General features: G+C 37.7%; 3 protein-coding genes and 1 long non-coding RNA gene across 8 annotated transcripts; all 4 read left to right on the forward strand.

Moving 5' to 3' along the window:
* The first annotated feature begins 19347 nt into the window (after window positions 1-19347).
* On the forward strand, window positions 19348-20442 carry LOC110855141. Its single transcript, XM_022103562.1, has one exon. It carries the CDS (start codon window positions 19348-19350, stop codon window positions 20440-20442), a length of 1095 nt encoding a protein of 364 aa, XP_021959254.1.
* Window positions 20443-31417: 10975 nt separating this feature from the next.
* Window positions 31418-38898, forward strand: LOC118437000. Of its 5 annotated transcripts, XR_004835838.1 has the most exons (11): window positions 31418-31590; window positions 32356-32396; window positions 33011-33227; window positions 34826-35090; window positions 35440-35859; window positions 36134-36346; window positions 36578-37233; window positions 37656-37997; window positions 38217-38278; window positions 38349-38534; window positions 38619-38898. It is a non-coding gene; the product is annotated as an uncharacterized LOC118437000 (long non-coding RNA). The 5 variants fall into 5 exon arrangements; XR_004835835.1 differs by having other exon boundaries at window positions 32356-33227; XR_004835836.1 differs by lacking the exon at window positions 31418-31590 and having other exon boundaries at window positions 31857-32396; window positions 32991-33227.
* Window positions 38899-40312: 1414 nt separating this feature from the next.
* LOC110855024 lies at window positions 40313-42123 on the forward strand. Its single transcript, XM_022103457.2, has 2 exons — window positions 40313-40600; window positions 41071-42123. Exons 1-2 carry the CDS (start codon window positions 40339-40341, stop codon window positions 42024-42026), a joined length of 1218 nt encoding a protein of 405 aa, XP_021959149.1. The 5' UTR covers window positions 40313-40338; the 3' UTR covers window positions 42027-42123.
* Window positions 42124-55828: 13705 nt separating this feature from the next.
* Window positions 55829-56600, forward strand: LOC110855142. The gene is made up of 2 exons (XM_022103563.1): window positions 55829-56521; window positions 56568-56600. The coding sequence occupies exons 1-2, from the start codon at window positions 55829-55831 to the stop codon at window positions 56598-56600; spliced, it is 726 nt and encodes a 241-aa protein (XP_021959255.1).
* The last annotated feature ends 15489 nt before the right edge of the window (window positions 56601-72089 follow it).

Below are 72089 nucleotides of genomic sequence, written 5' to 3' on the forward strand. Positions count from 1 at the left end.
GTCGTAATGTTGATCCCACATGCGGCCAATGTGGTCGAGTATTCGTCCAATTTCTTGGAAAAGAGGAAAAATCTAGTGAATCTGTCAAAATTTGAGAGGAAAAAGTTCGAATCTTTGAAACCGATGGGTGTTCAGGTGGGTTCCTATGGTATGTTGGAGAAATCGCTGAAAACGCTGGTGCTAGGATATATTGTGGATAGTACGATAAATTTATTGCTAACTTTTTAGCCTAATCATTATCATAATCTTATAAACTTAGAAATTTGGAAATATATGATTAACGTACTATTATACGTATTAGCTTAGTAGGCCAAAAATAAATAAAATACCCACATAAAAATTTGAATTAAAAGCATGAGAAACAGAATAATAAAAACTCATTTCATTTCATGGAATTTACACTATTTAAGACATCAAAGCATTAATCGTGTAATCCGTAACACTCACATAGTACTTGGACTTCATAGATTTTGTTAACATAAAGAAACTAAATTCACCGCTTCCCACCCTGATCGCCACATGTCGCAACGAGTTCGCCATTTTCTCCTCGTATTTTATCCTATCCCGTCTAATTTTTAACATTTTGCTCCACGCGACCAACAATTTTGTAGTCGGTCTCAACGAATTCCCGATTATTTCTTGGTCTCGCGTACCACCCCGTTTCATACTTACCGCCATTCTCCATCCCGTCAGCAGTTTGCTACTTATCTCATGACATGCGATCCCATACGGGAGCAGGATCATAATTCCTACAGTGGCTCCGATAGACCCAACCGGAAACACGAGGTAGAACGGCATTGGAATTACTCGGTACATTCGAACGCTTACGAAATTGCAGGTGACCGTAAATACGAACCCGAACGAGAGCAATAAGGACGCTAAAAGGCTGGACATTGTCTCCATGGTTTTGTTCAGAATGTAAAACCTCTGATATATTCGGAGTGCATGGATGTTGGGACTCATTCGCGCCAAATTATTTAGCGAATAAATCACCATGTTTAAAACCACCGCGCAATTAATCACCGCCCCAACAAGACAGGCAGTACTGTGAAAAGCAAGATAGCCATAGTACGTCGCCAATAGTATGAAAGTGATAAATCTACAGGCAAAATATGTATTCAGAGGACAGATTGTGTTCGCTAGAGTGAATTCAAAGTGGGAAAATTGGTCATTGAGTATCATGTCAAAAAAAGGGCATACAGAACGGGCAAACTTGGAGAGATGATGATAAATGTGGATAGAATGAGGGTCAGTTTATCCCATTGTTTCCCACCGGGCTGCGGAGACACTGTCAAACAGAGAAAGAAATTATGGTTTGGTCATTAAAAGAAGAGACTGCCCGCCATAAGCTTTGCATGTAAAAAAGTCTCTTATTTAAATGATCAAACGTTAGTCACATTGCTAATCCAAAAAGCAATTTAACGTCATGACATTTTTAATTTCATTTTTCTGAATATATAACAATATTTTCGTGATTTGCAATTACTCAAGGGCATGGCATAGACTTACTGCTTTGTAGTAGCTCTAACTGACGCAATAAGAAGGCTACATGCTCATTTTTCACGAAGGAAACTGCCACTGCACAAACGAAATCGAAGGTTAATAAAATGAATGAAATGAGGAGCAGAACTACTGGCAGAATCGCAACATTTTCTGCATACGCAATGTTTACCAGCTCAAGGAGGATTAAAATTATGGAAATTATAACGACAAGTTCGGCAAAATAGAAGGGGTATAATAAATCTTTTCCCCCATTCGTGTAGAATCTTTGGGTGGATGAATTATATGAATATGGGAATTTGAAATAAAAGCAGAATACTTTTTGGAAAACGCTGTAAACTTGAAGATGTCTCATTTCTCGGAAATCTTGTGTGTTATGTATGAACATACGTGTATCATGTACGCATTCACGTTCGCTAATAGTTTGCGAATAGTTGCTAATCCAATTTTTCTCAGTGGGGAATACGTATGAAAATTAGTTTACTCTCGACGATCAATTTATACAACATTTAGATGGTGCGTGCATATTTCGAGTTTTAATAAATGGCAAATTTGGAACATGATTAGGAAAACTATTGACTTTTGTTAAAAAAAAGCACCCATCCAATTTTTCTGGTATGAATTTGTCCCTATATTTTTACCATAATCTCCAAAACTTGGCACGTCCTTTATGCACGACTGTAACCACATTTAATGAAGTCTCACGATGAAATTGGAAAGAATGAAAACCAGTACCATGTCTGACGAACTTTACATAACCGAGTAAATTTTCCGCAATTTAAATTCGATTAGTTTCTTCATAGATGAAAAAGTGTGTGTAGCTGCTGCATGAATCATTAATCATGAAGAACAACAATCTTAGAAATGAGTCGCTGAAAGTTGTTCAAATTTGTTATTTGGCTTCATAAACTTACATTAGGTGTATAATGAATTTCTTAAAGAATAATAAACTTTAAATATTTAAACAATTTAGGCGTAATTTGACTCATATTTGAAGAACTTCATGGTGATTGGATTACCCTTTCGTCGATAAATTCGCAGACTATGGGATATAACTGATACATATTTATAACAAAAGATATTGTACAACCTCAAAATTAATTTTTACCAAAGCTCTGTTATTTTAAATAGTTTAATTAATTTGATGTGACATGTTAACGGAATAGAATTAACATAATTTTGGGCTTACTAATTTACTGCAATATATCAAGCTACCTAAATGCTATATTGTCATAGCCAGAAGTATATTTAATGAACATGTGAATGTATAATTGCTTGATTTGTTTACATTATCATTAACATTATAATTTTAGTTTACAGTATAATTTACATTTCCAGCGGTTTTAGATTGTCCAAACCAATCTAAATTTATCTTACAATTTAGATAAATTTATTACACCAGAAAATAACACTTATAAAAAATTAAAACTTAAATTAAAAACCTTAAAATCACGAAATACATACACATATGCATGGAGAACCCTGCCACCTGAATCTAAACGTATCTAAATTATGATTGAATCCACACATTTAATTTAATACATTAAAGCCTTAATCGTGTAATCCATAACGCTCACGTAATATTTCGACTTTGATGATTTTGTTAACATGAAAAAACTCAATTCACCACTCCCACCCTAATTCCCCACAGGTCTTAACGCGTTCCCCAGTTTTTCTTGGTCTCGCGTACCTCCCGATTTCATTTTTAACGCCATTCTCCACCTCAACACCAATATGGTACTTGCCTCATGACACGCAATTCCAAACGGGAGCAGAATCATAATTCCCACCGTTGCTCCGAGCGACCCAACAGGAAACACGAAGTAGAATGGGATCGGAATTACTCGGTACATTCGAACACTTACGAAATTGCAGGTGACCGTAAATACGAACCCAAACGAAAGCAATAAGGACGCTAGAGCGTTGGACATTTTTTCCATTGTCTTGTTCAGTATGCAAAATCTTTGATAGGTTCGGATTGAATGCAAATTAGGACTCATTCGAGCTAAATAATTTATCGAAGTTATCAACATGTTTAAAACTTCGGCGCCAATGATTAGAGCCCCGACAATAGTCGCGGTACTGTGAAAAGCCAGATAGCCGTAGTATATCGACAGTACCAGAAAGGTGATAGATCTACAGACAAAATACGTCTCCAGAGGACAAATTGCATTCGCTAGAATGAACTCAAAGTGGGAAAAGTGGTCTTGGAGTGTCATGTTTGACACAAAGATGGCATACAGGAAGGGCAGGGTGGCAGCGATGATAGCAGTAACCATAGATAGCATTATGGTCAACGTATCCAATTTTTTTCCAGGTGGGGGAGGAAATCCTGTCCAAAACAGACAAAACTGAGTCAATTACTATATACAAATCGAAACACTTGATGAAATTATTTTTGTTCAGCTATTTAGAAATATCAAATCGGCTAGTGTTTAAATGATTATCCAACAATCAATTCGATATTAATTATCTGAAACAAGGATTATATAATATATTCCGAATTATATGTTATTTAAGTGGAGGATATCAAACCCACAGTAAACTTTCCTCTTCACACTACCCTGGATTTAGCATACTGTACTTAATTAACCTTACGAGTACATATATCCAAAGTCCATTTATGTATCTACCTTACGAAAGGGTAACACTAGATAATTTTATGAGTGTGGGAAAATGAAAGGAAATGACCGCAGGATTAAATTAAACTATTACAATGAAGTGAAATAAATTCATAAGTTTTTTAGACGTGGTTTTTTGCATGCAGTCTAAATAAATATGAGTAAAATTTGCTTAAGGTTTGGTAAAATGGAGGATGACACAACCAAAACGTATAATTTAAATTTACCCAACGTTGTGCAAATTTTACACAACTTTGGACAACGTTGGATACAATTTACCTTTTGGTTGTGTCAGCCTCTTATTTACCCAACCTTGAATGGAGTAAATTCTACGCATTTTTATCTGTATTTAGAGTGTGGTAAGGAACCTGCCTTCTTCCAATAGCTCGACTTGACGAATCAAGTCGTTTAAGAAGGCCACAATTTCACGCTTCCTGAAGAAAATCGCTAGGGCGCTAGCGAAATCGAATGTTAACAAAATGAACGACACGAGTAGCAGGACGACTGGTAGAATCGAGAAGGTTTCCGCATATGCAATATTAATTAGCTCAAGAAGAATCAGAATTATCGAGACAATAATAATTAGTTCAGTTAAATAGAACGAATACAACAAGTCTTTACTACAGTTGGTGTGAAATCTTTGGGTGGATAAATTATATGAATACGGGAATTTAAAATAAAAGCAGAAAACTTTTTTGAAAATCTTGAAAACTTGGAGGTGTCTTATTTTCGCGTAGTCATGCCGGAATCTGGAATAAAAACCGAAAACTTTTTGAGAAATTGGAAAAACTTTAGGCAGTCTCATTGTCTCGATATCATGTGCTTGACGGGCGTCGGGCACGTCTGTCGTGAACACGCACGAGCAATTTTCTGCCAATTTTTGTTCTCGCGATGTAGGAAGTTCTTGAGAATCAACTTATTATCAGAATATTTGGTCAGTGCGTGCACATATGTATATAATTTTGGCAAACTTGAAGACGTAAATTATTTATAGTTGGTTCACACCAGATCGGGTGTATGCAAAAGAGAGTACATATGTGTTTTATTAATTTTATATCGGGCAACAGTTTGTATCGTAATTTGTGCACGCTCTGTGTCCACATCCGCAACCCCGTTTACTTACATAAAACCAATAGTAAGTTTAACTAACATCAAAACAGTTTAAAGCTAACTTTGAAAGTTATTTTAAAAGTCTAATTAACTTCACATTGTAACTTCCATGTGCTCAAACTTGAGGAAATTTAAAATTGATGAATTTTTTGTCCCAATGGAAAAATACGTACGTATTTATGTATTAGTTGAGTTCTTAATAAGGATTTCCTACGAGTTTATCGAGTCTCGTTGAACGATATCATAGTCAAATTGGTAATTGGTCTGGAGAAAAGGAAACATTCGTTTCGCCGCATTCTTTACGTTTGCTTGCCGCAATTTGTCACGATTCGTCCTCATGCCACGGAGAATTATAAAACTTGAATAGAAATAATGAAATATTCTGGTCATTTCTTGCTGAAAAGATATATATACATGAACTAAAAAAATATGAAAATACGTAACCCCGAAGTATTTCTAAATCTAAATTTAATCTAAGGAGTAGAAGGTCACTACTTGTCGGGCCCCGATTTCGATCTCCTTTGGATATGTTGTAGTACTACATGAGTGTAGAAAAAGTGAAGGAGGGTTGGACTCCATGAGCCCATTTACGCCCGCCACACCCCCTCAAAGGCGCCCAAACCCCCAGAGTTGCCGCACTAAATTCATCGCCAAAAATCGAGTTTTGCTCAGATTTGGATGAAATTTACATTTTTGTGATCCCAGATAGTTGTTCTATCATATTCAATAGCAAACTCAACTTTTTTGAAATTTTCAATATTTTCGAAGATTTTCTGACCAAGGGTTGAAAAAATTGAAAAAATTCGAAATTTCAAAAAATTGAGTTTGCTATTGGATATAATAGAGCAACTATCTGGGATCACAAAAATGTAAATTTCATCCAAATCTGAGCAAAACTCGATTTTTGGCGATGATTTTAGTGCGGCAACTCTGGGGGTTTGGGCGCCTTTGAGGGGGTCTGGCGGGCGTAAATGGGCTCATGGAGTCTAACCCTCCTTCACTTTTTCTACACTCATGTAGTACTACAACATATCCAAAGGAGATCGAAATCGGGGCCCGACAAGTAGTGACCTTCTACTCCTAAGTTTTTAAATTTTAATAGCTTATTCGTGATTTAATACTCAAACTGAAAAAAATCGCATGTAACGGGGCTCGATTTCGTTGATATAAGTCTAAAACACTTCATAGACTTTTCGCCTTTGGGGCCGTCCATAAATCACGTTACACGAAGCTCTTCCAGGTCCCCTCCCCCCTTTTGACATGTGTAACGTAGGCACCATATCATTTGAGCCTTGGATCCTCCTCTTTTCTATTTGCGTTATGTAATTTATGGACGGCCCGTTAAAAGAAAAATGGGTCCAGCCTATGGATCCTTTTATTAAGTTGAATAAATAGTTGAATAAATACTAATAATTCATCAATGTTGAAAGTTCCCCAAACCAATCATGGTACGAAGTCCTGCTTAACGATTCAAGTTGCAAATACATATACAAATTTCTTTAGACTTGATCCAATTAATCAAGTTTAAATTTAGGCAGATAAATTCATAAAGCAAATTAGACTTTTATACATATTACTTTCATTATTTTCTATTTTGCCGTTAGCGCACATTAAATTTTCTTATGGTCGTGCATAACGGACGTGTACAATCTAAATAGGATAAAAAGGTACTGCAGCTTTTGAAAATCTTTTAATTGTCTTCCAGCTATTTTTGTTCTTCGGTGGATTTACAATTTTTCATTCTTTGCTCCTTCCTAGAATCAGCGTTTCATAATATCCGCCACAGTTGCAACATTGTTTTTATTGTATTGCAATTCAGATTTAGCTTTCACGAAGTGCGAACTTGAATTGTGTCAATTGCGCCTATATTAAGAAATGTATACCGGAGTATAATGTATACCGGCTGAAACTCATTTCACCGGCATAAACGCCATTGATTATCTAACGTAACAACTTTAATTGTTTCTATGAATTCCGCATCAAGTCCGGCTTATCGAGGTTATGTAGTACTAATAAAATGCATAATTTTCTGTACCACTGCGTTAGTCGGAACCCAAATATGTGCGTTAATTCAGGTCGCCTGTTTCAAATTCGTAGTTCTAAGATCTGGGCGAAGATGCAAAAGTGTGTAACGAATCAGGTAAAAATATTGTTCTTGGAACAAGTAAAGATTTTGTGTTCTATTTTCTACAGTGTGTACAAAAAGTTAATGCCCATTTTCAGAATTCATGAATTTCTTGTACATACATATTTATAGCCAGGGGGACGAAACTGAAATACGAAGGCATGTATGTTGTATAATTGTTGATGGATTTTCGTTACCTAAAGAGACTATGAATACAAAAGTTTTATTAACTTCAGTATATCTGGACCAATTTCAAAAACTAGAGTCCACTAGTTACTTTGAGGTACATAAATAAATACAAAACGTATACTAATTCCAACTATTAAATTTTAACTATTTGTTTTTTTAATACGTGTAATAAAAACTAATCACAGACAACGGTGATATTACAAGAGGCAGGTTTGTGGATATATTCGACATCAAATCTTTATATTTTTACATTTACATATAAACCCTAAACAGTCCAATGCCGACATGCCTCAATCGGAAGAACAATACGTGACCACGAAAATTGTGAACTCAGTGATTCTTATTAATCAAGCGCTAATCAATTCAAACGTCACATAATGCACCGATTGTTCTTACTTTTAATCACAGCAAACCTAATTTTTCCCGGTTGTTCTGTAATCTGGAACGACTTATTTCTCAATGCCGACCCAACCTTCGTATACACCCCTAATTTTTATGTCCATTCCAATTATCGAGCCGTAATTGATGTGAACCCATATACCCCACTGCGCCATATCGTTCTCAGTCGTACGCTATCTGAATTGCAATATCGTAATGGGACAAACATCTGGAAACCGTATAAGTATAGCGACAAGGAGAAATCCGCACAGCGTAAAGTAATTTTCCTTCCGCTGCACGTAACCATGGGATACAGTTTGGCTTCGATACGTCTCAATTGCGAAGCATTGATTCATGTCGCTGACAGGATACTCAGACAAGAATTTATTTTTGCTCAAATTTCTCGTCCCGTGGATGTCGCATGCCTTGTGCGCCATGTTCAATATCTTGGCAAATCCAAATTAGTTGTTTTCGAGAGCACTCGGACGCACACACTTCTCATTCCTTGCTTAACTTGCAAGCCGATTATTTTTTCACAATTAGTAAAATCATTTCGTGGAAAAGCATCCTCGAAATTTGGAATGCTGGGAATTTAGATATGCATAAATACAGCTTGTTTTTGTTGTTCTCAGTCAAGGGAAAATGTGGCTTGAATTTTGCAGAATTTGTTAATCTCACCAGTTCTGAAATTTGTCCGGTAGGAACAATTCTGGAAAAGTATAATTTGACCACGCTTCAATACAATGGACCCACCGATGATTGGGATGGAGATACGAGCTTTGGCATATTAACTTATTCAAACCTTAATCATGTAGACTTAGACTTGTACATTCATGATGTTTTCTTTTCGTCGATTACATTCATTACTGTAAGCCATTTGCCCTCAACTAACAACGGGGTAGATGCCTTTGTGTCTCCGTTAGATGCAAAAAGTTGGATTTGTCTCCAGTTAACTATTGCATTAGTTTCAGGGTTTTTGACATGGTTAGAATGCCAGGACGGAAACCATGAATCCTGGATGGCAGATGCAGCCATTATGGTGGATAAGGTAATTGCTGTAACGTGCATACTCCTCGGGCAGGTTGGCGAGAGTATGGGAAGGGCGTATCGAACGGAAAAAGGGTCCTTAGTTCTCCTCCCGTTATGGTTATTTGGGAGTTTTTTATTGATGGCGAATCTGTACCAGGGCTCAATATATTCGAACCTAGCGGTTCTCATACCCACTCAGCCTCCAAGCGGGATATATGACCTTGTCAACGGGAATATTCCTATTGTTCCAATAGATTTTGCTTATGATTATCGAACTAACTCTCACAATACATTACTGTCGGACTACATTATCCCACCATTAATCGAAGGTGGCAGGGAAAATTCAGAGTTAACTAAATTCTTAACCGAATTTCAAAAGAGGCTTGTACAAGTCAAGGACAAGATTCAGTTCGGTGTGGCTAAAATCTATGCAGATTATATAGTGTGTAATCCTATGGCTGTTCTATTTATTCACACACCGAAGGTCGTTCCTATCGAAAGAAGAATCAAACAACTTCCGGATAACCTTCACATTGTCCAAAATAAAGGTGACTCTCCGTTCACAATTGTACCGTACATGACAGGAGACGAAAACTTGCTGACGCCTTATTTCGCAAAGGATTGGACGCGAATGTATGAGGCTGGCTTGCATCAGCTGTGGTATAAGGTTTATCTGCAATATCTGGCACTGGCAAATAAGGGTAGTCTTATGCGAGTCAACAAATATTTCGAAGCTGTACAAAGAGCATTTGACAATGTGAAGGAACCGGCCACATTTCATGAGTCACACTCGGTCTCGTTGGGGCGAATTATACCCGCGTTTGTCTTGTGTTCTGCTGTTATGGCAATTGGAGCGATTGCATTCATGGCAGAATGTAGGAAGCATAGAATTAAGAAATTTTTATTTCTGAGGATTTTGCAAGGATTAACAATTATTTGCAGAGTTTGTAAATGTAACAAGGATTCGGTGGTAACCCACAGCCCCAAAGACTTGGGTAGGGTTAGAATTGTCCGTAGTTTCCGATTGGGTGTAGGCTAGGCAAATTTCTACTGAGAACTTTATACATAAATTTCTCATAGTTGGGTCACCAATAAAGTTAATGATTAATTTTGAATCTAGTACATATGTATTGGTTATCACTCCAGTTACCCTGATCCTTATTACTCGCAAAAATATTGCAAACTGTAATTTAGAGAAATCAGGAACGAATGCTGTATCGCAGGTATCAAATTTATCAAATGTCATTTCACTCCCGCAACAGAAGAATTAGCTCACCCTGCGTAGCACGGGAGCAATCGAATTCCTCTTGTCCGTCCGTCCGTCTGTCTGTCTATCTGTTTGTTCACGAGTTTTTTGCATGAATTGATGCTAATTAAAAATCCCCTGGAAAAATTATTGAATAAACTAGGCGCACCATTGGTATCGAACAAACCGAATCGAATTTTCTAATAAATTAATGGCACCGTCGATATCTAACAATCGGTAACACGAAATTATTACATAATTGGGAGAAGGAATGCAAACGCACTAATAGAGCAGAATATCCGGGATAAGTGACCATACGATTTTGACAAAGTTTTCGAGATTATGTATGCCGGAGGGTCGCTAAGGCTGCACCAATGATCCAAAGGCCTACCGATCCTATTGCGGCATGGGTACAAGAATGTATTAGAGATATGATCTATTTAATGCAATCTATGTAATCGCTCTTTGCAAAAATACATAATCAAATAAGTTAGGTATCTAATTGCGGGCATAAGTATTTACATTAATTTAAGACATTAAAGCATTAATCGTGTAATCCGTAACACTCACGTAGTACGCTGTCTTTGTCGATTTTTTTAGCATGAAAAAACTAAATTCTCCACTACCCACCCCGATCCCCACAGGTCTCAATGTACCCCCCATTTTGTCCTCGTATTTCGTCGTACCACCTCTTATTTTCAACGTCTTTCTCCACCCCACCAACAATTTTCTACTCGTCTCATGACATGCGATCCCATACGGGAGCAGCATCAGGATTCCAACAGTTCCAATTAGCGAGCAAATGGGAAAACCCGGGTAGAATGGCATCGTAATAACGCGGTACATTCGCACACTTACGAAATTGCCGGTCACCGTAAACACAAACCCTAACGAGAGCAGTAAGGAAGCTACAAGGCTGGAAATCGTCTCCAGGGTCTTGTTCAGTATGTAAAATCTTTGATATATTTGGAAGGATCGCAGATTGGGATTCATTCGCGCCATATTATTGAGCGAATTGATCAACAGGTTGAGAACCACCGCGCCACTGATTACCACCGCAACTAGGCTTGCAGTACTGTGGAATGCAAGACAGCCGTAGTATGCAAATAGTAGAAGAAAGGTGATAGCTTTGCAGGCAAAATATGTTTCCAGGGGAGATACTGCATTCGCGAGGGTGAACTCAAAGTAAGAAAATTTGTCGTAGAGTGTCATATTTGCGGCAAGGATGGCAAACAGAATGGCTGGTGCGGTAGAGATGATAATGAGTATTGATAGAATGATGGTCAATGTCTCCCGTTTCTTTCCAGGTGGTGGAGGAGACACTGTAAAAACGAGGATGTAGTTTTTCACCTACTTATCAAGCTTATGAAAAATGTTACTCCACAAACAAGAATTATGTTATAAGTTCGAAAATAAAACAACACTGGATTTTTTATGACATAAAGTATACTGTTAATGGAACAAGCTACACGCGGATTTTCTACCGAGTGATACCGAAAAATTTGGAAGCACATGACACCATTCCATGGGCCATTAACATATAAATATTGGCGCAAAGTAAACGGGGTGTATACCAAAGCGTAAATTATCGGATCTATTCTAGTAAAAGATACTTTGGCGTAAAATAGTTTACTGAATCTACTGTTCAAGTGGGACAAATTATATGTATGATGTAAGGGGTGCAAGAACTAAAACCAAATGCACGCTTGGATTAACTAGGCCTTGCAGTGAATAAACTTGACTACATAAACATGTTTTTGGACTGGACGATAATGATAGCAAAGCACTGGTTTATATAAACTGACCTTTTTCCAGCAACTCGACCTGCCTCAGTAACTCATTACAGAAGGCGACGGATTAGTACTTCACCGAAGAAGTTGCTACCGCACAAATAAAATCGAATGTTAACACAATGAAAGCAATAACGAGTAGTGCAACTTGTAGGATCTCGACATTTTCTGAGTACGCAATATTCACCAGCTCAAGGGGGACCAGAATTATGGAAATGATAACTAGTATTTCAACAAAATAAAAGGAATACAGCAAATCCTTTTTCCTACATCTGTAAAATCTTTGAGTGGATGTATCATACGAACACGGGAATTTGAAATTAAAACGGAAAACATTTTCAAAAGGGAGTAAACTTGGAAATGTCTCATTACATGGATATCGCGTCGGACTTTCGACCAAAAACGGAAAGCTTTTTGGGAAATTTTATTAACTTGAAGGAGTCTCATTCTATGTATGTGCTTAATGTGTATCGTGGACATTTGGAGTAATTCTGTAGTCCCATTTTGCTGATTCTGGTTACAAGGAAAGTTAATCTTAACGATCAACTTGAATATTTGGACGGTACGTGCATATAATTTGGTGCAGTTTTATCCTTCCTTTCAAGTCTCGTATGGCAAATTGTGCACGTTCTGTATGTAAATCAATCACTACGTTTAATTTAAACTAAGCAAGTTTAATGTCTAGCCAACCTTAGAACATTTGGAGGCATACATACGTAGAAAAGTAGTTTAATAGTCTAGTCAACTTCTACATTTTAACTTCCTTTTCAATTTATATAAGTTTGAAATTGATTAGTTTATCGTCCGGAAGGAAAATATGAAAGTGCATGTACGTACTTGTGAGTTGAATAAGTATGTACTTAACCAGGATTTCCTACCTTTGTTTTCCTGGCTGGTTGGAAGTTGGTTAAATTTGTACGTCAGTGGTCTGGAGAAACATGAATGGTCTGGAGAATGTCTTTGCACATTTGTTCGACCACCCAACTGGAATATTTTTAATATATTCTTATATAAGGGAATCGTTTACGTCAGTCATTGATGTCATTCGTATCACGTATGTACATATTTAGAAGGAGAACCTCACTAGTTGCCACACACAGATCCTCTCGAAATTTTTACCCATGATAGGTCCATATATGTAGGTGTATAACAACCCTTAAAGCTTTTATAAAAGTATTTTATAAAATCACTCAAGGGGAGAGAAACAACTGCCAATTGAAAAAAAGTTTTAAAAAATTAACTTTTTCGCCGCTAAAGTTCAAAAAAGGGGAAATAAATGTGTTTTTTGTGGTAAAACAATAATTTTATGTGGCGACAAGCATTGACCTGTATTCCCGCTAATTATTTATACATTTTTGATTTGTAAGTCAAAATTTTGAAATATTTTGAAATTAGTGGTTGGCCCTTCTGATAAGCCGGATTGAGTAAGTTATGCATGGTGCGGATGAGTTAGAAACCTTTTCCTCCATAGAGTGAAGGAGGCCGCGAGTTTCTCATCATCTCGGCCTCAACCGCGTGCATAACTTACTCATTTTTGGAACATTTGTCCAAATATTGTATCAGTATCGTAGGCTAAAGAACAGAAAAAAATTGAACGCAGTATGACCAATATGAGTACATAATAATTCAATCTATTACATACGCACACAACTTGCATCATTTAAGACATTAAGGCATTAATCGTATAATCCATAACACTTACGTAGTACTTGGACTTTGTGGATTTTGTTAACATAGAGAAACCAAATTCACCACTGCCCACTCTTATCCGGTATTCGGTTTTAAGGCATTCCCCATTTTTGCTTCGTAGCTCATCTTCCCAGGCTTACTTTTTAGCAATTTTTTCCACCTCACCAATAAGTCACTACTGGTCTCATGACACGCGATCCCAAACGGGAGCAGAATCATAATCCCCACCGTGGCCCCGATCGACCCAACCGGAAACACCACACTCTAAACAAAATTGAGTAAAAAAGAGGATGACACAACAGTCGAGGTAAAATTTGTCCAAAATTGAGTAAAATTTGCCCAACGTTGTGCGAACAAGGTGCATCATCATCATAATTTTACTCAATGTTGGACAAATTTTACCTCGACTGTTGTGTCATCCTCTTTTTTACTCAAGGTTGGGCAAATTTAGTACAACTTTTTTTAGAGTGCAGGTAAAACGGGACAGGAATGATTCGGTACATACGAACACTGACGAAATTGCAGGTGACCGTAAACACGAATCCGAACGAGAGCAATAAACACGCTAGAAGACTGGACATCGTCTTCATGGTTTTGTTTAGTATGTAAAATCTTTGATATATTTGGATCGATCGAGTATTGGGATTCAATCGACCCAAGGTATTTAGCGAGTTGATCAGCATATTTAAAACCACAGCACCATTAAGCACCGCCCCGACCAGGGTGGCAGCACCGTGAAAGGCAAGATAGCCGTAATATGTCGTTAATACCAGAAAGGTGATAAATCTGCAGAAGAAATAAGTTTCCAGGGGACAGATTGTGTTGGCCAGAGTAAATTCAAGGTGAGAAAATTTGTCGATGATGGTCATCATTGCGACGAAGGGGCCGTACAGGACGGGCAGGGTGGCAGAGATGATGATAAAAATGGATAGAATGATGGCCAACGTATCCCATTGTTTTTCAGAAGGTGGAAACACTATAAAATAGACGATTATAAGAATTGATCACTTTATGAAGGTTACAAATCGAGATCGTTCAGAATGAACGCTGTTACATAAATATGCAGGAAAATTTTAAATAATACTTCTGAAAATCAATTGTACTCGTAATTTCAATTTACACTGTAAATTTTACACTGCAATGGCTTCGGAAAGGAGTGTAAAATCCGGAAGTGTAACATTCCGGATTTGTTGAAATTTTAAAATTATATGGTCCATGTCAATACAACGTTTTCTCAGCCAGTTTGTGTGACGGTCGAAATTTATTACAATATTCGTGGTCAAAATTGATAAAATGGGAAATTTTTACCAAACCGAGGAAACAAACCCCCCTTTCTATTCCCCTCAAAGGCTAAATTCTCCCATTTTTCAAATTTGACATGAAATATGACTAATTCCGACCATCGCAGAAGAAAAACCTCAAGAAACGTTATTTGTACACATTTATTTGCACCGCATACATAATTTTAAAATTTCAACCAAATTGGAGGCCAATACTGCACACCATCGCATTGTTAGACTCACATTTTCCCAATTGCTCGACTTGACGTATAAAGTCGTTGCAGAACGCGACATGTTCTTGTTTCGCGAAGGAAATTGCCACTGCAATAATAAAATCGAATGCTAACAAAATGAATGAAATCAGGAGCAGAACGACTGGTAGAATTGCGACATTTTCTGCATATGCAAGGTTAATCAGCTCAAGAAGAATTAAAGTTGTGGAGATGATAACGACCAGTTCCGCAAAATAGAACGAATATAACAAATCTTTTCCCCCGTTGGTATAGAATCTTTGGGTGGATGAATTGTATGAATACGGGAATTTGAAATGGAAGCAGAAAACTTTGCCGAAAGTTTTAAAAACTTGGAAGGGTTTTGTTCCCGTGTAGTCCTGTCGGAATTTGGAATAGTAGTTGGAAAGTTTTTGGAAAAGTTTAAAACCATAAGCCAGTCTCATTGCTCTGATAATTTCTGTCTGGAATATGTATTTATGACAGTTATCCTAATCTTTAGGATAATTTCCAGACAATATTGCCCTTAACGTGGAGCGCAAATTTACGTGTAGCATGAACACGTACGTAAATTCTACGATGTTACAAATCCAATTTCTTTGTATGTATGAGGAATGTCCTAATCTTTTCTATCCATTTAGAAAACCCTTCATCGGTGCGTGCACATAAAGCGTAAAAAATCCAACCAGATGCCAGATACACTCCATCCTGTTACACTAATTTAGTAGCAATTTTCTACCGGATTGGTAATAGTGTGGTAAATTTGTCATTACCAAAAGGTTACTAAATGTTCGTCATTATGTGCCATGTCGATAGATTAATGCATGTAAGAAATTATGCAATTCTCTACAAGTAAAATTAAGATCAATTTGTGATTGCGCATTGCTTTAGAGTCTATCTTCCCGTGTATTTCCTGTTTTATATCTTAAATTTTGCACGCCTTTGATACACGAATGCCTCTACATTTAATTTATTCTAACGGGACAATTGTCCCGTGGAGGAAAATTAATGAAAAGTAATCATACTTCAGATAGATATTTACTTATCGCCATTTGAAATTGATTCGCTTGTCGTCCCGGCAAAAAATTTGTGATTGCGACTTGAATTATTAGTGACAACCATTTTAGCATGTCTCGTTTAACGTAGCATAAATTTGTAATTTGTTTCAAGTAAATTAAACTGTATGCCTTAACTGGATGACTTGTATAACTATGATTAAGGTTTAATGTTTAATAAACTTTGGAAAGCAATTAAAGCGATTAAGTTTAATTATTTTATGTACAATTTTATGGTGGGGAATCGGATTGGTTATTGGCAATTATCGAAAACCCTATACGTAGACATGTTGACGGGCATCGTGGGTTCCTCCTGACTCGAGTTTATACACAACTTGAAAATTAGTTTTTACCAAATTTATCTTTAAATAGATTCGTTCGACGGATTATCCAAAATAACCAAAATCAATTTAGAATTACAGATTATGTATCTAATTGAATTTTTCAATCTTTTTTAGCTACCAACGTGTGGTATTTTCATAACTGCTTAGGATTGAACTTAACAAACATTTATATATTTCAATAGATTCAACATTTTTCAGGTTGTGAATTATTATTAGCAATCTTTATTGATCTTAAAATTTAAATAGATTTAAGTATTCCTCCAGAATTACACTGACGCGGAGTACTTGTTCTTGCCTAAATTACAAACAGTCATTGAATTTGCAATGCTTGCTTTGACGAACACTCTCCTCGGCTTCCCACACCTTTCAAATCGCCATGCTCCACGTCATGTTCCCAATTAATAGACAGTTCAACGACAGAAGTCCATCCTCCGGAACAAAGAAGTACTTGTAAATCCTACATATTTCCAAATTCTTAAGCAACTCAAACAAGACTTGTAAACAAACAAATTCTATCAATTCATTAAGCAATCTAATCGCCAAATTTTAAGTTAGGCAGACACGTGGAGCTGTGTATTTAAGATAGTAAGGCATTAATCGTGTAATCCGTAACACTGACGTAGTATTTGGACTTTGTGGAGTTTTTTATCATAAAAAAACTAAATTCACCACTTCCCACCCTGATCCCGACAGGTCTTAAGGCATCGCCCAGTTTCACCAGGTCTCTCATACTGGTACTGCCCCGCTTCATTTTTAGCTTCATTCTCCACCCCTCCAACAATTCACTACTAACGTCATGGCACGCGATCCCGTACGGAAACAGAACCATAATTGCCACCGTGGCTCCGAGCGACCCAACAGGAAACACGAGGTAGAATGGCATCGGAATTACGCGGTACATTCGAACACTTACGAAATTGCACGTGACAGAAAATATAAATCCGAATGAGATCCATAAGGACGCCAAAAGGGTGGACATTGTCTCCATGGTTTTGTTCAGTATGTAAAATCTCTGATATATTCTGAACGAATGGATGCTGGGACTCATTCGCGCCAAATTGTTTAGCGAATAAATTACCATGTTTAAAACCACCGCGCTATTAATTACCGCCCCGATGAGGCAGGCAGTACTATGATAAGCAAGATAGCCATAGTGCGTCGCCAGTAGTATGAAGGTGATAAATCTACAGGCAAAATTTGTATCCAGAGGACACATTGCATTCGCTAGAGTGAACTCAAAGTAGGAAAAGTGGTCGTGAAGTGTCATGTGTGCTAGGAAGATGCCATACAAGAAGGGCACAGTGCCAGAGATGATTATAAATGTTGATAAAATGAGGGTCAACTTATCCCATTTCTGCCCAAGTGGATGAGGAAGTTCTGTGTAAAAGCCAGATAACAAATCAATTAATCTCTTCATGTGTTCAAATTGGACGTTTGTACATATATTGTTCTTAAACGGTAAAAATTCAAACAAGAATTTTAAAGATCAGTGATAATTATTAATTAATTCAATTTTGGATGTAGTATGTAAGTGAATTACATACTACACATTAGAAAAATTCTTAAAATAAGGCTAATGATTAAGTAGCTTCAGCTACTTTATGCGAAGACTTTGTCCGTCTGTCCGTCCGTCTGTCTGTCTGTCCGTCTGTCCGTCTGTGTCTGTCCGTCTGTCTGTCTGTCTGTCCGTCTGTCTGTCTGTCCGTCTGTCTGTCTGTCCGTCTGTCTGTCTGTCCGTCTGTCTGTCTGTCCGTCTGTCTGTCTGTCCGTCTGTTTGTCTGTTTGTCTGTCTGTCTGTCCGTCTGTCAGCAGGATTACGGGGAGAGCGGATCGAGATAATAGAAATCGGTCTGCGGCATCATACATATGACCCCAGGGGGAGGATCCTACTTTTGGGGGCCACCGGACCACCCCCCTCGTCGCCACGGTGTGTGGTCGGGGCAAAATGATATTTTTGCAAAAGTTGAATGTATAGTTGAAACACAGTGAAATAAAGTGTTCCCCCAATCAGGTGGGACTGGTTTTGGTGAAGTATGTCTGAAGCTACTTCCGAATGCGCGTTTGCGAAGTTTTATTTGATGATGAAATTCATTCCCAAATGTCTGGATTTAGTATGCTTTACCTAATTTAGAACCGTTTACACCAAGTGTAGAATTTAGTATAAGGTTTCATAAGTAATGATATTTTGTAGTTGTATGAAAATGCCTTTATTTCTTTGTATTGTAATTGAGTGTCTCATAACCCCGTAATTTTGAGTTTTCCTGTTCTTTTTGGGTTTGGGCCACTATTTTCGGTCTGCTCCCTCAACATTTTGGTGACCTCGACGTGATTGTCGAGAGTAGTGTGGTGTTAGTGGTTCCTGCCTTAAAAGACGGACTTGTGCCAAGGTCAAAGAAGAGGAAAAGATTCACGTTGCTGCCGTATTGCCCGTCGTTCATCCTTTTGAGAAGACCGAGTGGGTGGAGCAATAGAGACCAACCAGGAGTTAATTTATAAGAAGAACCGAATGAGCGGTTTGCTGCGGCCCTAAGCGCAGCCTACCTAGGTTGGAGAATTCCAGTTTTAATTGCTGTTACTTACTTGAATATTAATATTTGGTATTTGTTGGATTTTATATTTTCCTGAGATTTCGTCATGGAAGATTTGAAGGAGAAGATTTGCTACAAGGACTCCGTTTCGCAGGAAGTTCACTCGGACACTCAACGAATTGAAGATCATTTTGGATTCTGACAATCCAGATGAGGAGGAGGTCGAGGTGAAAATGGAACGGATGAAGGTGGCGATAGAAAACCTGCAGTTATCTGATGACAAGATTCTTGCTAAGATGCTGGCAGATAAGTGTTCGGAAGAAGAGTACCAAGCAGAGTACGACAGCATGGATAAGTACCGGGATGAGTGGTCGGACTTTTGTGTCAAAGTGCGTCGCGTTTTTCACCTGCCTGGGGTCCTGTCGGAATCCGAAGCCGGATCGTCGTCGCAGTCGACTACGTCAAAAAAGAATCGGACTTACAAGCTGCCCAAAATTGAAATTAAGAAGTTTGCAGGCGAAGTGACGGAATGGATTAGTTTTTGGTCACAATTCGAGAAGATACATTTAGATGAAGAACTCCACGATTGTGACAAATTTCAGAATCTTGTTCAATCAATGGTTCCTGGCTCCAAAGCTGCAAAACTTGTTGAAAGTTGGCCACAGTCTGCAAAGAATTATCCCAAAGTTATCGAGGCTATGCAGGACAGGTTTGGCGACAAAGTGCTACTCATTGAGGTGTATGTAAGGAAGCTGCAACAATTGGTCATCTCTAATGCTGGAAAGAAGAATGATAATATCTCATTGGCGAGTATGTATGATGATCTCGAGTCCAATTTGAGAGGTCTCGAGTCCCTTGGAGTGACATTTAAAGAAAGTGCAGCGTTCCTCTATCCAATGATTGAATCAGGACTGCCAATTGAATTAGTGAAAGTGTGGCAGAGAAGTGCCTTGTCCGGATATGGAGACGAAGAAATTAAGCCGGTGGAGGAGAGACTGACTTGTCTCATGAAGTTCATCCGCGCGGAAGTTAAGGGAGCTCAGAGGCTCACATTCGTCATCCCATCGCAGAAACAGCCGGAAAAGGACAAGAAGAAAGATAATCATCGCGGTGAAGGGTATCACAAGAGCGACGTCGCAACAGCAGCTGGGTTATTCAGTGGGCAGAGTTCAACTTGTATTTTTTGTGACAAGAATCACGCCAGTGTTGACTGTTGGCGAGGACCTCAGATGACCATGAAAGAGAAGAATGGCAGAGTGAGGGACAGAAAGTGTTGCTATAAGTGCTTAAGGTCCGGTCTTTTTCAAGCAGCTGTAAAGCAAAGTTAAAGTGCATCATTTGTTCAAGACAACATGTGGTGGTAATGTGTCCGGAAGTCGCCCAGAAGGCCCAAGAGCAGGAGGCGAGACCGGTCGACAGAGAAGAAATAAGAGGTGGTACCCCATCAGCAATGACAAGCCATGAATGTGCAGGGGACGTCTTATTACAAACGCTGCTAGTTCGGATCTACAACAATGATAAGAGCAGATACCGTGTGGCGCGTCTTGTATTTGATAACGGGAGTCAAGGGTCAAGTGTTCGTCGCGACACAGCAGAAGCATTAAGATTGGAGCCGGTAGGGGAAGTATGGTCAAGAAAGGTTCTCTTCGGCGGCCAGTTAACTGAAAGACGGCGACACAACCGACTCCGTGTAACATTATCCAGCCCGGACGGAAATACTCAACGAGATTTGGAAGTCTTGGACGAACCAGAAATTTGTGGCCGACTTCGCAGAATCCCAAAAGGTCCGTGGTTAGAAGAATTAGCACAGAACCGGATAATGCTGAGTGACATGAAGTCACAGAATCCAGAAATTGAAGTCCTCGTGGGAAATGACTATTTTGGGCAACTAATGACAGGAAGAGTTGTTCAATTGGCGTGTGGGCTGACCGCTATGGAGTCAGTCTTCGGATGGACCTTGAGTGGAAAATTACCAGCGGGTTATCATTCAAAAGCAATGTTACACTTGTCCAGCGCCCTTATGTCTTGCCAGTCGTCCGTGTCGGAACTTTGGAGTCTGGAGACTTTAGGAATTATGGATCCTGTCGATGTAAAGAATAAAGAAGATCAAGAATTGGAAACTAAAAAGCATTTCTTGAATACGGTAACAAGAACCGATGATGGTCGCTACTCGGTGAAATTGCCCTGGATTGGTGAGGCGCCCCCGATTCCAAGTAATAGAATGGTGGCGGAGAAGCGGCTGATGGCAGCAACAACAAAATTGAAAGCTGCAGATCAATATGAGGTCTATGATGGAATTTTTAAGCAGTGGATAGAAGAAGGGATCGTCGAGGAGGTGAGTGGGGAGGACTTGCAAGAAAATGGAAAATTAGTCCACTACCTGCCTCATCGCCCGGTCTTCAAACCGGACAGTTTGACCACGCCCGTGCGCCCAGTTTTCGACGCATCGTGCAAGATGTCAAGAAATCCATCGCTAAATGAATGTTTGCAAAAAGGCCCGAATTTATTGGAGTTAATTCCATCGATTTTAATGCGGTTCCGGGAAAGAAGAATTGGAGTCATCTCGGATATTCGCAAGGCTTTCCAGATGATCGCGGTGGATCCTGCGGACCGTGACTTTCTTCGTTTTCTCTGGTGGGAAAGTCCAGGGAGAAAAGAATTCAAGGTGCTAAGGCATTCAAGAGTAGTATTTGGAGTTAATTGTAGCCCGTTTCTACTTGCAGCAGTAATAGAATATCATTTGAAGTGTGCAAGTCGAGAATATTCTGCTGTGGCGTTAAAACTACTCCAATCTCTCTACGTCGACAACTGTGTGACGTCCGTGGATACTATGGAAGAATATGAAGAATTTAAGGAGAAGTCAGTTCATCTTTTGGAGGATGCCAAGATGGATCTTCGCCAGTGGGAGGTCAGTTCTGCGGAAGGATCGTCCCAACCTTTGACAACTGTGCTGGGGCTCAAGTGGAATAAGATGAAGATATTTTGAAGGTTGAGATTCCACGTGAAGAGCTGCCAGTAAGAATTTCGAAACGTGTGGTGCTGTCGCAAGTGCAGAAGATTTATGACCCGTTGGGATTTCTCAGCCCTGCGACATTGATCCCAAAGTTATTACTGCAGAAAATATGGAAGGAGAAGTCATCGTGGGATGCAGAACTGGAAGAAGATGTGAAGAAGGAGTTCTTGGAATGGTGGAGCGAGGTCCCTGATTTGGACAACATTCACATTCCTCGACATGTTTGTGCATCTCGTCAGGAGAGATGTCAAATCCACACATTTTCGGATGCTAGTCAGTTTGCATACGCTGCGATTGTCTTTCTTCGTGTGGACCTGGGGGACGAAGTATCAGTGCAACTGATTCAGGCAAAATCAAGAGTTGCCCCCATCAAGAAGGTCACAATCCCTCGACTTGAATTACTTGGTTGTACAATTGCAAGTCGTTTAACAGCATCAGTCAAGAAAGCCTTATCTATGGAGGATGTGCCCACTTATTTTTGGAGTGATTCGACCACTGCCATCGCTTGGATTCGGCGTAACGACGAGTGGGGTACTTTTGTTGGGAACAGAGTCAAGGAGATTTGCATCTTAAGTCAGCCGAAGCAGTGGTCCCATGTTCCAGGTGGAATTAACCCTGCAGATTTGCTGTCGCGTGGTTGTTCGCCGTCGAAATTAGTGGAATCTTGTTGGTGGGAGGGACCAGATTGGCTTAAGGGTCCGGCTGAAAATTGGCCAGCGCATACCGAAAAGCTGGATGAAAATGCAATCCATCTGGAGTTGGTGACATCGATCAGCACTGATTCGTTTTTGTTGGCGTTGTTTCGCTTCGTGAGTAGACGTGGTCGACCCACCACAATCTACAGCGACAACGGGACGAACTTTGTCGGAGCGGACAATTTGTTCCGAAAATTGGATTGGAAGAGGATTGAAGCCGATTCCCAAGTTAGAAGGATTCAGTGGCTGTTCAACCCCCCTACAGCAAGCTGGTGGGGAGGATTTTGGGAGCGGCTGATCAGAAATGTTAAAGATTTATTGAAACGTGTCCTGGGTCATAAGAAATTGAACTACGATCAGCTTCTCACATGTCTTTGCGAAGTGGAAGCTGTCGTGAACGGAAGACCCTTAACCTTTGTAAATGAGGACCAAGACGACCTCATCCCACTAACACTGGCTATGTTTATTCAAGATATAACTGTGGCGGAATTTCCGGAAGTAGCGGTTTTGGATGAGAGTGGTCTGAGGAGGCAGTATGAAAAACTGAAGACGTTGCGAGTGCAACTGCGAAATCGTTTCCGAAAGGAATATCTTGCACTTTTGGTCCATAAGGGCAAGATGACGAAAGAGCATAAGTTGGAAGTTGGAGATCTTGTTCTCATCGGTGCGGATAATAAGAAGCGTTTGGACTGGCCAATGGGAAGAATTGTGGAGTTCCTCGGAAAGGATCAAGCCCGGGTGGCGAAAGTTAAGACGATGGGAGGAATGTTCCTGCGACCTATTCAACGTCTTTATCCATTGGAGATCTCATCATCGAAGGAATTGCCAGCAGTGACACCAGAGGTCACGAAGACTGCCAGATTGGACCAGGAGTCTGCGGTGCAAAAGTTGAAAGAAACTGAGCCGGGGATAGCTACCCGATTTGGACGTAAAGTGAGAAGACCAGTGAATTAAAGTGTCAAAAGTTAGTTTTAATTCATGTAGTTGTTTGTAAAATTATCTGGTTTTCTTTTGTTCGTTTCCTCACGAAAGAAAAGGTGGAGGATGTAGAATTTAGTATAAGGTTTCATAAGTAATGATATTTTGTAGTTGTATGAAAATGCCTTTATTTCTTTGTATTGTAATTGAGTGTCTCATAACCCCGTAATTTTGAGTTTTCCTGTTCTTTTTGGGTTTGGGCCACTATTTTTTTGTTGCTGTGTGAGTGAATATTTTTACGGATTATTCTTGGGTTTGAGTTGGTCATGAGAAGTCGTGTAAAATTAATGTTCCAACGAATTAATTGATTCTAATTAAATAAAGTGGTTTAGTAAATGTAATTGGCTTTAGTAGTTCCAGCTTTGATTTTAAAGTAAAGAATCGCAAGAATCATAAGTCACGAGAAGAGTTATAAAGTCATACACCGCATTCCACTCGGCAATTTTTAAGTGAGGACTTATCTACGGGTAGTAGGTCTGCTCCCTCAACACCAAGGAACATAATTTCTTGGAGGGTGCACAAATTATTTGCATCATTCATCCATAACAATCAGTTGAAATTAACGTATAAAAACTGTCTTTAGACGGGGTTTTAAACCTTCTAAGGAACCTACCTGCTTCCAGTAGCTCGATTTGACGTATGACGTCGTTGTAGAAGGCGACAATTTCACGCTTCACGATGCTAATTGCTACCGCACAAATGAAGTCGAATGTTAAGTAGATGAATGAAACGAGAAGCATAACGACAGGTAGAATCGAAACATTTTCTGAATATGCCAAGTTGATCAGCTCAAGGATGATTAAAACTATGGAGATAAGGATGACTAGTTCCGCTAAATAGAAAGAATATAACAAATTTTTTCCCCCATTGATTTGAAATCGTTCAGTAGTAAAATTAAATGAATACGGGAATTTGAAATAAAAACAGAAAACTTTATTGTAAATATTGACTACTTGGAGGGGTTTCTTTCCCGTGGAACCATTACAGAATTCGGAATAAAACCTGTGGAAAATTTTTAAAAATTGAGGGTGTCTCATTGCTCCGAAATTGTGTGCTTGATGGACGTCGGTATCGTGTACCCCTTCGAACATGTTCTAGTCCAATTTTTGTCCAATAAAGATTATTTTAATCTTGGACGATTTCCATCAGCTATCGCCGGTAAAAAAGGTCGTATTTTATTTTCTGCAGTTTTAGCTCAAAAACCTGCTCAGCGGGTCCGAACTATTCGATTTAGACAGTTTTTAAAATTTCCACGTCCCCCTCCGTCTAATGGTATGGGGGAAAGCACTACCTTTTTTGACAAAACTTGCCAACTTTCTCCCTCGATTGTGAAGCAACCATTAGGCCCACAGCAGTCAAACTTCGCATGGACAATCCCCTGGGTAAGCTTTTGGGTCATCCTGAAGCGCTAGGCCCTACCCGTACTCCTTGACCTCAAAATGACATTAGGTCAAGTTACAAATTTGGTTCATCCATCACTATTTTTAAATAGCTCGCATTTCAAGAATCCCCAATCGATTTTCTTCATATTTGGTAAAAAATGATTCGAATAATTTGTGCTATTATATTCGTTAAGAATTTTTAATTTTTCTCTAAGGTCAACACATTTTTTCAAAAGGTCAACAGGTCAAGTCTCACATAACCCCATAAGTGGGGTATCGTTGGACAGGTCTTCGCGGGAAGATTCAGAATATATATACTTTATGGGGTCTGGGACCACCCTCCAGTTTTCTAGAGACTGATATTTATTATTGAGCTTGGGTTTTCCGTGCATGCTGACGGTAACACAGGAGCAGGTTAAGAGCTAACATAGCGATAGATTGAGGAAAACTCGATATTGCTCATCGGTCTCTAAAAAACTAGAGGGTGGTCCCAGACCCCATAAGGTATATATATTCTGAATCCTCCCGCCAAGACCTGTCCAACGATATCCCACTTATGGGGTTATGTGAGACTTGACCTATTGACCTTTTGAAAAATTTGTTGACCTTAGAGAAAAATTAAAAATTCTTAACGAATGTAATAGCACAAATTATTCGAATCATTTTTTACCAAATATGAAGAAAATCGATTGGGGATTCTTGAAATGCGAGCTATTTAAAAAATAGTGATGGATGAACCAAATTTGTAACTTGACCTAATGTCATTTTGAGGTCAAGGAGTACGGGTAGGGCCTAGCGCTTCAGGATGACCCAAAAGCTTACCCAGGGGATTGTCCATGCGAAGTTTGACTGCTGTGGGCCTAATGGTTGCTTCACAATCGAGGGAGAAAGTTGGCAAGTTTTGTCAAAAAAGGTAGTGCTTTCCCCCATACCATTAGACGGAGGGGGACGTGGAAATTTTAAAAACTGTCTAAATCGAATAGTTCGGACCCGCTGAGCAGGTTTTTGAGCTAAAACAGCAGAAAATAAAATATGACCTTTTTTACCGGCGATAGCTGATGGAAATCGTCCTTGACGATCAACCAGTTATCTAAATATTTGGAAGGTGCGTGCAAACAGTTTGAGCAAATTTGTTAGAATCAATTATTGAGTGTCATTCAAACCTAAAGTTTTGAGTGTAAACGAAAGTATTCTTTTAATATTGTGTGGTGCAGCTCTTTTTGACGCACGTCCAACATCTCGTTTAACTAAACGTAAGCTAAACTATTATCAAAACGGTTAGAAATGTACATTCATCGAAAAGTAATTTAAAACTGTAATTAACTTCACATACATAACTATCAGTATCAACGTCCGTTCAAACTTGCATAAAATTGAGGTTGATTAATTTGTCCCAATGGAAAAAAACCTGTGTTGAGTCCTACGATTTTATCCTGCCTAGTACTTAGGACATATTTACAGAAATAGGTCAAACTCATTGGTCCGCATAATTGGGAAAATTGGGTTATGCTGAATTATTAAGTAAGCTACTTTATGCGAAGACTTTGTCTGCTTGTCTGTCTGTCAGCAGGATAACAGGAGAACGGAACGAGATAATCGAAATCGGTTTTTGACATCATACATAAATATGACCCCTGGGGGAGGATCCTATCGACTTTTTGGGGGCAACCGAACCACACCCGTTGGCGCTTGGGGGTGTGGTCTGGGGGAAAATGAGATTTTCACTGAAATTGAATCTGTGGATGAAATACGGTGAAATTAAGTGTTCTCGCGACATATGTAGTGGGAGTGGTTGGAGTGAAGTGAGTCTGAAGCTACTTCCTCATGTGCTCTTACGACGGTTTATTCATGCTTATCAAACGTAACCCAATTTTTCACGATTCTTCCACATGTAATGGATTATAGATAAAGGATTGTTTAAATATTTTCGCAAAACCTTGCCCGAAACCATTACATCCATTACATTCTTGATGGTTGGAATTTTACCCAAAAATTATATACTTTCACATTGAACATGTTTACTTCCGACTTGAATAATTCACCTGGATTACCAGTGAGGTAACATGTTTGGTTGGTCAAATTCTTACCAACTTAGTTGGCTGTAGAAACCTAAACATTGTGATTAATATGTGACGACTATTCATAAAATTAGTGCTTTTATGACACACCGGTATTGTATAATGCATTTTATAATCAACATAACCGTATTTCATAATAAGACTTACAGATTTGAGTTCAATAAGATTTATTTGTTAATTTTGCACAAGCAGGTTCGTTTGGGTCTTTAGCACTGCTTACACAGGTTAAACTGTTTGGCAGGTTAAATCCTACAACTCAAGAGGTCCCTTATATATCCATCATTACGGACCGTGCATGCAAAATGTCATCGATTTGAAATGTGTTTCAAGCAAAGCATCACAAACTTATTGAACAGTGCCATACATATGTATTTTATCAAAATTTTAAACAATTCCAGGTCACTTAGACTTGCAAATAATGAAATCGAATTCAATAAATTCATCAAGCATTTTGGCCCCGACATTTTAATTCTTCCAGAGACGTGGACCTGTTTACTTAAGACATTAAAGCATTAATCGTGTAGTCCGTAACACTCACGTAGTACGTTGTTTTTGTCGATTTTTTTAGCATGAAAAACCTAAATTCTCCACTACCCACCCCGATGCCCACAGGTCTCAAGGCGCCCCCCATTTTCTCCTCGTATTTCATCGTGCCCCGTCTTAGTTTTAACCTCTTTCTCCACGTCAACAACAATTTTCTACTCGTCTCATGACACGCGATCCCAAACGGGAGCATAATCATAATTCCAATCTTTGCTACGAGCGACCCAACAGGAAACACAAGATTGAACGGGATGGGAATTACTCGGTACATTCTAACGCTTACGTAATTGCAGGTAATCGTAAACACGAACCCGAACGAGAGCAATAATGATGCTAGAGCGCTGGACATCGTCTCCATGGTCTTGTTCAGTATGCGAAACCTTTGATACAATTGGATCGACTGCTTATTGGGACTCATCCGTGCTAAATTATTTAGCGAAATGATCATCATATTTAAAACTGCCGCGCCAGTAATTACGGCCCCAACGATGGACGCAGTACTGTGGAAAGAAAGCCAGCCGTAGTACATCGTCAATAGTAGAAAGGTGGTAGATCTGCAAATAAAATATGTTTCCAGGGGACAATTTGTGTTCGCTGGTGTGAATTCAAAGTGGGAAATTTTGTCGCCAAGGGTCATATTTGCGACAAAGATGGCATACAGGAAGGGCAGGGTGGCAGAGATGATGATCAATGTGGATAGAAGGATGGTAACCTTATCCCATTTCCTTCCACGAGCTGGAGGAAGTTCTATCAAAAATCAGGACAACCAATCAACCAAAAGTTTAAATGCATATGAAGCAGTATTAAATTCATTCTTATTCGGATGAGAGCAGGTGTATTATTATTAGAAAATCAAGCTAGTTATTTGTAAATCAAATGCATTCAGAATTCTATGTTAATTAAATTATACCACATCCAGAGTAAACTTTGCTTTTCACCCTACTCTGAATTTAGCATACTTTTAATTTCGAATTCAATGTCCATTTACTTTACGAAAGTATAGCATTGTTTAAATAGTTTGAAGAAACGAAAGAAAGTGAGCGGAGGTTTAATTCGGTAATTCATGGAACTTTAAGCCTAGTACTTAGGACGGATTTTTTTAAGTTTACCCAAAACAAAGGAATAAGAACCTTCAGTGACGCTTTGCAATTTATTTGAAGAAACACTCCCAATTTTCTAAAATTCTATAAGTGAAATTGGTGTAATTCCAGTGAAGGTGTGACTTAATATAAAGCACAAAACTTTTCTTTCAAACCAAATTTCCGTCGTAAGAACCTGACTTAATTCTTAATCAATTTTTCAAGTGCTCAAAGGAACGTACCTCTCTCCAGTAATTCGACCTGACCAAAAAAGTCGTTATAAAAGGCGACAATTTCACGCTTCACGAAGGAAATTGCTACAGCGCTGAGGAAATCGAATGTTAACAAAATGAATGAAATGAGTAGCAGAACTAGCGGTAGAATCGCGATTTTTTCTGCATGTGCAATATTGACCAGCTCAAGGAGGATCAGAATTATGGAGACGAGAATGACCAGCTCGGTCAAATGGAAGGAATATAACAAATCTTTTCCCGCAGTGACGTGAAATCTTTGAGTGGACGAATCGTACGAATACGGGAATCTGACATATACACCGAATATTTTTTTGTAAATCTTGAAAACCTGGAGGTTTCTAATTCCCGTGTAGTCATGCCGGAATGTGGAAAATGATGTGGAAACTTTTTGGAAAATTGTAAAAGCTTGTAGTAGTCTCATTGCTCCGAAAGCATGTGCCTGACTGGTATAGCGTAAGTGTATCGTGTACGCGTCTAGTCCAATTTTTGTCTGGGCAATGAATTTATGAAAATTATCCTAATCTGGACGATCAACTAGTCGAATATTTGTCCGGTGCGAGCATACAGTTTGTACAAATTTGAAGGAATAAATTATTAAGTGTGAATTTTTATTGGTCAACTTTTCATTTATATATATCCAGTCCTTTGGATGTACATTAAATAGAGGAACTTTTTATCCATTTCACGCGTTTTACTGTAAACTGTGCACGTTCTGTACGCAAATTCCCCACTACGCTTATTTTAAACTAACAATTTAAGATTAACTAACGTCAAAACTTTTAGAGGCCTAAATACATACATACGCAGAAATGTAATTTAAAAGTCTAACTAGTTTTTCATACATTCTAACTTCCTTATCAATTTGAGGAAATTTAAAATTGATGAATTTATCCTCAAGGAAGGAAAATATGATGTGAACTTTAGGGTTGAATAGTTAACCAGGATTTCCTACGATTTTGTCATGTATGGATTGAAGTTGGCGAAATTAGTAATTGGTCTGGAGAAACAGAAACATTGTCGTGTAATGAAATATTAAGGTTTAACAAAGTTAGAGAAATTGTTCATGATTCTTTAAAATGTCCCGGACGAAATATTTTCCAGATACATACCCAGCCGGAAACAAGTTAATTCATTAAATACTTCTGGTTAGAACATTGCCTAAAACTTCCATTATTTTTGAAAATAGTCCACTTCCTGTTAAAAATATCCTCGTAAGCTGGTCACATTCTCCCAGCACGATACATGCCGTCGACTTGAATTCCACACTGGTAAAAGATTCGCGAATGATGACAGCATTTCTGTCGGGACTGATTAACACTAATAATAATAATACGTTTTATTGGTGTCCGAAATTTTACACACTATCACTTGCACACCATCATGGGCTATGACTTTTTCGTATGCATGTGACTATTCAATTATTACAATCAACCATTTTCCTTTGACAAGTCCTATGCATAGTCGAATCCCCCTCCAATATGAACGTAAGTGGTTCGGTGTGTACATAAATGATGGCGAGTAAGTAATTATGTGTAACTGATAAGGTGTGTACATGATTAAGTGTAAATAATTGTGTGTATGTATATAATGGTGTGTAAGTGATTGTGTGTAATTTACCGGTAATCGTTTTATTTATTCACTTCTTAAGGGGACAATATTTAAAACTCATGCACACTTCTCCTTTGTTAATTAAACGGATTTATCAATTTAACGTCATCAGATTGATCCATTTGTTTTGCATAGCGATATTGATGCATAATCAGTTGTGCATAATCAAAGTAATCTTGCATGCTCAAATTCATAGGGTCGACTTTTCTTAAATAGTAAACAAGTTAAACGAATTTATATATGCCAGTAAAAAGTAACGTTATTCCAGTCGTGTCATGTAAATCCATCCATAAGGACCGTACATAAAAGATGCCATCCATTTAAAATATATTCAAGACAAAACATCAACTACTTACTTACGTATTTACAATTTTAAGTTACTTATCACAGTTTCAAAATTCATAACCACAAATTTGTCACATCCTCACTGCACGGTGCATGCCTTCAACTTGAACTCCAGACTGGGTAAAAGATTCGCGAATCGTACCAGCATTTCATGACAGCTTCGTGAATCTAATGGCAAACCGAGCAGTGTGGTTAACATTGATAGGATGAAAGGTTATGTAACTACTGACTCATTTACCTAGTAAACTACACCACTCTCACTCAACCGCATCTGTACATTGACTGCATTATTTGTCTCGTGTAATGTTCATTCATCAGTTGCATTAAAGCCATGATGCTTACTTACTCTGCGTCAAGAATAAAAATCTCTCGGCTGTGTTTAACTTGTGTTTCTCTCATCTGGCCGGAATTTCGTAGAAATTTATATACCGTTGAAGAAGAAATAGATTTTAAATAATTAAGGAGCTACATACATATTTACTCCAAGCAACTAATTAAATTGTTAACAGATTCTTAAATAAACCCTTACAAACGAATATAAAAAAGTAGCGTCAGAACGATCGAAATTTCCTTAAAAATGACATCATATCTGACAATTGTGTATTTTTGACCCCTGACCTCGTCCTTATGGTCATGAGGTCAAAAATATTAACGTCCTTGAAATCGGGGTCAAATTTCCTTTAAAATGACACCCCATATGACAATTAAGTATCTTTTTGACCTGTGACCTCGTCCTTATGGTCATGAGGTCAAACATATTAACGTCCTTGAAATCGGGGTCAAATTTCCTTTAAAATGACACCCCATATGACAATTAAGTATCTTTTTGACCTGTGACCTTGTCCACAAGGTCATGAGGTCAAACATATTAACGTCATTGAAATCGGGGTCAAATTTCCTTTAAAATGACACCCCATATGACAATTAAGTATCTTTTTGACCTGTGACCTTGTCCACAAGGTCATGAGGTCAAAAACATTAACGTCATTGAAATCGCGGTCAAATTTCCTTTAAAATGACACCCCATATGAAAATTAACCTGAATTTAATTTTGGACCACACCCCCCGGCGCTGTGGGGGGTGGTCCGATTGACCCCACTTTCGAACTCGGCCGAGAACTAAAAATTAGAAGCAGAATGGCGAAAACCGCGTTTGATTATCTTGACTCGTTCTGGAGTTATCCTGCTGACGGACGGACAGACGGACAGACGGACGGACAAAACGATCACAATAAGTAGCTGACGCTACTTAATAATTCTGAAAAAGCTTAATTATTTGATCCGGCAATTAAAGCAGTCATTTGTGAAGTACGTAAGTTTTGTAGCATATTTTTTATATTACGCTACATGACTTGAAAAGTAAATTTGCAAATAATGTCAAACTTCGACTAAACAGAGTTAAAGTGCAGAATTTTAAGCGGAAACTCTTCTTCGTGGAAAACTTGATTGATTATTTACCGAAGTAATTCACGCAGTAATTGGTAACTCGTAAAATCTGTAAATTTTTGTATCATAATTGTACAAACTTCTGCAGAGAGAATTTACAAGTTTACAAAAACTTGTAGTCTAATATTTGCTTAGAAATGTTTATAAAATCTTGTAGAAGGTGGCATGGGGCTGTGCAGAGATTATGTGATGGATTTGAGTGGGATGGGGGTTAAGGCATCATATCCTTCCCATCCTAATTATAACATTGGGCGTATAGGCCCCACCGGGGGGGAAGGGGTTAAAATTTCCTGAAAATCGATCACATGCTTTATGCACGACCCCAAATTTTACACACAAAGTTTATGGATTTTACAATGTTATCAACTCCTGCGTGCAATGTGTCGGTATTTTATTTATTTATTTTGTCCACTTAATTTAATTGACGACTTTTGTAACACTGCTTTCTTCACGAAGTAAAAAAATTATCCGAAAAGGTAAATCATGGCAAGTTTTTCGTCCACTGGGAGTGAAATGAGGGGAGGAAAACGACCGCTTGAGGAGTCAATCACGGATAAATTTTTTCGCGAAGTTTGCATCGAGGCACGTGAACATTTTGAAAACGAGACCGAGTCATCCGTTCAGAAAAAGACGGGAACTAAGCACATCATTTACTATCAGCCATTCGTCAATTTTGACTTGGTAATAAAAAACGTAAGTGTTTGTCCAGATTAAGCTTTTAAAACTAGTTTTTAAACTTTAAGTATCGAACATCGTAAAATCTTTGACATTTGTGAGCAAACTGAAAGACATGCACATACGCAGTTTTTAAAGTGAACTCAGCTTGTAAATTTGTAAGTCCCTGAATACAAATATGCCAATTCTTAAAAGTGGAAGAGTTATTAAATTTATAAATTGCAAACTGGAGGATCTACTTGAAAATTCTTCACCCATGTAATTTTAAAAGCCCGTGAATTCAGTAATTTTCACAAGCTGTGATTTCGTTGCATTTTACACTATATTTAAGTATGTGATTTCTCTGACTTTCAAAACCGGTGATTCTCACACACTGTAACTTTTATAAATTTCACATCTGAAGATTTCGGTGATTTCAAGGATATTCCCAATCTCCGGTTTCTGCTACCTTAATACGATGATTTTTATGAATATCACACACTGTGATTTTCACACCCTATGATTTCTGTGATTTGCAAACCCTGTGATTTTTACACCTTGTGATTTTCACACCCTGTGATTTTCACACCTTGTGATTTTCACACCCTGTGATTTCTGTGATTTTCACACCCTGTGATTTTCACACCTTGTGATTTTCACACCTTGTGATTTTCACACCCTGTGATTTCTGTGATTTTCACACCTTGTGATCTTCACACCCTGTGATTTCTGTGATTTTCACACCCTGTGAGTTTCACACCTTGTGATTTTCACACCCTGTGATTTCTGATTTTCACACCCTGTGATTTCTGATTTTCACACCCTGTGATTTCTGATTTTCACACCCTGTAATCTCGGTGATTTTCACACCCTGTGATTTCTGATTTTCACACCCTGTGATTTCTGATTTTCACATCCTGTGATTTCTGATTTTAACACCCTGTAATCTCTGTGATTTTCACACCTAGTGATTTCTGCGATTTTCACACTGTGTGATTTCTGTGGTTTTCACACACTCTGATTTCTGATTTTCACACCCTGTGTTTCTTTGATTTTCACACCCTGTGATTTTTGATTTTCACACTCTGTGATTTCTGATTTTCACACCCTTTAATCTCTGTGATTTTCACACCCTGTGATTTCTGGGATTTTCACACTGTGTGATTTCTGTGATTTTCACACCCTGTGTTTCTTTGCTTTTCACACCCTGTGTTTCTTTGCTTTTCACACCCTGTGTTTCTTTGCTTTTCACACCCTGTGTTTCTTTGATTTTCACACCCTGTAATTTCTGTGATTTTCACACCCTGTGTTTCTTTGATTTTCACACCCTGTAATTTCTGTGATTTTCACACCCTGTGTTTCTTTGATTTTCACACCCTGTAATTTCTGTGATTTTCACACCCTGTGTTTCTTTAATTTTCACACCCTGTAATTTCTGTGATTTTCACACCCTGTGTTTCTTTAATTTTCACACCCTGTAATTTCTGTGATTTTCACACCCTGTGATCTTTTTATTTCTTATTTACTACAAACTACAAGGATATATTGCTCAATACGTTTAACATTAGTTCTGAATCAACAACAAGTTTACATTACGGCTACCCTAATGGTGACCAATCAAATTTTTTATTTCGCAGATTCCAACCGGTATTCCGACTTCCTTGCTGAACGATGTACCCGACACGACTCAACCCATGGCAACGACTGACGCGCTGCAAAATCCTCAGAGTCACTTCTTTTTCGAAATTCGAATCAATCCAGTCGATTGGGCTAGAGCATTTAATCAACTCGACTTTCTCCCAACCGTAAAATTCCTCTACGTCGCCATGCTAACGGAACACTGTCGAAGTGTCATCGATGTTGACCCAACAGCAAAAGGAAATATTCACGACTTGATTAGAAGTAAGGACGTAATTTTTAATCATTTGGAGAACGTGCGTGAAATATGTTGTCAATTTTCGAAAACTGTTATCTTCTTAAAAATGCATCCAAATTGGAAAGATTAAAAAACGGTTTTCAATTAGATATTTAGCTTCAGGCCAATTTTCGTAAAACCGGGTTTCGATTGTTCTGGTTTAAGCAGTTTTTCGAAAAACCGCATCTCAATGATTACGAGTTATTTTTACTTTTTTGCATGCGGAGCTTACATATGACGGGCACTACCCAGCTTTACAAAATCTCACAATATTATGTATTTACCTGCCAAGTAAATATCAAATAAGATTATGTATTAAAGTGATAATTAATTTAGGAGCTGCATTTAGGATGGATGATGGCGAAATTTGGGGAAGACAGCCACATCGATCCGTGGGCTTTTCCACTCGAGTATAGCAAAATTATGGAGATCATCCCCGAACCGGACGAGTCCACGGGTGCAATGGAGATCGACAAGATCATGGCCCATCTCAATCCTGACGAGTGTGTGCGACCCGTGGTGCAGCAAATACTGAAAACGCCAATTAATCGCGCAACTGATTATTGGAATTCGAACAGCTCCACAGCCGCCCGGGCCAAACTAGAAAAAAAGAAACAAGAAGACAAGAAATTTGACGACTGGTTCCGTCAATGTGTTGAATACGTGCCGAAAAACAGCGAAGTTCCGATGAACGCGGCACAAATAGTAGCGGCCGCTACGAGGAGCACGTTATCCAGTAACAACGACCAAATTGTGGTGAGCTTGTTTCGATAAGATTTTCTTGTGTATTTGGGGAAATTTAATTTTACTTTTATGCACTTTTAAAAATTATTTTATCCGTCCTCTGTAAATGCGCTTTGAATCCTAAATTAAGTAACCTATGTAGGTATACTAAATCCAGGGAAAATTTTGCTCCTTATCAAGTTATCGTGACTCCTGATTTTGGGCTTGCTTAATTTAAAATTGAAAGTGCATTTAACATTTAAAATAGTAATTTCGTTTACATGAAATGCTGCATTCTGGTCTTTAGGATGGAGTACAATTTAGCGTGGAGAACGAAAGAGGTGTAACTGCCAGGTGGGGAGAGGCATTCAAGGAGGGACAAGGATTAGATTATCCGGGGAAAATAGGCAAAATAGCTGCTCGACTCTGCAGCCCGATATTACGATTGGATTTTGAAAAAACTTGGATGGTTTTAGCACAATGGAGGATATTCATCCTCCAAAGCTACTTGCCATTTATCGTAAGCCAGATACTCATTAAAAGCACATTTCCCTCTTAGGGGTATTGATAGCTTGTTCGCGTAGTCTGGATAAATTCTAGTTTCACACAAACAAATCATTTATCTGGTAAACTTTGAAAAAATGTGGTATACATTTTTACGAATGTGCAGTATTTTTTAAATGAAAGTTTCAGTATGAAACTATCGAAATCTAGTCGTTCACAATTTAACTCTGCTCTGTTTTACCACCAGGTGGGGCTAAATTCTTGTACGAAAGAAGACTCAAAATTAACGGAGATAAAGAGATATTCGACTCAGCAACCGAATCCCACAACGTGTTCCCAACGAAGGAAGAATGTCGCATAATAAATGACGAGCTTGAGCTTTACGGTGTCAACAATGTGCTAGGGAGGCTGAGGCTGAAAGAGAAGAAATCTTCAAAATGCCGTGAAATATCAGAAGTTTCAGATCTAAGTATCAGAAGTAATCCGGCTGATTTGACCATGAGCATGGAAACTATCGTATCCGGTTACGTAGAAAATCCAAACATTATTACCTTAAATTATGCAAATAATGCTGCAAATAATTCGCACGAGGTAGTTCCGGTAGCGGCAAGCTCAAGCAGTGTTCCGATTGATGTTACGTTCCCTACAGAACTGGAACCAGTAGTGGGATTACCCAATGGTGAAAATCAAGTTATCTACTATCAACCGGATTAAGGGATTACTCCTTCAAACCTGCACCTTTGCATTCCCTCATCTTCGCAGATTGTTCACTTCGGAAATCCTGAGCTTTTTTCCAAAGTAGAGATACCGTTTGCTGCATTCGAATTGAGGAAAGGTGATATGCGAGGGATTGAACCGAAATTGTTGCTTGCTGGGTGCACTGAGGCGGTTGTGGTTGTGCTGGTAAGTGAAATCGAACTCGATAAAATATCGTAGCTTTAGCGAAATTAGGATACACTCGTAAAAAAATCCTATTGAAAAGTGTTTGCACTCTAATCAATTCTAAATTAAGTAGGCAAAACTAAATCCAGAGTTAATAACAAAATCTGGTTTAATTTAGTATAGCTGACGTCATTAAATTTCAAGCGTGAATTCACTTTTCAAAAGGGTAACATTATTTTTAAGAGTGCAAAGTTTAATGCGGTGGGAAGGAGGCATATTTTAGGCCAAGTATTAAAAAAATCTCTGTCTAGTTACAACAATCTCGTAACCTTAGCTTATGGAGCAACCTTTGCACTGAATTATACACTTTAACCAAAAGCGTTTCTTAATGTTTGTCTCGTAATGAATAAGGAATCCATATTACATACTTAATTATTATTTAGACTGTCCGGATAGAGAAGAAGGGGTTGGATGGGGCCTACCGGGTAGCTAAATCGAGGTCACACGCCTACTCTAAGGCAAGTTGGGCCAAAGCTGTGCAAATGTATGGGACATCCGGCCCGGTTGAAATGTGCATAACTTTTTTGCTGAAACAATTATTTCACAAGGACGAATTGAGAGATTTAACTCCTTCGGGACGAGAACAGAAAGAACCGGAAGAGGAAAAAACTGATGAAAACGGAACAAAGAAAAACGCGGATCGGAGTACATCTAAAAAGAAAAAGACGAACCGCAGTGGATCAAAAAAAAGATCCAACGGAAAGAATGAAGACAACGATGAGCAGGTGCGTGCATATATTAAAAAATAATTTAAGTTTAAAAATTTAATTTAAACAATCATTTTTTGATTTTTTTTCACCCTCTGCCAAACCTAGTATTTTTGTCAAGGGTAAATGCATGAATATGTAACGGTTTATAATTTGCAAGGAAGTTAAATCGATAAAGTGATGAAATTTGGATCGGTTCGCACGTTAAATATTTTTTACATATTTTTTTTAATTTAGGGGGAAGGGACGTCCGTACCAAAAAAAATCACTGGATAAAGGCAGACAGGAGCCTTTACTTGGTGAGGGCTATATCCCGAGAATACGCATTAAAATAACTTATGTATAACTATTTGCACTACTTTTTTAAAGATACGATTCGGTACTTGATGTGGGAAATTGGGCTGCCGCAATTCGAGATTTATCACCTAATGGAGAAAGCATTGACAACTGATATTATCAACGTGGGCACTAAAGTCATTCGAAAACGGTTGAAGAAGGATAAGGCGTACTATGACGCATTCAACTGGGAATAAATTTCGACCAGTTTATAAACAGGTTAGATACGTCGTTACTTTTGACATGATTTTTTTGTAATTTTTAATCAAATTATTTCAAACTGAGTTTTGTCGTGTTTCTTAGATTGTTGAGCTTTTGCGACTGGGAGGTTTCAGTGCGGAACAATTACTTGGAAATAGTAATTACCTATATACTTCGTAAAGCAATACTTTAAATTCAAATTTGGTGCCCAGGGGTTATATTTAATTAAATTATTATCCAGCTAAATACGTATTTTGTACACAACTGGTCTACATACATACATATGTATGTCATCGTTTATTATTCATCGACAAATCTTTCCAAGGAATGCATATATATGTACACTCAAAATCATTAATAAAACTTTGCGTTATTACTTGAATATATTTTTTTAAGTTGTACATATATAAATATGTACATATGTATCCATGATTGCATGATTTAAGTATCCAAGCAAGCTACAGCACGAGATAAAGATATCATTAAATTGTGGAATCAGAGTGCAATTAGGTGCTGATTAAACCCAAGTGTTCATTGCGGAATGCGTTTTTGGGATTGTGATGATACTTGTAAAAATGATAACTTTAAATAGTACACTATAAATACTTAAAAATACGTAAAATTTGCTCAAGGTTGAGCAAAAAAGAGAAAAACACAAAAAACACAACCAAACGTTAAAATGTATTTTATACATAATTCACAAAATTATTCCATCCAATGATTAAATTTTACACAAATTTGGCCTAAATTTTAATTATAAATATCACGTAAATTATCATCATAAATATCCCCATTTTAATTTTATGTATTAGTTATGGGTAGCCATATATGTACATATATCCTATGAAGCTGGGTATAACAAAATTTCGAAAACGATCCTGCATTATAATTTTTCGGTAATCAATTGAAAAATATTAGTAGGTGTATTTTTAATTAACCTTATTAAAGTGTGCACCATATAGAACCTTTGTGTGTTGTATTAACCATAATAAGATCCTTAATTAGCCATTAATTTTACAAATTAAGCAGACTGTGTTAGGTTCTCTCAGCCACATTTTGGTTGTCAAGGTAACATATCAAGCAAGAAAAGCAGATTGCTTTTAACGAGCTGGCATTGAATTTGAGTCGGTCAAGTGGTCACTTGAGATGATGCACTTCATTCACAAGAGAAATGTAAATATTTCGATTTTTTAAGCATGTATTTATTGAATTCACCTCTTTCACTTTAGTGGAATGGATGGTGAATTATGGACAGTCATTATATAAATATTTTGTTGAGGTTCTCGACACCTTACAATTAGTGTGTACTAGGGATTCGTTATATTCGCGTTATTCATAAATATCGTAAAATATATGGGTATCTGTGTTTTTCGAAATGTACAATTTTCTGCCTATCAATGCACCATTCCATTATTTACAGATTTTAGCTCCTAAATTTTCATTATTTGAACAACTCCATGAGTCCGTCGGTTTCACTGAACACATGCATAGTTTAGGATTGTACTTTATGTACACAAATAATATTTTCAAACTTTACACGGCGAAATTAAGAAAAGTAAATATTTAATTTCGAATCCATTACAAATATTATTGGGGATAATGTGCATAATTTTTTTCAATTAATCCTCAAAATATCCTAATTCTGTGTAAATGGTTTTTAACACTACGAAACCCTGATTCTATTTACACACCTTCGCTTTTTTAATGAGTGCATTGCCTGAAATTTATGTCAGGTGTGTTTGCATAAGAAAAAGGGGGACAAATTGTGGCTGATATAAGCTCGCCCAAACTCCGGGCAAGGACACACTTTTGATTCACAAGGATGGCAACCACGGTGGGTAGTTTCGGTGCAATAAATTCCCCCAAATTTCCCGTCTTGCCCCCACTCGAGCCTGGGTATTTGTTGCGGAGAGACAATGGTTTTATTAGGGATGAGAATTTGGTGAAGTTTTTGCACACTGGGGAATATTACAAGGATCACAAAGTTAGACGGAAATTAGGGAAACATGGAAAGTTTGGAGGCCAAAGACCCCTCCCACCGGCGCCGACGATCCCGCAATCAGCAGCAGATCAAGAGTTTGATGGTGAGTAAAAAAAATATTGTAAATATTTGTCATCGAATAATAAAGAATTTAGGTCATTTAAAAATTTGATTTTTTCACAAAGTTGTAAAGAATATTTTTGTACAATTGTTATCTGAAATTGAAAAGATAAGGGAAATTTATGGTTTATCGACGTGCACTCAGTTTTTATGAAAAGATTATGAGATTAATGATGTTTCGATAAAAGAAATTCATCTTGATTTGCATATAGTATTCGAGAATAAAAAAAAATGCACAGGACACTTTGTAAACTTTGTGAAATTTGAATTTTGGAAATTTTCAAATTTAAAAAAATTGCTAACAATTCCTCATTTTTATGTAGCAAGAAGGGATCAAAGTTTAATTAAGATTCTTAATTTAAGAATTAAAATTAAAGAGAGAATTTCATCTGAATTTTTAAATCTTTTCGCTGAACAAGTCCATCAAAAACTTTTTTTGTAAATGTTCTCCAGATTTCCAACGTGCCAAACTCTTCGGAACATTGGTCGCCATGATTGGCTCGTCCGGCCTGATCGTTCCCCTCCTAACGGCGGCCATCCTCCCCTTCGAACTCCTCAACCCGAACCTTCTACTCGCCAAGTCGCTCGCCCTGCTCGCCATCCCCGTTGGCGTGATGAGTTACGGTCGCTCTCTTAAAGATGACCACACCCACCGCGAAAAGAGAAGCATCGTCTTCTTCAACAGATTATTCAATCCTCCCGCCACAAATTTCAATTTAAAGAATGTATCCTCCCCAGAAAATTCAACCTTGGCGGGATCGACTACACCCACGACGACCACGATGCGACCAGTCTTATCCATAACAGCCGCGCCCCCTCAATGGCAACAACAATGTATTCAACGCCTCGCCTGCCAAGGTTTCCGACTCGAACCGCTCCCCGTATTTTTACTCAGGGAGACGCTCAAGCTAAGCGGCGGGAATACTGGGGCAGGAAATAGCTCTTCTAGTACAGTCGATGGCGGTGGCGTCGTCGTCGCCCGAGCGAACAGACCCCGCCACAAGAAAGGGTCGGGTGGGAAGAGGAAGAATTTGGCGAAGTATGCCCTCGGGAAGATTAAGGTGCCCGTTAAAAAGGGGGCGGGAGGATCTAGTTCTTCATCTGAAGTTCCCGAAATCCCGCCAGATCTGGAAGGCTGGTTTAACCCCGCGCCAAATCCGCCGATTACGACGACAACGCGAAAACCCAGGCCTACCACGGAGGCGGAAGTGGAGGTGGAAATGGGAACGGAAATGACGACAAATTCGCCCGATATGATGAAGGATGATATACTTAAGGAGGGTGCGACGACGAAGAAGGTGCCGGCCTTTTACAAAGTGAGCACGACCACACCCACGCCCAAGAAGGAGGAGACATATTACCCAACGCCGAATCCATGTTTGAGGTTTAAATGTGCCTTCATGGATTAGGTTAATAATTTATGTATAAATTAACGTGGTGGTGTTCTTATTTATTGACATGTTTAGATTAAAGCATAATAAAAAGCTTTTTGTGGAATACAATATACCGTACCTATGACTTACTGGTTAATTGCATACATAAATGCATAAATATTTACATATGTCAGTGCATAAACACATAACTAAGGGTGCATTGGACGGACTCGTACATTTGGGTCTATCTATTACATACATTTACACATGCAGAGCTTCGACACGTAAAACATAATGGTCAAATAATCAATGCATGAAGATATCAACGAGATCTTAAGGCTGGGTGAAATATTGTTTACTATTTGTGCATATTTAGTATCCTATATATATTGTTAGGATCACCAGACTAATGCGCAAATACGCTTCCCCCTATTTCAGAAGTAAATTAACTCTAATTACATATATACTATAAACTTGGTGTGAGCATGTTTTTAAGACATGCATGGTGTTGATTTAATTCGTTCTGACGTTTTTAGCCTCACACAAATTTACTAACATCAGCTCCAAGTCAAAGGAAATAAACCGTAGTAACGTTAGAAGTAGCTCGTCCTGTAATACTTCGCCGACAACATTAGTTGGTACATAAACTTCTGCACCAATGGTGCAAAATAAATCGACAAAAATGCATGATTTTGATGTAATTTTACACCGGTGGTAGAAAATAAGCGGACAAAAAAGATGCATAATTTTCGAGGGGTTTTGCACCAATGCAATGGTGGAGGATAAGCGGGGAAAATATACCCAGAAATTTGACATGATTTCGACTTTTTTAGACCCCTTTCGTGGGGATGTATTTCTTTGGGTTACTCTGCACTTTTGGTGCGTATTGAATCAATTCTCCCAATTGTTTGGCACCATTTTGTGGTATCGCTTGTTCGATAGGATTTGTGCTATTAATTTCCTAAAAATTGGACATGGGCCTATTTAATTAGCATCAATTGATGCAAAAAACTCATTAACAGACAGACGGACAGACAGACAGACAGACAGACGGACGGACAGGAGGAATTCAATAGCTCTAATGCTACGCAGGACGAGCTAATAATTAATCGACTTGACTTCTTATGTATTCCAACCTCCGTATGGACCTAATTGATTCATCTGCAGGTTTTGATTTTAGTGAGGGAATACACTATTTGCGGGAGTAAAGAGAAGCAGTCTTCGCTCAATTTGAGTTCAAATCTAGAGTTAAAGCGCGGGGATTCCATCGCTGTAAATATGCGTGAAACTGATTCCCGGATTTCGGAATTCTGAACGAGAGTAATCCAAAAACCACATTTTAAGGTTACTGATATCTATCTGTTGATGCCGTGAATCCATTATTTGGTTCCTGCATTAACAACAGGCGAACCGTGTACTTTGCGCACAAACCCAAGATAACCAGGGGTGTCGAAATTGCCATGAAATTATTCCCGAATCTTATCTTCATCGGGGTACATGACTTGGTAACCAAATGTCTCATCAAATTCTCCACCTCCTTATTACGGTTGCCACAATTAACGACACACGTCCTCTGAAATTTGATTACACATTTTGTCGACGATTTATGCACATATCCGGCAAACGTGCCAAATACAATGGTAAACATAGTCGAGAAAGCAGTAGCCAAAGGGAAGAATAAATTTCCGACGTGATCAAGTAACCTAGAGCCTAATAAGATGGTCAAACTCATTCCCAAAATGTTAGACACGACTATTGATGCGAGCAATGTGGGCAGACACACTTTACGCAGGCATAGGTTAATTTGCGCCACCAAAATGTCCAGCTGCTTGTAAATCTGTATGGTTAAGGTCAGTCTTATCCTTTGCAATGGGTGACCCGACCTATAATATCGAATATGAATAGTTAGCTTTGTAGGAATTATTCTTGTATAGCAATCAAACTTCTCCCAAATCTAACAAAAACCCAGGGGTTTTGCCTTTGAACACCTACACACCTGCCGTAGTCAGGGTAGTCGGGGTTTTGGGGAAAACTGAGTCCATACTTCGTGTATTAGGTTCTAGAAACGTTCTGCTTTTTCAGAAATTTTACAACAAAGAAGCTTATTGATTAAATTTTAATGACTAATCTACATATTTATAGAATTGTCAGTAACGCCCTACTACTATAATTAAATACATTTGAAAACCCCGTATGCCAGTTCGTATTACTCATGTTTTCTACCCTAAACCCCCCCAAAACCCGGAAAATACTCGAAAACCCCTACCTGATTATATAACAAAGATGCTGAACCACGCAATGCAGCGAGTTGCACAGGACCGTGAACATAAAGCAGGCTACAGACCCAGCCAGGCAAAAGATTGCCCACGCCTGCGCCACCAGGATAAACACTAGCCCAATTTTGCTCGATGTAGACAAATAGTCGCTCCACTCAAATCCTAAAAAGGGCTTCATACCTCCTTCTATAAAGATGAGTAGGACTAACACACTTGGAGCCGCTATCCGCATAACTTGGTATAAAACGTTGGACAACTTTGATATGAATTTCCACTTTGCGACTAGATTTTCCGGCGGATCTATTGAAAGTGTGAATTTATTAAGGAGACTCAATACTGATGATTTAAATAATTCTTCAATACAGTGTTTATCTTATGACTTGATGGCTCATCAAAATCGTCAAACTCGGAAAAGTTTTCAGCTATAGAAATTTAAGATAGCGGATAGTATATTATTCCAGCTTCAATTGGTTCTAATTGTTCTGGAGGTTCCTTAAAGTTGGAATGTCGTTCAAAAATTGTCAAAATCTGGAGTGCATTTTAATAAAATTATAAGGACACCTTTTTCGAATTTGGAGTCCAGATTCATTAAATAAATTCCTAAAACACGTGGAATTATGCAGACTATGCAAACGTTGGCGATTTTGGTGACAAGTCATCAAATCCTACATTAATTTACCTAGCACGTTTCCATGGATATTGTCAAATACAAATTTTTGTCTTGCGTTTAGCAACGATACGAAAGGATCAGGCTGGATGAACATGGGAAAAACGGTTATCAATGATAAGGAGAAGGTAATTAAGACCAATAAGATGAAAGATGTCTCGAATATTTCTGACTTGGTGAATAATATCGAGTGCAACCCATTTAAACAAATTACTGTCAAGATGGAAAAACTTGCACCAATTTGTACCCAGGTGAATTTTGATGTAGGTCTTTTTACAAATTTATTTAGCCGTGAATCAAAATAAATTAGGTGTAGGTCAAAAAGATATCTGTAAAGTTTAGTCATTTCGGGTGATGCTTCGCAAATCGTTTGCTCGCCTATTGGAAGGATTATACTTGCTTAAAATAGAAATTTGAGAGGAAGTTCATAATTATTTACTAGAGGTTTTGACAGTTAAATTATTGACAGGTCAATAATCGGGACATGGTCAGTGTCATGTTCGTTTTTGAACAAATCAAATACGTATTTAAGTATGAGTATACGTATGTACTTCATTGTGAGGAATTTACATAAATGGGGGTCATACGTTTATCTCGTCATCAAAAAATCGCCGATTTGTTCCAACATCCATTAACTCATTTCCTACGTATTTATATATCCCGACAATTTAATACGAGTAAGAGGCGACTCTAAACGTCCAACTTAACCTTTTGATGACGTAATATATTGGCGTTCCAATGGGGGAAGCTTATACACTGTAGTAAAATCTAATAGTCACATACATACTCCGTACTTTCACTGATGTGGCAATAATTTCCTACCCGAGTAGTAGCAGCTTGTTACTTGAAAATGGAATTTAAAGCATGACTGCAGATTTCTCTGCGGAATAGGGTCAAAATTTTATTTTCAAATTAATATAATTTTTTTATACTTTTTCCAAGTATGATCTTTAGCCCAAAATTTGATTAATTAAGCTGATGACGTTGTAGAAACATACCTGCTTAAACTTGTTACAACAATTAAATATACATATTTAGGCAGCAATCATTCTATGAAGGGCTGAACTAAAAACCAAGAAAGTAAACTTAATTTACTGAAGGTTTTAATAATTCATCTATCTCTGATAACATGACCCTACTTTTGTTTATGTATTTAGCAACATTCGTCTAATCGTGACTGGAACTGGGATTCACGAGTGCGTTTCATTATACAGATGTATTCAAGTCCTGGAGAAATCTTACAACGCCTACATCACTCGCGGCCTTCTTCCAACCATGATATTTTGCTCTCCCGCCGTTCAAGTTTTCGGCCTGTTTGTCTGTATCAGTTTCCACGACGAGCTTGAGATGCCAGAGTTTCTCGTATTTCCCCTCTTGTTTGTCAATGGCGTGATAAATAACGTCGTCACGTTTACCATGGCGGCAGGTGTGCAAAATAAATCGTTCAAAGCTCTACTCGCCATTCGTCAGAAAATCGAGATGGCCCAGAGACAGCCAGTGGTGGCGAGGGAGCTTAAATCTTGCTCCGTAATGAAGATCCGTGTCACCGAAGGCAGTTGGGTCGATCGAGCCACGCCTCTCATCCTGCAAACGTTCTGCTTTAATCAAACTGTCAGCCTGATCGTGCTCCGGTCGTCGAGAGCTTAAATATATTTATCTTTCTATGTAAATATCCAATGGCTAAATAAAAATTCTTGTAAAAAGTAATCCATGGTAACTCGTGTTTTTTAAAAATTTCTAAGCATCTAGATAGAGCATAAATATGTATATGCATATGTATGTGTAAAGATAAATAGATATTCATATAATTCAATTTATAATGCGTGCATTTTCAAGTTTGAAAACTTGTGATCAATTCAAATCATCTGTTTATCGAAGTAAAGACAGTAAAGACAGCTATGTAAGGGTATTTAGTTATTAACGTTCCCAAAGTATGTTCCCAAAGAATCGGATGGAAAAGTTTGTGGGTATGTTTATCTGCATTTTTGAAAATGCAACCAACGGTCTCATTCTGCCTAATATCAACTCAGTTTTTCTTTTCCGTCCCGCGCTGGTATCCTTCCCATACTATTAGTATATAAGGGATACGAACCGGGAATCAAATTTTTGGTGAAGTAATTCTGAGTAAGTAGTACACGTCACTAGCGTTTACATTTCCCATCAATTCGGTATATAAATAGTGTGTATGTAAATAAATTGAGTGAGTGAGCAGTGACACATTACTCAAATAATTGCTTATCCGTGATGTCGCACATCAATTCGAATTTATTTTTGAAGCTGAATCCAACGCCGTCAAAGTTACCAGGGTTTGTCGAAATTAGGGGGGTGTGTGGTTGTTAATTGGGTTTGTGGAAGTTAACGGGAGAGTGGAAGTAAACGGGGAGCAAGAATATCGACGGGGTTGTGAAAAAAACAATTAAGTTTATAATATTTTTGCAGACGAATTAATCTCAAGTCAATTATTATTTAGATAATATAATTAGATATTAGATATTATAATTAGATTCTAGGAGCCTGCTGGCTGGACGGGCACTGCATCCCAGTTTACATATAAAATGAGTTCTTAGTATTTTTAAATAAATTCTGATTAATTTGAATATTTAATTAGCATTAACAACAGGCGAACTATGTACTTTGCGCACAATATCAAGATAACCATATGTATTTACGTGTCGAAATCACTCCGAAATTATTCCCGAATCGTATCTGGTACTATTATGAATATGATAGTGCTGATTATTACTATAAAATTTCTTACAAAGGTTAAGAAATTGATTAGCAATCTTTAAAAAAATCCTTAGCAACGTCATGAAAATCCTTAACATAACTAAAAAACAATGTATCACGAACTGACAACAATATTAATAAGGTTGTATTTCAACCTTATTTAGTCGAACATGTATATTGGGTACCCGTCAATATCAGCTATTTACTTTTAAATATCAAATTTCGTGTTAATAATTTATTTATTTAGCTGTCAAACAAATATCACCACACGTTAGGCATTTATGCTGGAGACATGCAAGAAGTGTTGCGTGCATTTGAAACTAGTTATATAGTTATTTGCAAGAACTCAAATTGTTAACAAACAATTTAGCAAAGTACCATATAAACACACCGTAAACTTTATCCTCTATCTTATTTTCTTATCTTGCTTTAGTAAATTCAGATACATATGTAAGTACATTTGCAGGCATGTGTTTTGTTCATGTCCGAAAAGGGTTGGGCTTTAGCAACGAAGAAAATAAGTTGTTCCAGTGGGCAGACCTCTGACACCACTCTTTGTAATTTGGCGTACCAAGCCAGCCAGAGCCCTGGTTGGCTTGGTCTGGATGGCCTGGTTTTTTAGAACCCTTTAGGGTTCGGAACAAGCTAGAGTTTTAATTTTAAACATAAAGATAATGACACGACAACGTCTATCGTTATTGTATAAGAGTTAAATAGAACCACCCTCAAACAAATGGCAATGCCTCCGATTATTAAGGGGTGAAAGCCTATTATAAGATCGTTATGTCCGTCTGTCCGTCCGTCCGTAGCTCCGATAACTTTTGAACGAAAAAACATAGACACTTGAAATTTTGAACGTAAACTCCTAGCGTCAATGGACAGGACGAGTTCGAAGATGGACACTGTGACATCGTCACCTGTGACGATGACGTCGTCACGGTGACGAAAAGTGACGAAAAAGTGTCACTTGTCAGTTTTGGCATGTGACACATCATTTTTAACTAATTTTCAACGAGGAATTCGAAAATTCAGGTCATTTTGTGTTTGGACGTCACCTGTGACGATGACATCGTCACAGTGACGAAAAGTGACGAAAAAGTGTCACTTGTCAGTTTTGACATGTGACACATCATTTTTAACTATTTTTCAATGTCAAATTCAATGGTGACCTCCATTTTGACCTCAGAGGTCATCTAAAGGTCATAGGACATATCTATTTCTATTTCAACTGAAATTTAACCCCGAATTCAATGGTGACCTCCATTTTGACCTCAGAGGTCATATAAAGGTCACATAAGGGTTATCAACTGTTAAATTTGACACAAATAAGACACAAAAGTCGAAAACACGTCAGAAGTGTCAATCTTAACAAATTTTCGAACAATTTGATATTCACATTGACGTATGACACTCCTTTCACCCCTTGGTTACATGCGTTGTAACGGTTGATTTATGTTAAAGAAGCAATAAATTTAGTCCGGGTATGTTACTCCGTGCGATTCTCCAGCAACGGCACTGTATCAGCTTCTAGATTCGTCGAGAAATTCAAACTATTTGGTTAAATAATAACACGCAAGGGAGAGTCAAGAATAGCCATGAAATAATATAGATGTAAGGAAAACACGAAGCAATAAACGTACAATAACGCTCTACTGATGCCTCCCCAGGCTATCCCAATAGAATTTGACGATAATTTGGTTATACTGTATAAAAACATTCCGTTATCAATTCTCCCTATAAACTGGAAAGCTAAGATGCTGAAGCTTTATCCCGTTGGGTTAATTTTAACTATTTTATACGAAGGAGTGGTCAGTGGTGCAAGAATAGATACTAATTACGACGTTGGCCTCCCAAAGCATTTGCTTCAAGATGTTGAAAACTGCGATATTCAAATTGTGAACGATGCCATGTCCTCAAACTACTTTGCCTTTCTTTCCAATTCTTTATTACCCACGACCGTCCAATTTGCAATGATTTATCATGAAACACAAAATTTTTCCACAATTGATAATTTTATCTTAAACATGTTCAAAAGTCGTCCGGCTCCCAATAAAATTAGCATTTGGGTATCAAATTTATTACTATATGCGAAAGAGAACAATGGTTACGCTAGGAGACAAGGTCATTTTACCAGGTGGCTGGAACTCAGTACTGGATACCATTATGCATTTCATTGTCACAAGTGCGATTATAACAAAATTGAATCATATGATTGGAATTTTTTACGTTCAACGAAACATGTTTATCTGGTTGTTCCCACGAGAATGAAATTGTTCGAGTTATTGGCGATATTAGGTATTGAGGATAAGGTGCACGATAATTTCGTGGTTGCACTACTCCCACAACGAAAGCATGGAGCTTATACAAGGATGTGCATCAAACGCACCGGACTCGAAATTAGATATGTTGAAAACTAGAACTGCGTGGATAAATATGGCAACAATATTTTAAAGGATTACACGAAATTAGTTTTCCCACCCAAAACTTGGGCAGGGAAGTATTTTTCGCTTCATCAACACAATGAACCCAGGAATAAACATTTGCCAACTAGTTCGATAAATCCATTCAATCGGGAGTCTTCCGTTTTGATACCACTCTATTTGGCAGTAGTCGCCGTGACGACGGGGACAAATTCGTCCTTGGACTTGGAAGATTATTACGGGTATCCAAAAATTAACATTGAAACTGGAGTGATAAACAGCTTTGAGAATGCAGAAGATAGTGAATATACATTTGCCGAAACTTTCCTGTTCCTCAGTTGCTATGCGGAATCATATTTAAGTTTTAAGTTTTATTTAACGCCGTTCCGGCCAACTTTATGGCTTGGATTGATTACAAGCTTTGTCATAACTCTGATCGTGATATCTTTACAAGCATAATAGTTCCCCGTTTCCTATTTGGATATCATTCTTATCCCTGCTTATCAATGATTTTTCACCTGTACCGAAATTCGTTGGAAACAAATTATTTTATCGTATAATATTTCTAGTGTGGGGACCGATCGCTCTTCTATTTATAAACTGTTACAGTGGGTTAATGATCACTGATCTGAATGCACCACTTAAGCAGATCCGACCACAAAGTTTGGAGGATCTGGTTTGCCAGAATAGACATGTCTTAAACAACCAGACAAAAATAAGGAAATCTATCCTTGCTGGAAGTTTGAATTTTGATAAATATTTTGCATATTGGGGCAAGTTTGACACATTAACATCCTTTCCAACTTTTAAAAACCAGTTTGCATTACATCATTGTTATAGGCTTGTATCTCCTCCATTAACTGGAATCTCTGATGGCTACAAACTGACGTCATACTCGTGGTTTACCGTAAAACTTATAGAATTTTCGTATAGGTATGTACCATTGTTGTCTAAAGAGAAATTTCCTTTAGATTTTAGCAGGGAAGACTTAATTAGTCTGCTTCTTATGAATCCAGTTCACGATGTGATTCCGACGGGACACGTAACAACAAATTCAAACTACTCTACAGCCGAAATGATCGTGTTAGTAGAGAAGGATATCATTAACTGTGATAAAAAAAGCGTCTTCATCGCGATGTCTGAAGGAATCTGGGGTGAAAAGCAGTTTCTATCTAAACATTACCCATCCAAAAAGTTTTATTCTGGTCGCGGAATCAGTGATAAAAGCAACGTGGATTTGGATAGATATGGATGGACATTTCACGGCGGGGGAAAAAGCACGAAAAGCAGTGTTTCCAACGTGCAAAGGAATTTCCAAGCGTTAGTCTCGTCCGGGATTTATTCTAGACTAAAAACGGAAATGTCAAGGAATATGTCAAGGAATATGTCAAGGAATAAGGAGACAAGTCGAAAATGATACTTTAATTACAACTTCTGCAATGAATTTGAATGGAGCAGTAATTACTATTTTCATGGTTTGTGGTGTTTCAGCCAGGCTTTCCTTAATATGTTTTTTAATTGAAGATCGAACCTACTTATATGCATGTGTTAAGTCGGGGTTATATTTCAGTGCGCGAAAAATTTGGCAATTATATGATGATGTTGTAATGTCATGTTACAAATGTTATAATGAGTGTTACAAAACCCGCCCCAAAACAATAAAAATTAAAGTTTCATCGTCGCAATTAGGTTTCAAACACTAATCGAGATGCACACAATAACAATGTCAACACTTTATGTGAGTACTTAAGTGTTACTGAGTACTAGGTGTGAAAAATAATCCTCTGATTTGGCTGAAATTTTAATTGGAAGTGTGTCTATCTTTGTGGGTATGAAGGTGTCAATATATGTTATTAACAATTATTGTATAGTTTTTACTCCGCCCACCATATCACAACAATAAAAGTAACAGCCATCCCAACGGTATACTTAGTGGCCTCTATAAATTATTACAAATTTGATTTATAACAGGTATTAAATATGAATGATTGATACCGTCTACTGTATTTCTATCTTACATTTCTATCCTTAAATCAGTAAAAGTTCCTATAAAAAATCGTGCGACTCTAAATAATGTGAATAAATAGTGTTCTGAAGACGCAAATTTCCGAGTCTTAAATAGCTCTCTGTGGGTTCGTCTTATTATACTTTACTCGCTCGAAATACTTTACTCGCTTAATTAAAGACGCAATACCTAAGTGTTGAACAAAAACTGGAATATACGTTTGCATATAGAGGGTCCGGATATGCAAACGTATATTTCAGTTTTTGAATTTTCGCCAAGGCGGCGATTTTAGCCCTTCAACCTCTTTTTGGCGAAAAATTCCTGTGGGCGTCAAAAAAAATCGTACACGGTCCAAACAAAGCTCATTATTCTTCAAAACGCATGCCGCATCCAGTAAAAAATATTGCAAATTTCAAAAAAAAATTATCCACGAAGTTTTTTTTTCGACACCTCAAATTTTTTCAGAAAAATAATCCTGACCTTTGACCTATCTGCGACATTAAAAATCGGCGACGAGAAAACTGTCGGTAGATAGTTTTGACATTTTCGTACGGAGTTTCAAAGTTGAAACATTACGGTATCATGTTGAGATAAAAATTTTGTCATCGTAGCTAGACTTCTGTTACATACAGTACGTGGGTGTTTTATTGTTAATTTTCAAAAGGTATGTTCCGCACTGTTTCTGACCAAACTTTTGATGAAATAACAAACTTCAAATACTTTTAGGATGCTGTGATTTTTTTCAGTTCTGTAGGTTAACATTAACACTAGCAATAACTCATTAAAATTTACCTCGAAAATATGCCAAAATTTACGACTTGATTTCATTATCATCCGAAAACCGTTTTCCCCTGATGTTTTTCTTTAAGTTTCGAAACGAATAATAATCACTAAGGGACAAGTCTGGACTGCACGGGGCGTGGTTTGTGCAGGTTAAGCGATTTTCGTCTGCACTAACCCTCGCAAAAAGCCAGGTATTAGGTGGCGCGTTGTCGTCTAAAAAAAGGCCAACTCTTCATTTTGACCCCACGTTTCTTTTCAACCGGAGGACGCAGCTCCTTCGGGATTCCTGCATACACGGCCCCATTTATTGCAGTATTTCCAGCAATAAATTTTATAAGGAGGGGACCTTTGGTATCCTTGAAAATGGTCATCATCAATTTTTTTGTCAGATTTTTGCACTTTTCAATTCACGGGCGGTGGCAACCCCTCGAGCTTCCAATGAGGGAATTATTATTTGGTCACCGGGTCATAATAGTAAACCCAAGTACCATATGCAGCCAATAAAATATTGAGCAGGTTCCAGTTTTCATTTAATAGGTTAAAATTTGCATTGCAAAAGTCGACTCGGTCCTGTTTGTGAGATGCCGAAAGCAATTTTGGTACCCAACGGACGGAAACCATTTTCATACCTAAGTCTTCAGTCAACATGGAACAAATTGTTGGTTTCGGAACACCCATCTGCTATATAGGACAGTTTCAATCGCGGATCTCTCATTATTGGTTCCTCTAGTTTCCGGAGCCTTTCTGTGGAAGAAGCGGATTTTGAGCGTCCTTGCGACTTTTTGCCCGAGACCTCGTTTCGCCATAATTAAAGATTATTGACCCAATTGAATTTGTGTTTCGTGTTGGGCAGTTTTCATTGTACATTTTAAGCATTCAACCATAAATCTGCGACACGTATTGCCTATCCAGCATTAAAAATTAAATCACACTACGATATTTAATTTGCAAATCTAGCATTTTTTCCGTCGAGGTAAAGTTTGCCGATTTATTGCTAGTGTTGACGTTAACCTTAAGTACTGAAAAAAATCACAGCCTCCCAAATTTATTTGAAATTTGTTATTTCATCACAATTTTGGTCAGAAACAGTGCGGAACATACCTTTTGAAAATTAGTAATAAAACACCTACGTATGTAACAAAAGTATAGCTACGATGACATATTTTTTATGTCGACATGATGCCGTAATATTTCAACTTTGGAACTCCGTACAAAAATGTCAAAACTATCTGCCGACAATTTCCTCGTCGCCGATTTTTAATGTCGCAGATAAGTCAAAGGTCAGGATTATTTTTCTAAAAAAATTTGAGGCGTCGAAAAAAAAACTTCGTGGATAATTATTTTTTAACTTTGCAATATTTTTTACTGGATGCGACATGCGTTTTGAAGAATAATGAGCTTTGGTCGGACCGTGTACGATTTTTTTGGCGCCCACAGGAATTTTTCGCCCAGGACAGGTTGGAGGTCTAAAATCGCCGCCTTGGCGAAAATTAAAAAACTGAAATATACGTTTGCATATCCGGACCCTCTGTATGACTTTTATAACCAGACGGTTCGGCACGTCTATAATGAACTGCATAAAACTTTTGGAGAAAGAAGAACAACGAACGGTTAAACTCAACAATGATATTGTATTCCTTAAACGATGCCGGACACACAATCTGACCCCAAAAGGAATGAAGATCAAAAACCATTGGTGCCATATTCCTGGATCCAACGATTTTCTCAAAAAAGCAGAACAAACTTTGGTTAAACTGCAAATCCATTTCAAATTTGCTGAATTGGAGAAATTGAAGAAATCGATCTCAATTAAACAACAACAACTCATAACTCTTCCTCCAACTGTCAACGAGAAAGTGTCAAAATACATGCGTGATGATAAAATGGCTTTCAATCTATAGACCAAAAACCTACAAGCAAAGAAATTTGACCATCTCCTGAGAGGAACTATCACAACAAAAGCCACCAGACATCAACCCTTTCCCAGCAAAATAGCTACACACCACGACATAGAGAAAAGTATAGTAAATCTATCCCATCGCGAACTAACAGAGGACGAAACGAAAGCACTTCAACTAGGTCTAAATTACGCCCTCCCATATTTCAAACACAAGGACCTTATTATAGAAGCAGGCATAAATATAGAACTATGTTTGAATGACTTCGAAATAACGGAAGTACACAAGAATAAAATTCGATCAGGAATTTCCAGAATATTACACTCAGAGATCAACAAGCCAGACGAAGTGTCCAGAAACTACGAGTGGCTGAAACCAATTTGTAAAAATCTCAAACAAGATAAATCTATTACAATCGTCCCTGCAGACAAAGGAAATATGACAGTGATCATGTCCACAACCAAATACGACGAGATAGTTCAAGAGCTACTTAATGATCCGAATTACACCATCATCCCCACCGACCCTACGAAATTAGTGGAACAAGAAATTCACACCTTGGCGAATAATTTATTCAAACTAAAAAGAATTGACAAAAATCAATACCAACACATTTCTCCTTCAAACTCAAAGATCCCAAAATTCTATGGACTCCCCAAAATCCATAAAGACGGTGTACCTTTTCGTCCGATTGTGGATTTCCGAAATTCACCTTCTTATAATCTAGCTCATTTCCTCAACAAGATTCTAAAATGTGTCACGTCCAAATTCCCCACTTCTCTGAAAAATTCATATGAATTTGCAGACAAAATCAAGAATTTCATTGTCCCCCCCCCAACCATGAATTGGTCTCATTTGATGTCACTTCACTATTGACACGCGTCCCAATACAACAAACCCTGAATTATATTAAGAAACGATTGGACTCCTGTAACGATTGGAAAGCTGTCACAAAACTGACCTCGGAAGAAGTGATGAAACTAACCAGAGTCACTAATCACAGTCAACTCCAACTATTTTACCCGAAAAGGAAAGATTTACAGACAAAAAGATGGAACACCAATGGGAAGCCCAATTTCACCGGTCTTTGCAGAATTTTGTCTACAAGAATTAGAAGAACAATTAATATTGAACAATCCAGACATTCCTTTTTACCAAAGGTTTGTGGATGACCCCAACGGCTGTATCAAGGCAGGCAAGAAGGATAGTATCCTCCAATCTCTTAACAGTTTTCACCCCAGTATCCAATTTACATGTGAAACAGAAGAAAGTCGCAAGCTGCCATTTTTGGATGTCATAATATCCCGAGATGAAGATGGAACCATTCACAGACAAGTTTATCGCAAACCGACGCACACTGGGAGATACCTCAACTATAACTCATACCACCATCCATCCCAAAAGTTGGCTGTAATAGATGCCCTCAGTTATAGAGCTTTCAAAATATGCGATGACGAATATCTAGAAAATGAACTCAATTTAATAACAAGCTCTTTGATGACAAACGGATATCCGAAAAACTTAATCAAATTAAGGATAGAAAAAATGAGGACAAAATTTTCAACCCAACCTACTAACCATGAAAATCAAGACGAGGCAAAATCACCAAGAATAATCTTACCGTATATGGGACCACTCACCCACCGATTAACGAATTACTTACGCAATAACCTAAATTGCGAGTTCGGATATTTGACTGGGAAGAATATGAAACAAATAATCTGTTCCTACAAGGAGAATCCACCATCCGATAAAGTAGGAATTTATAAAATTAAATGCTCTTGTCCCTCCATTTATATAGGTAAGACAAGCCGCCCGCTTAATCAACGAGTAAAAGAACATCTAAATGACATCAAAAAGAAAAACGTAAAATCAGCGGTGGCACTGCACATCATGGAGAATCCCAACCACAATATCAACCAAGACTCAGCAAGTCTAATTCTACCCGAGCGGCGAAATTTTCACAGAAAATTTCTTGAAAGTCTGTACATCCGTAAAACCTCCGACACCATGAATCAAGACCACGGCATGAACCTGAATCCTATCTGGTCTTCACTAATGTTACCACTGATCAAGCGCCCCTGACAACGATACCGTTTTTGAATAACAACAATAATTTATGATTAGCATTGTGAGTGAAATCAATCTTGTTTTCTTGATTTCAAATATTGTCCCTGAAGATGATACTAGTGAGTATCGAAAGCTAGGAATAAATATATCTGAATTAAAACAACCATGTCGTCCGATAACTCTAATTCTAAATTTTATCACTTGATTACACCAAATTTTCATACTAAGAAATTCATAGTTTGTATCCTTTTCTTGGTGGGGACATTTCCTGTCATTAACTCTTGTCAGCGCGATTTGTACAAATCAGTTTTGATATAGAAGAATTATCACTTCATTAAGTCCATCGGACAGCCTAATGCTGTCACCTTTCTCCGCCAACGAATCTCTCTAGCTGTTCAGCGGGGAAACGTGGCGCCAATCTTAGGTACACTTCGGAACGGCGAGGAATTGGAGGAAGTGTACTATTTTTGATGTATTTTTTAACTTATTTTGACTTTTTTATTATTTCATTTCATTTTTACGAACTTTTTTTAAGGTTAGGGATTTTTAGATGTACAACTCCTTTATAGTCAGCTTTTGTTACGTGCAATGTATGTGATATGATAACGTGTGTAATTATAATGGGAAAATGGAATTAAAATATTATGTACACATTAGTAAATATTAAGTCCATGATAAAGTCATTTGTTGCTACAATGTTTTTTGACACTGACAAGGGACACTCACGACCTGTCGTTTGAGTCCAGGGTACCCACCATGTTTTTTAGAATCTACTAGGACCCCAGATGAAGGATTCATTCATATTTCCGTGTAAAACTCTGTATATTTGGCACCATGGCGTGGCGCAAATTCGCCAAATTTGATGGTTTTTCATTTTAAAACCGCCGTAACTTTTGAAATCCTGGACGGATTTTCAAAATTTTTGGCAAAAATCATGACAAGGTGTTCAACTTTCGTATTCTATGAAATTTTTTCCAAAATTATCGCTTTTAACTTTTCGCAAAATTTCGAAATTTCGGGTTCGTCGAAAAAATGCTAAAAATATCTCAAAAATTAAAATTTTTTTATTTTTATTTTTTTTTCTAAAATTTCGACTTTTCTGATCATTTTAAGCATAAAATTTTAAAAATCCGACATAAACTGCAAAAGTTATGGGGGTTTGAAATTGGTCGAAAATGCAAATTTTTAAGTTTGGCGCCATGCCATGGCGCCAAATATGAGTTTTACACGGAAATATGAATAGATCCTTCATCTGGGGTCCTAGTAGATTCTGAAAAACATAGTGGGTACCCTGGACTCAAACGACAGGTCGTGAGTGTCCCTTGTGAGACAACTTGCATATCAAAGAACGCCTCCATGGTAATTATTCACTTATCGTCACCAAGTATTGTCAATATACATATGTAGTAATACATATTTATGCATAAACCCAAACTGTGAATAATTCGAATGGACCAGTCATTACATTTTCTATGTCCCACCGCCGCTGGCTTGGCGATCTTTATTAATGAGTTATCTGGTCACCCCACAAACTATGTACATTATACAATGGTTCCAGTAACCATCAACCGAGATATACATGAATAAAGTAGCGGTAACTTTATCTGTATTTACTATTAATGGAGGTTTCCTAACAAATGCTCCCATATTTGTCCCAGTCGGGTATCAATTTATCATAAATTTAATTAGTATGAAATTTGCAATTCGCGCTATTTCACAGTTTGAATAAAATTATGGTTTACAATGCAAGATGATTGTCCCACGCAAAAGTTATATTTACATGCTAACATTATACAACCACTGAAAAGAAGAAAAAAAGTATTGGTGTATATAAAGTTTTAGTTAATTTGGAACCAATTTCATCGTTTTTTTAACGGGATATGAATTGCCATAGTTAATACTTAAATATTTTCATATTGTCCATTACATAAATCACACGGATTAAGCTGGTATACAATTTTGTCTTGAACAGTATAATATTACGACGTACCCTTGCACCAAACCTTCTCAAAATATACCTAATCTCCACAACAAATTTTATTAATGCAATCAGTACAAATATTAAGCATAAAATAAATACAGCTTGCACAGATTCAACGGAAACCGGTGTAGCTTCCTGGTGAGGAACGTCATGGATTTCTCTTCTCTTCTCGAAAAGTACCACCTGTATCTGGGAGTCTTGGTGTAATATAGTTGCATCGCAGTCATTTTCCTAGTTTGTAATTTTTTCCACTTCTCCTCCACACCCATCGCCTCCAGATGGGTGAGCGTTCTATGAAATATTGGCGATAGAAAGTCGTTGTACCGGATATCGAAAGTGATGTAGCTGAATGGGGTATTATCCCTATTTCCGTTAATTACGAGGCGTCCCTCATAAATCTTAATTAATTCTGTCATTAAATTTAGATCTTCCGAATAATCCATAATAGAAAATGTGCCATCCACGGGAAAAGAAATCTTTGCGTTTGTCATAGGCTGTGACTTCATAATGGAGGTAAGCAATGTCTGTTTATTTAGGATAGAATAACCAATACTGATAAATCCTAACTTGTCATTTAATCTTAAGCACAACTTTGATAATTTTCTATTGTTTTTAAGATTTTGTACAACTGATGGTATCAGACTCGTTTTTAGGACCGATTGCCGCCGCCTAACACCTCTATTGTAACTATAACTGGTCGTTGTAATAATTGGCAAGTTGGAGTCGACTAGTTCTGCCAGAGAAGTTGGCACAACGGGTTCCTTTGTGGATGTTAAATATGAAAAAATCTCCCCTGTGTACAAATTGTTCGTAATTATGTAACACCCAGCTAAAAACCATACCGTTAGTACCGGCTTCGCCACAGTGTTTCTGCCGCGAAATAGTTTTAAACTATCTCCATTAGTTTGACTGAACAGGATGGCGCTGACCATGACAAAATCATCAATCATGGCTAAGCCAGCAGTTTTGTTCTTGCTAAGTTGGATAAGCACTGTTACCATGATGCAAAAAAAGAATAATATGACCCACACTGGTGCCGCAAAGGGTAACAGGAAGGCATACATTCCTTGAAATTCTGACCGCTGGTGTGTCACAATGGAGAATTTTACCGGTCTATATACCAATTTAAAGACATCCATACCTCCTCTAACATACACGTAAAAGTTTAAATCATTGGGTATAGTGTTGAGGTGAAAAAATGATATAGCATTGTCAATCTCTTTATGTTCTGAGATTGAAAAATTGTGAATCCTGGACAAATAAAGTATTCTACATTGCTCCGGTGTCGTGGCTTTCTTGAAATTGGAGAGAGTTACGCTACATTCAAGGCCTTCGTTGAAAGGACGCACTCCTACGGGTCTCATAAGTAAGTTCCCATTTAGAGAATTCCAGACAGCTGCGAGTTTAGATAACGAGAAGTCTTTGTTGATTATTGAAACACGTGGGGGCATTAGAGAAGATACAATACAAGGGGTTAGGACGAGTTGGGGTTTGTTATAACCAAATAAAATCAGTTTTGAAGAGCCATAATGGGTATGGTAGTCCAAGTAGTTTATTGGATTCCGAGGATCTTCGCAATGTTGAAATAAATATTGTGGATTAAAATGTGTTAAGATAATTGTATGCAAAACAGGATGTGCCGGGTAACCCTTATATGTTTTGCGAAGGATAACGTCGTTTAAGTGGAGGAATGTGACTAATTGTTTTTGCGATCGGGTACGAGGACCGACACGAGTCAAAATAAGGATTCGGGAACCGCGTAGTAAAAAATGATGCAATAAGACTGCAGAGTATGGATTGTTTGTACGAATGTGGTGAAAATATGGGGGTCGTGGTCACTTGTGTGTATGGTATTTTTATCGTACCTTACTATAAATTGCAGAGAGTTGTCGGAAAATAAGTCGGGAATTGTCCACAGACTGGAAGTGCCAGAAGATAAATGTAAACCGATAAAGGACACAAAAACCATCCTAGCTGAAATCTTGATTAGCATGATGGCCATATCGTTCTAGTTTTTTCAATATGATCCACAACACTAAATAAATGGGAAGATGAATTTTGTACAGTTTCACTTCTAGCAATATAAGTACTGGTGACACTGGGCACCTAATATCTGAGATACATATAGGCAAGCCAACGATGCTTTATGCAAAACAAATGGTATAAATAGACTCGTGTTATAAATATTTGTTAGACACACATAAGTATAGTTGTTAGAATTTTTCGCAATTGTCAAAAATGAATTACGACATGAAAGTAGGGAAGACGTGGTCTGACCAGCATAACCCTGCCAGTACGTAATGTCTGCAATCATTTTGCATAGCTAAGCCAGTCTATCATACAAATTAATTTATAAGTTTATAAAACATATTTCTAAGAAAGGAGGTATCAAGTAGATGCATATTGTAGATGTATGTAATAAACATATCCCAATATCTAAATTCCACGAACTGAATAAGAAAAATAATTTGTTTCGTGTTATATAATGATCAAGCCATGATTACCAAACAACAAAAATCCTTGAAAATACTAGGGTTGTAACTGGTTCCCAAAATTCGACCCGCTAATCGCAGTTAACGTTCACTACCCGTTACCACCCACAAAAAAGTCAACTGACTACAAAAACCATAATAAAATAGATTTAATTACAAAATTATTTGTCCTTTTACATTGATAAGTACATGAGAATATAGTATGGAAGTAGTGCAAAATATTATTAGTCACATTTCATTTTAATTTCTTTTGTAGCCAAAACTTTTTACTTAGCAACTACCTCTTTGGCTTGCTGAAATTTTCAATTGAAAAACGTTTCTATTAAACTTAATAAAGGTTGTGATACTCATACCCACACTGGTAGGTTTCAGGTGTCAGCAAAATCATACGCTATGCGGGTAACGGGAACCCAGCCCGGTACCGGTGACAACCCTACGGGACCCTAGAGTTGGGTAAAATATTCGTGTGATGTGGCTTTGATGACGTTACATAAAATAGGAATTACTTATGCAAATAAATCCAATTTAAGATTACATATATAGGTGAAACACACTTATTTCTAGCTTCTGAGATATTTAAATGCATAAATGTTTCTCGATAAATATTGACGTATTTCGAGTTTTCAATTAATATGGTTTCACCATACACTATTAATCACCCGGTGTTAGTGTTGCACACCTAAGGGTGTGCATATGTGACCTTGTAAGGTCGTACATACATGCATACGCACCGTTCGGTGATGATTAATTCGGGGTTTTTAAGAGTGTTTAGTAAAACACTGTTTACTTATCTTAGGGCGGATACATATGTACTTAAATTCCTCAGAATTTTTAGGTATGCAACATGTAAATACTTGCAAAACTCTGAAATATGAACGCAAAAAATGTTTTTCAACTTAAATTTTCCCATATGTTTACATTATATTTACAAATACACTGCCGAGCGAAATAAATTGTACGGTGGCTGTCTCCAGATTCAAATTACCACAACTTCACGAGTTGTCGGGCTAAAATATTCAAGTTTATTTTGTTTTGTGCATAATTTAATAGTAATTAATTGTGAGTCTTGTTATGTTCAAAAAACGAAATTGAGTATCCAAGAACGGAAGTTACATAAAAAAGTCAAAAAAATTATGTTCGAAATAAACTGGTATAAAAATTATAAATAAACCGTAGTAACGTTAGAAGTAGCTCACCCTGTAATAATGATTTGGTTATACTTGCCCCAAAGGTGCAGAAAAACGCAACAAAATAGATACATAATTTTTTGGCAATTATGCACCAATGGTGCAGAAAAATCCAACAAAGTAGATCAATAAACCGTCGCAAACGCGCATACGGAAGTAGCTTCAGACGTACTTCACCCCAAACGGTCCCACCACAACTCGGGAACACTTAATTTCACTCTATTTCACCTATAGATTAATTTTTTGTAAAAATCTCATTTTGCCCCGACCACACCCATTGGCGACGAGGGGGTGTGGAACAACTCGGGAACACTTAATTTCACACTATTTCATCTATAGATTAATTTTTTATAAAAATCTCATTTTGCCCCAACCACACCCCTGGCGCCTAGGGGGTGTGGCACAACTCCGGAACACATAATTTTACTCTATTTCACCTATAGATTAAATTGCACTAAAAATCTCATTTTGCCCCAACCACACCCGCTTGCGCCGAAGGGGTGCGGCAAAATCGGGGAAACACTCAATTTCACTTAATTTCACTTAATTTCATTTAATATCACTCAATTTCACTTAATTTTACCCATAGAATAAATTGCACTAAAAATCTCATTTTGCCCCGACCACACCCCCTGTCGCCAAAGGGGGTGTGGTCCGGTTGCCCCCAAAAGTTGATAGGATCCTCCCCCTGGGGTCCTATGTATGATGGCGAAAACCGATTTCGATTATCTCGATCCGTTCTCCTGATATCCTGCTGACAGACAGAAGGACAGACAGACAGACAGACAGACAGACAGACAAAGTCTTCACATAAAGTAGCTGAAGCTACTTAATAATGTTTATGCAATATTGCACCAATGGTGCAGAAAAATTAAACAACATAGATCAATAATTATTATGCATCGAGGAATGTCCAAAAATTGTGCATCACTGGTGCAGAATTACCTACCAACGATCAACGATAATTTTGAAAAATTTATGTCAGAATTGTCAAATAAAATCCGCCGAGTAGTATGCACTATTGGTGCGTTATGCATCAAAGCCCCCAATTCTGTCGCATCATTTGGTGTTTCCGATTGTCAGATACCAACGGTGCTATTAATTTATGAAAAAATGGACCTGATCCATTCTAGTGAGTATCAATTGATGCTCATCCAATTGTTTCGCGTCAGCTTGGATAACCAACTGTTCAATACGAACGGTGCTACTTATTCCAAAATTGTAGTGCTTTCTCGATCCATTTGCACAATTAATTCGCACCATTTGCGCCACGGATTGTTCGATACCAATGGTGCGCCTAATTTATTCTATAATGGTCAAGGGGATTAATAATTAGCATCAATTGATGCAAAAAACTCGTGAACACACAGACAGACAGACGGACGGACAAGAGGAATTCAATAGCTCTCATACTTCGCAGGGTGAGCTAATAACGACCAAAAATTCATAATTTAATATCAAGTGAAACTCTACTTAACATGTAGGACTTCTCCAACTTGAAATCACTGCATTTTCACAACTGTTAAAGGGTCGAACCAACTTTGAACGTGATTTTCTCCCATCTTCGAAAATTCTAACTTTCACATCGTTGCTGTCCGAAATAGTTAATATTCGGGCTTTTCATTCTATCTGTTCATACAAGTGTTCCACTGGGTAAATCTACAGGGAATTTGGTGGCCATTCTCATCCAAAAGCCTTGATTTTCTTACAAATTCACTTGTTGACCTTGCCATTTGCTTGGGGCCATGGTCCTTCAACAATACAAAATGTCGACCTAGACCAAGTTTGGCTGCAGAATTTTACATGTTTCAACTCAAAATATCTTGCCAATAAAATGTGACCGTCAAAAATCATGGTTTCGAAAATTATTCACCTAAAATGTAGCCGTATGTTACTCTAACAAATGAAAATAAAAGGCATGAAATTTCAGAATAGTATGTTTCAAATGGCGAAGACTTTTGGAACTGACTTTTGTGGTCGGGCGGTAGCAAATTCAACATGTTTTGAAAATATGAACGGATTCCAGTTTGTCGAAGAAAGTGACTTAAAACTGAAGAACCTACAACGAACCGTAAAGCGAGGTCCTGCTCGGCTTATGATATGTGTATGTATTGGTCTTTCAGCCACTGAATTTCTGAATTTCTGAAAGGAATGGTGAACTAGCATTACTGTCAAGATATTTTGAGCCGAAATATGAAAATTTCCGCCGCCAAACTTGTTCTTCGTCAACGTTTTGTACTCACGAACGACAGGGTTTATGCATTTTCGACAGCATGCTGAACGGTCAGCGTGTGAATTCATTAAGAAAACCAAGGTTTTCGGGTGGAAATAACCTCCACAATGACCGTATACTTACCCAGCAGAAAATGTATACACCCAGATATCAGGAAAAATCCGAACACTGACTATTTCGAACAGGAACAATCTTAAACTTAGAATTTTCGAAGATGGGAGAAAATCACGTTCAAAGTTGGTTCGACCCTTTAAGAGTTGTGAAAATGCAGTGATTTCAAGTTAGGGGGGTCCTACATGTTAAGTAGAGTTTCACTTGATACTAAATTATGAATTTTTGGTCGTTATTTACAATTTTTATACCAGTGTCCAATTTATTTCGAACATAATTTTTTTGACTTTTTTTATGTAACTTCCGTTCTTGGATACCCAATTTCGTTTTTTGAACATAACAAGACTCACAATTAATTACTATTAAATTATGCACAAAACAAAATAAACTTGAATATTTTAGCCCGACAACTCGTGAAGCTGTGGTAATTTGAATCTGGAGACAGCCACCGTACAATTTATTTCGCTCGGCAGTGTAGGTGGGTGGTTTTAAGTCAATCATCTTGCCCTCGCTAGGATTAACACGGGTAGCATGGGGAAGGGGTGCGCGGGTAAAAATCGACTAATATCGAATAATTCGATGACCTATTGGTCATGTTAGGTCCACGTCCATATATTATAATATATGGACGTTGCCAAAATAATTATCTTAATTACCGTAAGAACTCAAATAGTATCCGGGGGCCACTATTTGCAAAATCGGTGGCTGTGATCCTGCTACTATTTGAGGAGGGTTACTATTTGAGAAGGTCACAATTTATAAACTTATGAAGAGATGCACCCGCTACTTTTCCACACAGCTATTTTACTTTTGTTTTCGGAATCAAGCTCAAATTAAATTTTAATAACATCACAAATTAAATCATTATCGATGACAATCGTATTGTTTAAGCATGCTTTTAAGCAATTTCTTCGATGAGCCGAATGTTCACTTGGATTTTGTTTAACCGCGATTAAACTGAATTGAAATTGAATTATTTTAATGAGCTGGCGAAAAGTTAATGCACCGCTAAAGTCGAATAATGCTACTATTTAAGTTTTTACGGTAAAATGTAGTTTTCATTTAGGCATATCGGGCATAAATTGAGGTTCCAAGCCTTCCAGGTTCTGCTATCTGTAAACTATTATTTACGTCTTTCAGAAGGGCACGTTTGTTAATTGGTATGAAATAAGACCTCGGATGTTATTGTTACTGGTCTTTCTAACGTTTTAATTGTGTTTGTCCCATCCACGTGCGATAAATAATTAATGTGACGTAATTATCTAACTAACGGACAGGGTGTGCAGTGAAAATTGCCTTTAATTGGGCCAATTTTCTTTCTTAAGAATGGATAAAATCTTTATATGTAACTTCTCTGAAAATGTTAATTCCTTGTGTATAAGTGCTTTTAGAGCTTTTACACTCTTAAAAATGCTGTTACCCTTTTGAAAAGTGAATTAACTCTGAATTATGCATTAAGTAAAATATACTACATGAGAATAACGGTAACCTGATAAACACTTGGGCTTAGGATAATTTGCTTAACTTTTACTTCACACTGAATTTGATTTTCAAAAGTATGACATAATTTTTAAGAGTGAATAGTTTGGGTATAAGTAGTGGTAAGTCTTGTTAAATTTCCAGAACCTTGCTTCCGCCACCGAATTGTCTAAAAAAAAGTGGTCATTTTTCCAGCTATTTTATAAATTTCGTTATGTACACGACCCAATTTTATCGCTTGATGGTACGTCACCTTGGTCTTTGTCGTCTCCTTAAATGCGTGCCGGTCAAGTATGATGCAAATTTGGGGAAAATTGTGTCCATCGATAACCCCCAAGATATCAAAATCTTCCGGGCACAATGCATCATTTCGCTAGTTTACATCATCGCAATGTTTCTGAATTTGTGCATGGGACCGCTCACGGTTCCGCAAAAATTTCAGGGTGTAACTTTCTTCGGAATTTATGTGCTCTTATTATCCTGCAAGTGGAATTATCACCTGGACATCGCTACAATCCAGGTGATCAATTCGTTCGTCCAGTTTGAGAAATCATTGGACAAAGGTGGGTAACGGATTTTTGGCAGATTTTTAAGTCGCACAAAGGGCTTTCTAATTAATTATCTAATTACATAAATAGCATGTTTAAACTAATTATTAATTACTAATTAACGGATTTTTGACACATTTTTGACACAAGTCGTACAATATTTCAAAAAATATAAATTTATGTATGGCAATAACTAGTAAAACGTATTTCTTCATTCAGTCCCATGGAATTTCAAAATTTATCCTTCATTATGCATTTATTGAAAACTTGAAAATATGTAAATATTTATTCATTATTAAATTTTTATTAATTTTGCCCGAAGTTTGCCTTATTAGATATCGTCGTACTAGTTCATAAAAGACCTAAGTGCAGTCGATGCTTAATTCAGAAAAGACTTAAGTGTACAGAAAAAAAAGACCTATGTGCAAGTACGTATTTACTTATAGCTAAATCGCGCGAAATATGAAGAATCGTTTTGGCAACCCATAACTAAATACATAGTTGCACATAGGTCTTTTTTTGCTTTTCTTCTGTACACTTAGGTCGTTTCTGAATTAAACATCAACTGCACTTAGGTCTTTTATAAATTAGTACGACGAATGTAAATATATGGATCCAGCAACATCCGGACGTACCCCACGCGTTGGGTGAAAAATGAAATGAATAATGAATAACATTATTCATTCATCCTGCATTAATGCGAAATGAATAAATATTTACTCATTATTCATTCATTCAAAAATGTTCATCCATTATTTATTGATGTATTGAATACCGAACGAATATTCACTCAATTATTTAATAATTTTTGTTAATATCTCCAAGGAAACAATGTAGACTCAAATTTCTTAAAATTTTTCCACAGGACAGGAAACTTTAAAAATTTCTATCCAATCTAAACTGATGGTTTTCTTGTTGGAAATCCTTCACTACTCAGTTACCGGCTTTGCGGGGGTTTTCTGCCTGCTCCTCTTGGATCCATGCTTCCCGCCCTTAATCCTCTCCATGTCGAGGCACTGTGAGACCATAAAATGGATGGATTTTGGTCCAGAAATTTGTATCCTCGTGTTCGACACGTGGATGGCGGCGCAAGCCATATGCGCTGGGACAATGTGGTGTTTCTACGTCCTCTTCGTGGGGATCTCTTGTATCCTGAATTATCTCCAAATTCTGAGCAGGTAAGAAAATATGTGGTAGACAGGTTGAAAAAATGAGGTTGTGTACTCAGTATGTAACATATTTAATGCCACGATGACATAATTTTTATATCGTCACGATCTCGTAATTTTTAAAATTTAAAACTTATATATATACGATGAAATACGTTTTTCTTCGCGCAGTACCGATTTTTGACTTTGATAGCTTCAAAGTTGCGTAATGTTGAGTAGATCAGTAATCCGTAATAAACTCCGTTGGGGTGGGAAGGTATACCAGCAGTTTTCGAGATGCAAGCACAAATGTTAGAATTTTTGCAAATTTTGAGTTTTGTCTCATAAGCATTCAAAGTAGGTCAAATTTCATAGGAAATAATTTCAGACCCCAGTTTTCCAATTTGTTGAACTTTGTAAAATAATTGCGTTTTGCCAATTATTTTTTCCACGATCGAAGTATGTAATTTTGGTGTTCAATTTGCAGGGTTTCGTTTTTCCCGTCAAAAACGATTTTTTACCAGGGCAAGTGGGAAAAAGTGGTAAAAACCGGGAAAAACGGTTTTTACCGTCCAAAATGGGAGATATGGCTGCCCATGTATTTAGTTATGGGGAAAGCTAACTTGTTTAATAGTCAATATTTCCGGAATTGGACTTCATATTCATGATCTCCACGAATTTCTGAAAATTTTGATATGTAATACGGGCACTTTTGATCAGTTTTAATTATTTTTCCAATTTTCCCATATGAATACATGTTAATTTTAGAGATTGTTCGAATTGAACCGTATTACCAACTAATTTTCTCAGAATTTGATGGAGAATACGAATATGAAGTCAAATTTTGAAAATCTTAAGTTTTCAAGAAGTTGTTTCGGATTGCCCCAAAACCAGAGTTTTTCCCATTTCTTCCATTTTTCCCATTTCCCACCCATTTTGGGTGGGTGGTAAAAATGCCTTTTTCCCACTTTTTCCCGCTGCCCTGGTCAATTTGGTTTTTACCAATCGAAACCCTGTCAATTTGGCTTGACCAATAAGTTCCACCAATAGCATAGTTGTTGTAGAAGATTCGTTACTTGTCAGAGAAACATGTAGATCGAAGCCCTCCCGCCAAGGATTGTGCACCAATTCCATTTTCTCAACCTGCATCAAGTATTCCTGGTGCCAGACGGGCTTTATGTATGAATAACATAACTTTTGCTATTTAACCAAACAGCAAAATGGCCCACGCCCAAAAGCTTGTCGAGCATAAACTCTGCATCCGAACGTACCGTCAAGTCAACATTTTGGAGAAAATGTTTAACGGATCCCTCATGGCGAGAATCTCCCCGGCTGTGATCACAGTGATACCGGCGATGCAAATTATCTCGCAATACGTGTCTGCAACGATGCATGACCAAATCGCGATGCCGGGCTTTCTCATATGAGAAATAAATCGTAAATGAGTTCACCAAGATGAGGGGAAATATGTATTTCCCCTCATCTTGGTGAACTCATTTACGAATGATGTTCTCGTCTTTACTCTGGCGTCATGGATCAATTCAAGGTCGAAGGAGATGTTGGAGCAATATGAGACGAAAATTGGACACGTGGCGGGAGGGCGGGAAGCAGCCTATTTGCGAAAGGAAATGAGATCCTTGATCTGTCTCAAATTAAAGTTTGGCTCAAATTTTATCGATCGTGGGACGCCCCTGGTCATACAAGATTTCTGTTTGGCGCAAACCATGCAATTAATTTTGATCAGGTCGTCCTTGTAGGTAAATAAACTGCGGCTAAGCAAGGTACACAAGTAGCGCAATAATGCTGATAATGCGATACAAAATAAAGAAAATATAGATTGCCGAGTCTGAATTATTTAAAAATAATTAAATAATTATAATTTCCTCATTTATATGTAGCGCTGTTGTTGTAGCTGCTGTGTTTTACTGTTTTATCAATCTTAATTAATCAATCGATCGATAATTACCAAAAACACTAACAATTACTGTACCTTCATGGGCCCGAACCGGCCTTTATAAGGACTGATTAAATCTTATCTTATCTTATCTTAATTAATCAATCGATCTTAATTAATTAATCAATCTTACTGTTTTACATGTCCTACATGTTTGATTCAATTTTTATAAAAATCTCATTTTGCCCGAACCACACCCCCTGGGCGCGAGGGCGTGTGGCATAACTCGGGTACCCTTAATTTAACTCTATTTTATCCAAAGATTCAATTTTTGTAAAAATCTCATTTTACCCCGACCACACCCCATGGCGCCCGGGAGTGTGGTCCGGCTGCCCCCAAAGCTTAGGGGATCCTCCCCCTGGGGTCGTATGTATGATGCCGCAAACCGATTTCGATTATCTTGATCCGTTCTCCGGTTATCGTGTTGACAGACGGACAGACAGACGGACAGATAGACGGACAGAGTAACTAACTAATCGCATAAAGTAGCTTGCGCTACTTAATAAATCGGGGATAAAATCATCCAACCCGTAGTGTAAAAGAAAGCGTCGTACCTCAAATTTTTCGAAATTTGTTAGGTAGTTTTAAAATCGCGGGAATTCACAAAATCCAGCTGAGCTGGAGAGAGATGTGATGAGTGATGCGAGTGAAAAATAATTTGAGCGCAGTAGTAACGTCGACCAAAACCCGCCTTTTTGTAACCTCGCACCGAGTCAAAATCTAATGGTATGTAGCTCTTAACAGGGTTAATCCCAGCCTGGGTAACTCTGTAACCGTTACCCTTCCTGGCACTGCTTTGGGTGTTACCTGGTACTGCGTAGAGCTCGTATAAAGTTTACCCCAGTCGGTATCACTCGAATATTAACACAAAAAGGTTATTTGGACCCTAAATTCAATTTTTACCCACATTTCTTCATCTTTCCCATCGAAGCGGGAACATAACACTGTAGATAGTTAACTCGCCTTAGGCACTAACACTCGCCTTAGCCTCCCTGTGACAACTCGATCAATTATATTTTAAAAAAGGCGAGATTAAATTGGGGTAAAATTTGCACGGAGTTAAGTGATGGAAAGCTTGATTCGATTGAAATCGTTCCATTTTCACCAAATTAATACAATAATTTGCTTGGCCGCAATACAATGTTTCAACTACATCACTTACCTATTTAAGAGATCTGTTGAACTTTTGCTACTCAATTATAACGTGAAATTATTAATTTAACAATTTTAACTTAATTCCATATTAAATTAAAATTCAACTAACCCCTACCATGGGAATTCGAGTGGGGTTTCCTTCCTCCGTTTGGCAAAAATATGTATTTAGCTAATTTTTGAAGCTTCGTCTTCTTCTAACCCGTTAAAATCAAAATAGAACCAAATTATCATGATAAAACCAGCAGGTTTTATAATCCATTAGAACATATTAAATCCCAAACTCTCTAAAACCTTCTCCGCAATATCCTACAATGACAAAAATTCGAGCTAAAGTCACGCAACTGTGTATTACTGTAAGTGGATCTTGTATAATTTATTACCTATTCATAACAGTATTAGAAAATGACAGGCCAAGTAAGAGATACAGTATACAACCCGAAGATACATAAAGATGTCAGCTATTAATTTCATAGTTTTATTTCGGATTTTTAACAAAATTTGTTTAAATACAGTGACCAGCAAATTAAATTGTACGGTACAAAAACTCTTCTGTCTCACACATTGACCCGGATAAGGGCTTGAAAATTTGCAACATAGTACCCCAGAAAGATTGTCGTTGGATGTCGTTCATGTTTTTGAAAAATCTCAAAAAGGTCAAAGGTCACAATTTTTGACCCAGAAGCTCATTTTACAACTCTTTCAGTGATTTTTTTCCCTTGGAGGCTATATTTTTAGATCGGCAGCTCATCTCAATGTGAACTCAATTTTTCCAAATTCTCCCATAAGCACAATGTTAAACTTTTCAAAATTCGCTAATTATATCTAATTATAGCCTGTCTCCAAAATAGACGGGTCTGGAGACCAAGATTTCAAAATTTTAGCCGGGTCCCTAATTATGGCCGGCTAGTTAATAATGGATATAATCATGACAGAAAATTTAAAAAAACTGCTAAATCTCGTTTAAA

The sequence above is a fragment of the Folsomia candida genome, unplaced genomic scaffold (assembly GCF_002217175.1).
Source record: "Folsomia candida strain VU population unplaced genomic scaffold, ASM221717v1 Fcan01_Sc011, whole genome shotgun sequence".
In the NCBI taxonomy this organism is placed as follows: Eukaryota; Metazoa; Arthropoda; class Collembola; order Entomobryomorpha; family Isotomidae; genus Folsomia; species Folsomia candida.

Bases quoted from the DNA above. Each gene is read 5' to 3' on its own strand.
- LOC110855141 (XM_022103562.1), top strand. From the start codon at position 19,348: ATGGAACGGATGAAGGTGGCGATAGAAAACCTGCAGTTATCTGATGAC.
- LOC110855024 (XM_022103457.2), top strand. From the start codon at position 40,339: ATGGCAACCACGGTGGGTAGTTTCGGTGCAATAAATTCCCCCAAATTT. The intron at 40,601-41,070 runs GTGAGTAAAAAA...AATGTTCTCCAG, and splicing joins AGCAGATCAAGAGTTTGATG to ATTTCCAACGTGCCAAACTC.
- LOC110855142 (XM_022103563.1), top strand. From the start codon at position 55,829: ATGGGAAGCCCAATTTCACCGGTCTTTGCAGAATTTTGTCTACAAGAA. The intron at 56,522-56,567 runs GTAGGAATTTAT...CCATTTATATAG, and splicing joins AGAATCCACCATCCGATAAA to GTAAGACAAGCCGCCCGCTT.